We start from the raw sequence: 72,089 nt of genomic DNA on the forward strand, positions 1-72,089 counted from the left end.
GCTCTGGAGACAGTGAGCTTCTGGGGGAAGGAGAGGAAAGGAAGGATACCTCTGAGGAGGTGTAGCTGGTAGTGTGACTTCTTAGAGATGTCAGATATGTGAGGAGAGAAAGAGAGTGTGGAGTCGAAGATGACCCGAGGTTTGTTGCCTTGCAGGTAGGAGCAGGAAGAGGGCCAAGGGAGGCCGGCCAGAGAGCTGCAGGGAAGGAGGGAGTGGGTGTGCCGATAAGTAGAATCTCAATCTTACTGGCATTAAGGCAGAGGTCGTTGGCAGCACACCGCCTGGGAAGGGGAAGAGGAGGCCGAGGGTAGCTTGAAAATGAGCTGGGTATCATCCGCATAGCACTGAAAGTTGGGACAGAGAGCGGCGATGCGGTGAGCAAGAAGTGCCAGATACTGGTTGAACAGCCAGGGGGAGAGGTTAGATCCCTGGGGGACACCACAGGTAGAGAAAAAGATGTCAGAGAGGAAGGAACCCAGTTGGACCTGGGGCGGTCGATTGGAGAGGAAGGAGGTCAGCCACGCCAGAGCTTGACCAGTAATACCGAGGTTATCACAGAGACGGTTGAGCAGGATGATGTGGTTGACAGTGTCAAAGGCAGAAGAGAGGTTGAGCAAAATGAGAACACAAGGGGTGTTAGAGTCAAGGTTTGAGAGAAGGTCCTCACAGATGTTCAGGAGAGCAGTTTCCGTGCTTCTGGCAGCTTTGAAGCCAGACTGATGGACATGAAGACTACCAACAGATTCAGCATGGAGATTAAGCTGGGAGATGGCCAGTTTCTCCAGGAGCTTGCCCAGGAAGGGAGTGATAGAGATTGGGCAATAGTTAGCTGGGCAGGAGGGGTCGGAAGAGGGTTTCTTAAGAAGGGGGTGCACAAGGGAGTGCTTGAGGGGGGATGGGAAGACTCCAGAGGCGAAGGAGTGATTGCAGAAGTCAGCCAGGGCATTCAGGGTTGATGATATCGAACCCGTTATCGAACGTTGATGCAAGCAGATCAAGCTCAGTTTGGGAACGTTGGAACATGTGGGCCTAAACAGCAAGTCGGCATTGAGTAGGGGTGAATGAAGTCACTCTGTGCATTTGAAGGGGTTCTTTCAACAATGCAGTTCAGTGGCGTCCTAGATTATTTTCGTAGTATGGCTTTACCCGCTTGGAGGGGTCAAGGCATGACACTCCACAATATGAGTCAGCAGCTGATGGACATAAAAGTGTTTATCTTGGGGGCAGTCGATGTGCAGGTCAGTGAGGCGGCCATTCAAAGGCTAACCGGGTCGAACTGTGGTTGTGACCCGTGGTCAGAGTAGGCATGTGACTCATCTCACTCTCGAATTGAGGTATCCCTCATGGCTCTACCCTATCGCCATGGCTCTTCAATATCTATCTTGCCCCTTTGGCCCACCTGATCTACACCTACTCCACTCACTCACAGTGTTACACAGAAGGCACACAACTCTCTTTCCTGCTGCCTTCCCCTACCTCTTCCTCCACCTCTTCCTGCCTTATACCTGATTGCCTGACTGCTATTCAGGCGTGGTGCTATTCTAATGATCTCTGCCTCAATGCCACCAAGACTGAGATCCTTCTCATTGGGACACCTGATTCCAGCTTCCTCCTCACTCTCTGGCCAGACTCCTGGGGTCTCCTCCCCTCACCCACTTGTGAGGCAAAAAATCAATTGGGATCATCTTTGACTCCTCTCTCTCCTTTTCTCCACATATCACAGACCTTGCCAAGAAGTCCAAATTTCAGCTCCATCTCCTCAGGGGCATTCTACCTTTCTTCACCTACCCCAGAAGCTCAATGTCTCCAGAGCTCTAGTTCTCTCTAAGCTTGACTACTGCAACAACCGCTTCCTCAACCTACCTCTTTCCTCCTTTCGCCCCATTCAACTAATCCAGAATAGGGCTGTGAGACCTCTCCTTGGACTCAGGCCCAGGGACCACCTGTCTCCAGCTCTAAATTCTCTATACTGGCTCCCGGTGATGATAAGGTTCAAATTCAAATCTTTCTGCATCAACCACAAGGCTGTCTGAGGCCTGAGAACTCTCTACTTCCAGCATCCCATCCCAATATACCTCCCAGCCAGAGTGCTTCGGTCCTCTGGCTCCAACTCTCTGCAGGTCAAACGTTTCCCCAAGCAGAGAGTCAGAGGTAGATCCCTCACCTCAGTTGGCGACTGCTACTGGAACAGCCTCCCTCTCCTCATCAGACTTGAGCCAGATCTTCTTAAGTTCGGAAACTTCTCAAGACCTTCCTTTTCTCCCGCTGCCTTCCATCTGCCCCTCCATTGCTTAGCTCTCCACCTGCTGCTGCGACTGGGGCTTGGTCCCTTCTGAGTCATACAGGGACCTGACCACCACCCTACCCAGTCTGCCTGCACACTGCATATTGCCTCCCCTCACCCATCTTTCCCCTGGCACTTGCAATCTTGGCCTTTACAGCACTTGCCCTCCTCCTGGGGGGTCCCCCCTCTGTTGCACTTCTCCCTCTTCCCCCATCCCTTGCACTTATCTCCTGAAACATTTGCACAGTAGTATTGTCACTAGGCCAATGTAACTGTCTTTTGTTTTCCTGTTGCTGATTTTTTATGATATCCCATGCGCACCCCCACATTCTTATCTTGAGTCACTTGGAAATGCTTGTGTGTAGGCACCATATAAATGTCCAATAAATAAATAAATAAATCAGTGATTCAGGGTCAATCCCAGTGTCGAGCAGTTGATCCGGCCCTAACAGGTAACATGATCAGTTAGGCACGATAGATCATTGAGCTAGTTTGAAGTGCAAGCAATAGTTTGGATTTGTGCTAGAGTGCAAAGCCAATGCCTTCCCTCTCTTTCAAGGTGTATTGAACATGGTGTGACCGGTTTGTTGTGGCAGAACTGAGAGCTTTGGTTGTTCGGGCCCTCCGGCTGCTGTGAAGGCCACTCAGGGGACTTAATGACAGAATGATTCTATTCAGGGTCTCCTCTCACAGCTTTAGGAGATTCCGGCATAGAGTGGCAGGTCCTGGTCCACAGCAAAGATAATTCCTAATTTGCCTTAAGAGTCGATAGCAGTCAGCTGCCTTGGATAGTTCCTTCTTCACCTCAGGCTGAGGGCTTTGGAAAGTGCAACTTTCCCAAAGGCTGTCCAATGAGTTCTTCTCAGGTGGTTCAGAGAGAATATTTGTATGTTGAGAAGATCTGACGGAGGGTTGGGGACACCTTATTTTAAAGGCACAGGGCCCCAGGTGATTGGACTAAAGCTAGACTGCATTAGTGGTCCATTCCCTACTCTTGAACAGAGTGGACTTTGCCCTTCTGATGTCCCGTTCAAAGTGCTTTGCTTATGAGGAAGTAGAGGGGACTGGAAAGAGAAAGTGAACCAGAGAGAAACAAGATGATGGAGTCTTCTTCCTTTGACTAGAGCCCTCCTGCCAACGCTAATGCTGCACCTTTCCCTCCTCACTAAGAACAAAGGCCTTTAGAAATGCAGCATCCTGATGTGAGGCTACTCCTTTTGAATGGGTGTGCTCCTTTGATTGCCATGCTCAGGACAGTCTCCACTCGGCTGACCAGAATGCACATCACCATCCACAACAGAGCTGACCCACAGCAGCTGACATTTGTGGGATCATGTGGGATGTAGCAGCCATGCTCTTAAGTAGTACCATGCACCATGCCTAAACTCAGGCATAGCTTTATTTTAGGTTACTTATGGTCATCGTAGTTTTGGTACAGGGGGCATATCTTAAATGCTTCCCCAGCGCTGTAGAGACTTGGCTGTTACTGGGACTGTCGAGTGGGCATCTTGCAACCTTTGAAACTGCTCTATGCCATGAGTAGAGAAGGCACTGTGGATCGGGCTACTGATGCAGCATGGCAACTACACTATGCTTTTGACATGGATTGGACGAAAACAGAAATCTGGTTAGCAGAGTACCCTTTTGGAGATGGAATTACCCTCATCGTTTTATGTATCAATACTAATAACTAAAACCAGGGTTTTCCACCTCTGCCAGATAGCAATTCTTCACAAACCCACATCCATATCATCACATTACACACTTGAAAAGCATCAACACCATTTAACTACCATGGAAGTCATTTGTCCAACACTCACCTCACTCCATGTCCCATGATTAAACCCAAAATCAAAATTTGCAATAATAAGTGGTGCATTATGACCGAAAGAGAATGACATTTTTCCAAAATGTCACTTGAACATAAAACACATGTAAAACATGACCATACATGTGTCACACAGCATGGAAAATGATTCCCCTGTCTAGCCTACAGACACCATCCTCAACGTTTGCCACATAAAACCAATAAACCACAAGAGCAACCATATGCATGCAACCGGCACATCATTAAAGAAATAGATGAACCAGGACCATCAAGACTACAAGGACACATTAACCACTTACTTGGTCACAGGCCCATGTTATTCCCATTCATAAGAGGGGAGCTAGATTGAACCCTTGTAACAACTGACCCATTGCGATTCTGGATGCTGATAGGAAGATTTGTGCTTGAATTTTGCCTCAGCATCTAGAGTCCTGGGCTGGTGGAGCAGGGATAATTTCGAAAATGGCAAATAGGAATAGGAAACACATGGGGACATATCTTAAGGGCCTAATGGTCCAACACCTAGCATGGGCCAAAGGAAGCCACCCTGTATACTTCACCTCTGTGGACTTCACTGCGGCTTTTGATGCCGCTCACCGAGACCTCCTGTATTGTAAACTACATAGGAGGGGCACCCCATTGGGCCTCCTAAGGCTGATAGTTGGTTTGTATGAATATTCGATTATCCAAGTCTTTTTAAACCAACATGCAAGGTTGTCCTGCTCAATTTCTACCTTGAGAGGGATTAGGCAGGAGTGTGTTTTGGCCCCCTGACTGTTTAACTTGTGCATGGCAGATATAGGAGTCCACATACTTCCACTCGCCTTTGTAACTCATAAACTTAGTAGTATAAGACCACTATGGCAAGCCTATGCAGATTCTTTTTACATTTTTTACAGTAGACCCATAGGCTTGCAGCATTTGCTTGCAGGATTTTTTAACTTTGTGGCGGCTCATTCTTTATCCATTAATTCCACTAAGACCAAGGTGATGCAATTATCTACTTCAAAAAAGTGCCTTGTGAGTGGCGGATTCTGGCTGAGCAGGTTCAGACAATTGACTACCTTCTTTATTTGGACTGTTTGATAACTTCAAAGTATAAAAATAAAGTACTACAGTCCTGGTTCCAAGATTGGCAAACAAATTAGCAAACTAACGGTGCAGAGTAGACTCTCGAAATGGCACATTTTCTCTCTGACCATCCATTCATTTCTCCGAAGGGAAAATTGGCCCAAAGATCCTATATGGGATCGAAGTTTACGATTTGTCAACAGTAGACTATCTACCCTTTTTGGAGGACCTAATTTAGAGGAAAGTTCTTTGTCTCACCAGCTTAATTCCAAAAACTGTATTACGCTACCAATTGGGTCTTACCTCTTTGAAAGTTAGGGCCTACTGGAGATATCTCCCCTTATATAGGAACATTCTAGTTAAAACTGAAAAGCCATTGTTTGAGGATCTCAGAGATGGAAGATCCTCTATTGAACATGCCGCTACATCCTCTGCCGTATGTGAGTTCCCATTCCAGTTTATTGTTTCCTCGCTTGGTTAAAAGGTGGCTATGCCGCCTGATCACGGCACTGCAACCAATTGTGTTCTGCTACCCGCTATATTCGCACTCTGTGCTTTCTCTGTTCCGCTAGCCCGCTGTTTGCTTTGTCCCTCCTGCCTTTCTGTTTTCTGCTAGCAGCTGTTTTTCCACCACCGGCGTCCAGCGCGCTCCTGCTCACTGAGCTTTCCACCGCACTCCCATGCTCTGACTTTTCACCCTCAGTTCAGCTCGTCCGCTTTCAGCACTGCTCTCTTTTCTCCCTCCTGCTCCTGCTGCACTGCTGGGCTTTCCCCTCTTCACCGCGGCTCCTCCGCATGCACCATTCTGCAGCCTCTCTCTCTCTATCCTGCTACAGAATGTGTGCTGGATATCCCACTCTCCATCTTGGCTCCTCCACATGTACTACACTGCAGCTTGACTCTCTGGCTTCTACTGCACATTTGGGTTGGACTTCCGGATCTATTCCACAGCCCATTCTCGAGTTGATACTCCCAGATTCAGCTGTCTGTTCATCCATGTAAGCGACTTCAATTCAACACTACAGCTAAGTCAATGCCTAGTCTGGCATTGTCCCATCCCTGAGTCCCATCCCTACTGGCCTGCTCCTTCCACCCTCCTGGTGTGATCTAACAAGTTCTGATGCTCTTTTTGGAGGTCACCCAGCCCCTGGAGGGCCAAGTGATTTTCTTCAGTTTTTCTTTTTAAATGGCAGACTTCCTGGCCTAAGGTGTCCCTTTCCTGACTAAGAGTCTGCTTCTGTGCCGCCAGGTCGTCCCTTTGCCTTTGAAAGGCACCAGCTTTCTGGCGCTCCTGATCAAACTCTGCCTGGGTATCCAGGTCTTTCAGGATCAGTTTATTGCTCTCTGCCTTTTCCCTATCTAGGTGGCTTTGCAGGGTAACTACCTGCTCAGCACATGCCCTATTGAAATCTAATTGTTGCTCCAGCTGTTTCTGGCTCTGCAATAGGGAGTCCAAACCTTCTTGGTACTCCTTCTGCAAGGCCAGAAATCTGGTATCCTGGTCAGACTTTTCCTGTTGCAGGATACACATGTTCTCTTTGATTTTAATGAGATACTGGCTGCTCTCATTTTCTGACTCCTGGCTTCTGTGCATCCTCTGCTCAGAAGAGACCAGGTCAGACTGGGCCTTCTCTAGCGCAATCTGTTGCCTATTTTCCAGATCTTGGCCTTCAGCACATTTGTCCTGCATGGCTCCCATATATAGATAAAAATATGCCGCTATCCTAACCATCTTGTCGTGTTCATCTTTAGCTTTAGGAGCCATGTATAGTTCACTCAGGGCCACATGTAAGGGACCCTGATCTCTCCAGTTATCTAACCCAGTTGCAGTGACCTGTTGTGTGATTGCCTGCAACCACGCATCCTGGCCCTGCTCAGTCCATTCACCTCTCACAAGTAGCTATGTAAGAAGTGCTCTCTGGCTATTTTGATATCTACCAGTGTCGTCATTCTGGAATTTGAGTTCCTTCCTGACTTACAGAAGTTTGTATTTTATTTTGCAAAACAGACCGTTTCCTTAGAGCGTTCCTTTGAGGGGTGCTTTCACAGTGTAAAACAGCATGGTGATCTAACCGGATATGTGTATCCGGTCTGTTGGCACACTGTATTAAGCTGCACAAGTGATAGGTCTAATCCAGAATCCCCGGCTACGAGCCCCCACTTTGTAAGCGACTTCAATTCAACACTACAGCTAAGTCAATGCCTAGTCTGGGATGCTGATGGAAACCCTTATTGATGTATTTTTATGTCCAGTTCGTTTACTCTGGATGACAACCCTTATATAACACCCATCTCTCAGAATCCCCCTGACCCCACTGAGCCAAGAAGTAGGTTTGTTTTGCCAATTAAAAGGTTTATTTGAAAATTAAACAATATATATCTATCACACCTTTATAGTAAATTAATATTTGATAGCACACTTGTGAGGATGATAGTGATCAACAATGGATAATGTTACAGTGGTACACTCTTTTTGTTGGCTTAGAAGTGATATAGAGAGGATAAAGTAGCTGAGAATGCTTTTATGGCTTCAAGGACAATGCAATGAAGAATGAAAATGCAGTACAGAAAATAAACTTGATATGACTTCAACAGAAGACAATGTAATCACCTTTCTTTGACAATTCACCCCCCCCCCCCACCCTTTATGCAAGGTAAAGAGATGGAAGGAAAGCACACAGTTCTCAGGAATGCAATCAAATATAATTCAGTTCCCCCCTAGCAAGCTTAGAGGAAAACAGGTGGGAGTTTTAAACACAGGCAATATACTTTGATGTGGTATGCAAAGAAGTGAAAAATATGCTAAAATGATTTTAATTCCCTCTAGAGGTTCAAGGTGGGTGGCAGCTACTTTGTATTAGTTCAGGATCACTTTAGCAATGCTCTATGAATGATTGTCAGGTTGCAAACGAATTTCAGCAAAGGAAAGCAAGGACAAATGTTTTTACACGTTGCTGAAATTAAGCAAAATGTCAAATCGCAGCAAATTTAGTCGCGTGCGTCGAGCGCAATTATGGAGGGAGTATGAGGAGTAGCAAGTCGGTTTAGAGCTTGTTGGAAGGCTTAGAATCTCAGATTCAAAATAAAAGTTCGCTTCTATCACAAATGGTTGCAGAGATACGGCCGATTTAGTAAAGGTAGTTTTTCGGATTTGAAATTTGAAAGCTCAGAATGACAGATGACAGTTTTCAGGTTTAAAGATGACCGAATGACACGATTCTAGGAGGCAGTTCTAAATAGGTTAAAATAGTTTGGATTAGATTATTTTAAACTAAGAGATTGGTTTTTGCACAGTTCTGGCGGTACTCCCACTATATTTTGGACAGGAATGCGACTTCGCCACGGATCGGGTCAGGATTGGACTGCGGTTCCCTCGCCACGGACGGTCTCTGCCTGGTTCGGCTCAATGGATAATTCTACCTTCTGGGTCAGCTCTGCTAGCGGCACTGCACAGCGGTCTGGATCTCTGGTTCTGACAAAAGTTCTTGGCAAAAATTCAAACAGCTCGCCCGGCTGTTGAATAGTTTGCAAATGATTTGGAGGCCTGCTGAAAAAGGATTCAGCTTGTGGATTCAGGCCTCTCTGCTACAAATTTTGGAGTTAATTTCTGGTCTCTGGAGATTGATGGATTTGAAGTCTGGATCTCTGGATGTGAAGTCTGAAGTCAAAATGCTATGCAGAAAGTGAAAAAGAAACCCTATCTGGCTTCCAGTGGCTCTTTTTATGTGTTTAGAAAGTGGGTGGGTAGGCTAATTCTGCATGCTCAACCCTCTCAAATTATCATTGGCCAGTTCCTCCACTCTTCCTTGATTGGGGGAACTGGGTTGTGAGTCAGAGTGATGAGGTAGGTTTATGGTTAGAGGATCCTCCCCTTGTCAAATTGCACACAAATCTATTTCTGATCCAAATACATATTTATCTATGTACCATTTTTCTAATATTATACGTCCAGTTAACATATTTTCTGTAGCACCAAACCATCCGATCCCTGTCTTTGTAAGATGTCGTGTCCACTTATGACATAATTCTGCCCTTTTCATCCAGATCACGACCTCTAAACCTTTCCATATTTTACACAAATGTGCACCGGGGATATGGGTTTCAGATGATAAAGTGTCAGATTTTTAACATGCATACATTTGGTGTAACAACCTTTTTTTCCGCTACTATCCCCAAGAACATACCACAGGGTCCTAACACCTCTTAAAAGGTGCACAGAAGAATCACAAGAATAATGATTTTATTTATATATTTTTTACAAGTCCACACTATGAATTATCCATCTTTTTAAAATGATGCTCTGGCTCCAAAGGGGTGTGGTTTTCCAAAGTACATGGTGGAATTTCTGGTTTATCCACTTCCCCCAAGCTCAGCTTGCTCACAGATGCAGTGCCGCTACCAGTTTCTCCCAAGAGGAAGCCATTTACGACCCCCTAATATAACATTTGCCTGAGCCAGGGACAGTGCTTTGTTTAGTTTCCTGTAGTCCGCAGGTGCCACTCCCCTAATTCAATCAGAGAGGTGTCATCTCCTTTTGGCAGGGGCAGCAGGATGCAGCCAGGCCTGGGAACACAGCTGCTGAATTCCCTCTCCTGTCGGGGGTAGTTGTCAGGCAGAATCCAGTTTCATTAAGCCAGGCTTCGGCTAAATGTCACTTTTGTTCCCAGTTTTTCTTCATTCAAATCGCACTTACAATTTTCACACATGCAGCTAGAATACTGATTCTAAGTTCAAAACTATGACATTTAACAGTTGCAAACTATGTGACACTCAAAATCCAATTTCAGTTAAGCTGCTGACATCCACAGCTCAGCCAGTTTTGTTATAAACATTGTTTTGGGCTCTTCATCTTTCCAGATTTTGTATGCACACAACACTTCATTCTGCCAGATGTCTGCTGGTGTTCAGTAAGATTTTTGAATATCCTGCAATGTTTGAAATAGGCATTTTGAGCTTGCATTCAGGGAAACAAAGGTGATTTTTAAGCGCTTTTTTAGCCAACTGGCACTGCTGTTTTTCCTTTGGCACACATTTCACTCATGGCACTCCTGGCCCATCATTCTTGCACTGGAGGGTGGCAGGTTAGGCAACCATTTTGGTGTGTGCACAAACTGCACAGTTTTCCCGGATTCTGGTGCAACTGTGGGCTTTTCCGCCCTCTTGGATTTCCTAAACCCACAGCACCAAATGTTGCAGCATAATAGTCCAAACGTGGGTCAGGACACCCAACATCCAGACTCCTCTCTCTCTCTCTTCCCTTTCTGGGTGTCTTCGGTTTCCTTACCTAGTTTTCATACTTTCAGACCAGGGAATCGAGATGGATCAATGCAAGGTTATAACGGTCTGCCAAAGGCCCACTCCGTCCAGTGTCAAGAACAATTAAAATATAAAGTGGACCAGTGGATAAGGGATGACACCACTGAATAACTATCCTAATTTAATACATAATACATATTTTATTTAGTCAATCATGTACAAAATCATTATACATTGTATGTTATAATACTAAAAAAGACCATTAACACTCATCATGTTCATGATTAGTGTTAATGGTATTTTTTAGTTGTATAACATACAATGTATAATTAATATGTTTTCGTTGTTTACTTTATCTGAAGGACCAGGGATCACAGTATAGGTAACCCCCTTTTTTTGTATACAGTGTCAAAGACATACAAAGATTTTTGGGACTAGCAAATTTTTATCGTAAATGTATTCGCAACTTCTCACAGATTGTGTTGCCCATCACGACTTTACTGAAGAAGAAGTGTAGGTGCCTTTCCCCGGCTTACTACGTGTAAGAAAAAATAAAATAACCAACACAACCCGTCGGGGAAGGAGGCACTGAGAACCGGCTGCAAGAGTTCAAAGGATGGTTTATTTCTCCAGCTAGGAAATAACCCAAAAAAAGCCCACTCTCATTTACATCATCACTCATATATATATCAATTAAAGTAACTCTAACAAAAAATACTAAATGGACCCGATTGGCCAGGCGGTCTGGTGCTGTAGGTGGGGTGGCATCTCTTCCTTCTGATTGGCTGAGTGGCTGACGAGATGATGGACGTCAAATATCTTGTGCTCCACGCAGGTCAGGGTCCGGTCACTGTGGTCACTACCTAAACTGATATGTTGCATTCGTAAAACACTAAATAACAAATTATCTAAACATTTTATACTTCTTTTCATATTTCTACATAAATCACACATAGTATTTATTGTCAGTACATTTGGGGCATTCGTAGCTTTAATTGGAGGCCTTGACCTTTATTGTGCATGTAAAAAGAGTCAAGCTGTGTTTCACACATCTCCTAAGTTTTAGACCTATTAGTATAAGTAAAAACATATATTGTGGCAAAGTGCTTAAAGTTAGTAGTGGGTGTGTTGGGTGGGTTTCGCAGCGCAGGCGAGCATCTGGGACTTGAAAGAAATACCTTACAGGGAGCGCCGGGTCAGGATGGCAATAAATTACTCTAAATGGGGGTGGGTGGCTTGCACGTTTATGGGGACGAACAAGCAAAAAGTGCTTAGCTCATCCTGGTTCACATGCTGGTTCTCATGCTAGCGGTGATCTCAGAGGAAGAAAACTGTATCATATTGGTTGTTGCAACTTTCTCCAGCTTCAGCGTGAGAATGGGAGCGCAGAGCTTTCCTTCGCAGGGGGAGTGCAAGGGTGGGGGCAAGCCAGCTGCCTGCGCTCCTTGTGTGTGTCTCTGTCCTTGGCTGTTGCGGTGGAAGGGGGAGCTGAGCCTTGCTGTGCTATCACAGTGAGGCCTGTTTACCCAAGATGGAGTCGAAAGGGGGCACAAAAGATGGATGCCATATGTCCTGCTCAGTAGTCCCATCTATGTAGCGGTCAACCGTGGTTAACTTTACATAAGGGTAAGGGGCAACCCCGCTACTGGAGGCACGTGGTCCAATCCTGTACTGAGGAGTTTACGGCACGAGGGTGCCTGGGGGCCCCTCGCTCCCATACAGAAGCTACCTTTTTTTTGGAGGCAAGAAGTCAATTCCACCTTCCAGTTCCTCAAGGACACTTTTTGCTCTGCTCCAGTACTCAAGCAATCAGATCAAGCCATTCCCTTCATAGTACAGACTGATACTTCTGCTGGTGACATTGGAGCTGTACTCAAATAATGCTTCAGAGACATTTAACATCCTATTGCTTACTTGTCAAAAACTTCAAACCTTCTGACTTTAACTTTTCGCTTTTAGTAAAAGAACTCCTAGCCATGAAACACGCCTGTACTGAGTGGAGGCATCTTCTACAAGGCTCGGTGCATCCTTTCGAATCAGGACAGATCACCACAACCTCAAGGTACTCCAACAAATGGACTGCTCCAACACGGGCCAAGCCAGATGGGCCTTCTCTTTCCTCCATATGATTTTACCATTACCTACATCCCGGAATCTGTCAGTTCTCTGGCTGATGGGTTCTCTTGTAGATGGGCCTTTCCTGACATCAAAGGCCAGAGTGGGGAACCCCTCTTCAGAAGTAACTGTTTTCTTGGGGAAGTTTCACAGTTTCTCCAGGAAGTTCATGAGGCCATAGTCAATTTCTCATATGATAAGTCAGATGCCGCTTATTGGAAGAGCAACAACCTCCTCTTCCATCAAGACCTATTAGTGGTACCTACACCCACCTTGCAACACAAGATTCTCACCTGGTGCCATGAAGGAAGAACTGCAAGTCACATGGGGAACGATTCTACAATGGAACTTAAAAAATGATCCTTCTGGTAGCCAACTTTGTACACTGATGTCAAGGCCTTTGCCTGTTCTTGCCCTAAATGTGCCCAATGTAAGTCCAACAGAGGAAAACCCAGTGGGTTACTAGAACAAGGTTTCACTCCTGTGAGACCTTGGTGCCATATATCCACCGATTTTGTAGTGGACCTACCCCTCTCTAGGGGCTGTACTCTCATTTTGGTGGTGGTGTATTCGTACAGTAAATTGGCTAATTTTGTTCCCCTCTCTGGACTCCCATCAGCCTCTAAGACTGCCATGATTTTTCTTAAAGAAATCTTCAGGTTGCATGGTTTGCCGGAGTCTATTGTCTCGGACCGTGGTACACAATTTACTTCTAGATTTTGGAAGACCTTGTATGACTTGTTGGGGATCAATAGGGTACTGTCATCTGGTTACCATCCGCAGTCAAATGGTCAGACCGAATGCCTCAACTACACCATGGAGCAGTATCTCTGGTGCTTCATAAACACCCATCAAGACAATTGAGTTGATTTGCTTCCCACGGCTGAGTTCTTTTACAACAACACTGTCAACACGGTTATAGGAATGAGTCAATTTTATTGCACATATGGTTTCCATCCTCGGTTCCTACCTGTTTCTGCCTTCCCAGTTTCCAAAATTCCTTCCATAGAATCCCTTCTTAAAGACATCACAAAAGCACACAAGGAAGCATTGGAAACATTAAAGATGGCCAGACAGAAGTACAAGAAGCAAGCTGATCAACACAGAAGAAGGTTGCCAGACTGGGATGTAGGCTCATCAGTTTGGCAATCCAGCAAACACCTGCCCAGATGGGTGTGTCATTCAAAACATTCCCCCCAGTTCATTGGACCCTTCGAGATCCTAGCAAAGATCAACCCAGTGGCTTTCAGACTCAAGCTCCCAACTTACCTTGACAGATTGCATCCTGTCTTTCACTCCTCTTTTTTGTGGACTGGCATTCAAGATCCTTTTTGTCAGAAGCAGAAACTTATCCAGACACCAACACCCCAGGAACGTGAAGAATACGAGGTCTCGAGGATTTGGGATTCAAAGTACTGCAAAGGAAAGCTCCAGTATATAGTACAATGGAAATGATGACCTTTCTGAGAATACCGGGAGCCTATTTCCTTCAGTAAATCTCCCTACCTCCTCAAGCAATTGCATGGGACCAATCCGGGAAAAACAGGGACCCCCAGGTACAGAAGGGGGCATACTGTCACTGGCCTATGCCCTTGGAGCATATGGGAAAGACCGAAGATCCTCCATTGAACTCGCCTCCACGTCCTCTCCCATATGTGAGTTCCCTTTTCAGCTTATTGTTTCCTCGCTTGGTTAAAAGGTGGCTGTGCCCCCTGATCGGGGTGTTGCAACTGATTGTGTTCTGCTACCTGCTAGCTCCACATGCTGTGCTTTCTCTGTCCTGCTAGCCCGCTGTTTGCTTTGTCCCTCCTGGATTTCTGTTTTCTGCCCAGAGTGTTTTTTTCCCCTGCAGGCGTCCAGCGTGCTCCTCCTTGCTGGGCTTTCCACGGCACTCCTGTGTTCTCACTTCCCATCCTCATTTTGGTTCCTTCACATTCATCACTGCTGTCTTTTCTCCCTCCGGCTCCCGCTGCACTGCCGTGCTGGGCTTTCACCTCTTCACTGCGTGCACCATTCTGTAGCCTCTCTCTCTCTTTCTCTCTATCCCACTACAGAATTTGTGCTGGGTATCGCTCTCTCCATCACGGCTAATCCGCGTGTACTACACTACAGCCTGACTCTTTGGATCCCACTGCACTTTTGGGTTGGACTTTCCCATCTTCTCCACAGCCCTTTCTCAAGTTAATACTCCCTGATTCAGCTGTCTGTTCGTTCAGACTCCTCTCTCTCTCTCCTCTCTTTCTGGGTTCTTCTACATGGCGCTCCTTCTGCTTACCCTCAAGTATTTGCTTCAGTATTGGATTCTCCTGGACCCAGAACTCTACACCACTTATATTCGAACTACTGCCTACTGGAATCAAGGAAGCATACTCCTCCTGCTTCACCAAAGAAGGGTTTTTTGTGCCTCAGACTTTTTCCCTTTACCTTTGGTGACTCCTGGGAGGTCAGCCTCCTGCCTACGCTGTGCCTCCAGCAGGCATAGTGGTTACCTCCCAAGGTCAGCCATATTTCTACAAGGAGAGAAAAACATCTGAGAAGAAGGGTTCCACGATCCCATCCAATCAAGAGGAGGTGCTCTTCACGGAAGAATAATCAGGTGAGCAAGATGTGTTATCTGAGAACAGTGACAGCTTAGCCTTAATGGCTGAAATTGGCTGTGAGATTGCAGAACTGATTGGTAATCCATGTAGGGTCAAACGAAAACTATATGATCTCGACTGGACACACACTGTGGATGAATTCCACCAATATCCCTCAATGAGCCCTCTTAGGGGATCATAAAAAGCGGGCGTATTGGTGCCTTTTTTGTCGATTTATCTCGACGAGCACACTCGCTAATTTTTCCTGCGATTTCGGTGGAACTTAATCCACAGAAAAGTGATTTTGGTTTGTTATGGCTTGGTTGAGGAGGAGCAGATTTTTTGTAGATTTTGCCAAGAAAGGGATCAACGAGAGACATTAAATCATCTACTCTATTGTAGTGTTCTTCAAGGAGTGAGAAGGACGGTCTTTAGAAAGTATGCTTACATGTGTAATGGTAGTGGGACTAAGCCTATGTGGAATTTTTGCTTTTCAGAATTCACTGCCCCTGCGGTCGTATCGGTTGTACATTTTTTATAGTTTTAAATATGAACACTGACTTTTAAGTTTAATTATTTTTTATTTGTTTTTCACTTTAAAATGATTTAATTTTTACTATTGTGTGTATACATTTCCTTTTCTTCTCTTTTTGCTTTTCCTCTTTTTTTTCTGAAGGTCAATCTTCTCTTTTCTCTGGCGATTGTTAGTTTGTAATGTATTGTTAAATTGTAATTAGGATGTTAAAGTTTCAATTGTTTTTTAAACAATAAAATAAATGTAAAATAAAATGAACAAAGGGACAACTACATGTGATGCCGGCACTTCCGGTCAAGTAAATCAATGACTCCCTTGTGAGTCCATTCAATCCACAACAAGGAAAATCAAATTGTGTAAATCCATGATTCATGGTACAGACCATATCGTGTCACCTGCATCCAGATGAGGTTGTGCAGGCATAGATGGGTTGCAGGCAAGCTGCCCACTGTGTCACAAAAATGGGAGGGGAAGTAGTAGATGCTATAGTGTCAGAATGCAATTCTATTCGAAATGAAGAATAATTAAAAACAGTGAAATAACAGCACTATTCCTACACTACCTTGTATGACCCTGTTCTGAATCAGTGAACTCAGAAACAGGCATCTCCAAAAATACACGTATACATGTAAAAGGATCACAGTGCAGGCACGTTGAAACAACAATCAGATTGAACATCAAACATAGGACCAATGAAGCTTGCAAATCCAATTAGCATAGCACAAAGCCGAAGAGATAACATTAACAAGTATCACTGAGTACAGCCATTAACCATCAACCATCAATGCTATGCCTAGGTGACAATAGCCTAGGTAGATATCATGGATGGAAGGGACACTTCTTAAATGAAGTGCTGCATTTCTCATAATTCTTACATGCATATATTCCAATTCATCAATACATGTATATAAGGTCACACCGTGAGAGATATCACTGTCACCCTACATTTTATATAAACATCCGGATTCGACCTCACTCATATCTATAAGTGAACTCATTTGGCACATTGCCACACAGATAGCCATTGGCAGCGGGCATTCCAGAGGATCATCAGACAGACTCTCTACCAACAGGCCTACGCACATTACAGAATGTAAGATGCTTACGTGAATGGGGATCTACTTAATTGGAACTTCCGTAGGCTAAGAGGGCCGAATCCCTAAATTGAACAATCATTTGGACCACATGCATCTTCTTTGTAACAGTACAGACACCATAAAGGTCGCTTTGCCTCACGACAGAACCCCTTAACATACAGTGGCCACTCCTACTGTACTGTCATTTAGCCACTTTCCCTCATAGGGTGAGTCTTAAAGGTTCTATCCTGACAATTGAAATCCCAGTTTAGTTGACCATCCTGCTTGACAGTGAAGCCTGGAGAATGCATCTGGCCTTGTCTCTTGTGTACGGAGTGACCAAGTCCAATGTTGTTCGCTGGTTGACAAGCAAAGCAGGGTTGGGATTTACCACACACTTCTTGCAGCCCTTGCACTACAGGTGTGGAGGGCAGCCTCAGCCATGTTCACCATGGGGCAGTTCTGCAGAGTGAGCTGTGCTGAACACCATAGGTGGAAATCCCCATCGGTGCCTGCAAGGGTCTCCATATGCCAGTCAGGGGTATGGGAGTGAGCAGATTAACTGAACATCAGCAGGGCTCATTAAGGCACACACTCTTCACATGACTCAATAAAACTGTGCTGCAAAGGGTTGTGTGTCTACTGAAGGCATGTGGCCTGTTGCATCATTGTTGTAATGTGGCATACTTACCGCATTGGAAGATGGTTGAGGGAGATCTTCTTGCCTGTCCCCAACACTATTCTCTTAGCCCTGAATGTTGTGCCAATCTCACACTGTGTTTGTGTATGCAGTCCAGCACTCTTGTGTATTATTGTTGGTGCCATAACTCTGAAGCCACCTATATCGTGCTGTACCTTGTAGCTCGGTTGTTTCATGTCCTGTGTAATGAAGCAGGATGCTCTTCTGTGACCCATTGCAAATTCTTCATGGCCATTTGGCGTTGGGTGTGTGGATTCTCAGGCCACCATAGAAGCACCTGAGGTGCAAGGCACTAGGACAGAAGCCAGTACAACTTGTTGACTAAGAATGAGGCACAAGCCACCTGGTATGCTGTCTCCTATATTGGTCACCCCGATAACAATCTTTTGCTATGTGGGGGTCAAGGTCTTACGAACAACAGCATTTATTGCTTCATGAATGTTTGAGAAGTGGCTGCCATGCTTCTCAGTTAGCAGCCTGGAACCATGGCAGCATGTTCAAACTTAGTTAGGTGCCCCTTTTCCAGTGCATTCCCAGTCCTGTGCTTGGACAACTACAGGCCAGTAATCATTGGCCAGAGGTCATAAAGAGGAGTCCTCATCATCTGGCTATCAGAATAGAGTTGTTGTTGTTTCCCTATCATGACGTGAGGAGTACTGTGCCCTCTTCTTGGAGAGTGGGTCTCATTATACATTTGCCGGTCCGGAAACAAGGGTGCCGGTAAGCTCACAGGCACCCTTGTTTCTGGACCGGCAAACTACTTGTCTGCCTGCCATGGCCTCTGTGTCCAACAGGTCTGACCTTGCCAGGCACAGCGGTCATGGTAGGCAGACTACTCACAGAAGCGCTGGCACCGTTAACAACGGTGCCAGCACTTCCGAGTCCCCACTCCCATAGAGTCCTATCGGACTAAATGGGAATGGGGACTTACATTTTACTGGCGCAAGACTTCCCGGGCCGCCGGAGCGCTAATCTCCCTGTGGCACCATGTAGTCAGGCGGCGGTAAAATATAACGCCAGACTCGTAATGAGGCCAAATGTCTTCTTTTGGGATTCTTTGGGATTTCTGGACTCTTGTGATGTCCTGGGAATGCCAATTCCCTGCTCATTAGCTTGGAACAAATGTGCGTCTGTGGTGCTCTCTACCTTCCACTGTCCACGCTTCGAGCCCTTGGCTGCCATGAGGTGGTACTGCTCAGTGGACTGCATACATATTTTTTCAGGGCACCACAGTTTGTTGCCTCTCTCCCGATTTGGAAGGTGATGGATTTCCTCCACACACCCGTGCTCCCTTTGGGTGGCTTGCTTTTGACTCTTAATAGGATGGCCACTGCCCCAGCTATGCAGGAGGTAGGTCATTAATTTCCATTTCAAATATCTGGTTTACAGAAGATTGCCTGATTCCTATAGTCCATCAATTAAGTACGGTGAGTGACGAGGAAGCCAGATGTGAAGGCAATACCAATGATAAACTCAGTAAATGTGCATCACCCTTAATCAAATTCCTCTGAGTCAGAGAAAACACACTCCGCTTACTCCCCAGGGTCCCCTGGATTAATTAGCATACACCAGAGGATTATGGGAATGTTAAGGTGATTCATACCACCACACATATGGGTGAGTGGCAAAAATAAGATACAAATATACTTGAGAAAATAATTGTAAGGGTCCTAGTACGAAGGTGGAGTGCCCTTTACAGAATAAGTAGTGGTAAACATTCACAGAATTAGTCACAGAATTAGTCAACACTCACCATCAGCACTTACAAGTAATTATTGATGTGTAGGTTTGCAATGTAATCGTTGCACATATATTTAGGCTTTCCTGTTATCAGTGAAATATGATAAACTGTGGAAAAACACCCCCAGAAGAAAAAGTTCCTCCTAGGTTTAAACTGAAAAACACTGTTTCCCCTATTCCAGTAGTGTTTTAGTGTGAGCAGGGTTGGGAGGTAGTTTGGGGGATGAAGGGGTGGCTGTAGAGGGGGCATGGCAGACGATAGGAAAAGGCTGTTTTTTTTCTCCAGATGCGTCCCCTTCTGTCCTCTGACCTTATTCAAAAACACTGCATATTCAACGTTACATCGTTTTCTTTGTAAAAATAAAACACAACAATATTTGTATTCCGCAGTGGGCAGAGCTATTTTGAGGAATTGTAGACAAATGTGAGGCATTTTTGTGATTGCTAAATCACTTGTCCTGTATTGGATTTTGTTTTCTAGGGAATACTTCACTACAGATTGCTAGGTTTAAAAGGTGAGCACCTTTCATACTCTGCAACCAAATGCATTTGAACGTTTCCTCTCTCAGGTTAGTCCAATGCTCTTTTGTCTTGCACACTTTCTTCTATGGGGAAGGTCAATTGAACTACATTTGTATATATCACTTTAAGATAAGTTCACTTACTGTGTGTATATTCATGGGTGCCAGCTTTTGATTTTCCCACAGTCCTCCAAAATAATAGGCCACCCCCTTTCCAGATAAATTCCAATCCACTGACTCACTCACACACCCACACATCAATGGCGTGAGTATCAAGCAATGTGAGGCCAATTCATGGCAATAGATTGTTTTGCTGCACAATACGAGGCAATCCTGCATAGTGATGCAAGTGTATGACCATATGTGCCCAGTACCCCGTCCTTTAAGTGTGATTGGGAATCTAGGGTGTCCTCCAAGGGGGTGTGTGGCTTAAGTAAGGCTGCAGGGTGTCTGTCCTGAAATTTCTCTACTCCCACTCACAACGTTCTCCTCTCGAAACAACCTGGAAAGAGTATGCACACCTATCATTCAGGTTAGTGACCCACCTTTCAATTTTTGCTAATTGACAATCACAGATCCCCGCAGCCAGCCCTTAAAAACATTCTTCTGCAGATTAAAAGGGCTGCCCGAGCGTCTTGTTGCATCTAGGACTTCCTTGAGCAGCCTATAACAGCACCGGCTCTGAATCCCTTGATGGAGACTGGGAGGACTCTGGGGCAGGGGACAACTGGCACCCTAAAGGCCCTGCTACAATGTGCACGTAGCAGAATCCATGATAGAAATACCCATCCAAAGCCCACAGTGTGGGAGATGTTTATGTGGAAAAATATTAAATGAAAGTAAAGCAGTAAAGAATGCACGTAACACTGGTGTGTACTATGCTATATTGTGTTCCGCGCACATGATATCTTTCCTCCCTTGTGCTGTACCTGCAAGACAGAGCAGCACATTGACAAAGCATGACCTTAAAACCTACAAGAACACATTACAAGCCTCAACCTTTGAGAATGGCATCATGGGGATCTAAGGAAGTGGCAATACTGTCAAACAGCAGAATAGCCCATTCCATGTAGAAAATATCCATGGACATGACTATTACATTCCACAATAAATGCCACTATCATATGGTCCAATGGGCAATTACACAGTGAAGGTACATGTAAGATGCCAACAATTACTCACCTATGGGGAAGGCCACAAATGCGATTTGGGTGTTGGAGGACAACAGGACGTATTGACAATGAATGTGTATAACAAATAAAGTACATACTTGTACGTGTTTGCCCATTGATTTCTGCAGGCTATTCCATTTCTTATCTCACGGGTCACTGCGCCACTACCAGACACAGGTGCAGTACCTATTCACTCTCAGCACTCGGTGGAGCATGTTCATGTGAAAAGCCTCCAGAGAAAGTAATTCATGCAGCCCAGTTGGAGAGGTGGGCACAATATCCTGCTCAGCACCATCACACCTCTGATGTGCCATGCCTGTCCACTGTGCCACCATATGTCCCACTGTCCATGGACCGCAACCCAGTCAGAAGCATGTGGGATGACAGCGGCATCATCTGTCTCCTATCCAGCGGAGGATACTGGAACAGGGACACCACTCATCTACCTCCACTATCGCCTCTGTACGTTTATGTGCACATTGTGAGTCAAGACCGCAGCTGCTGCAATTGTTCCATTCACTTCTGCTGCTCAAGAGGGAGTTCTTCAGGTAACTTTAAGAGGTTGTGGGATCAGACTGTATATAAGTAGTGATATCATCTCCACAGGAGAATGGTCCCTACCTGCATGTGCTCTCTGAAAAGATTCTTTGCCTGCACAGAGTCCCTTAAGTCTTCATCCACAAAAGTAATGACACTGGTTCTACAGTGGCAACAGTGGGTTGCCAGAATAGGCTTTCATGGCAGTGAGTGCAGTGTTGCCAGGTGCAATGACTCCCTCATACGGTGAGGGCAGCGTAGGTAACGTCCTAAGCAACTACACCAACCTTGTTTGATGCTATTCCTTTTGCCAGTATACGTATGAGTGCATGTTGGTCACATGGCTGATTGTTTTTCAACTTTTACGTACACCTCATCAGAAGGCCTTACTCGGCTTTATTGTATCCTGGTGCCCATTGACACTGCCATCATGACCACCTCCCTCTCTGGCACCGGAGTGCTGGCTTTGTTCCTTCATGCCTCGGCTGTGATTGGCCCGACGTCTACCCTAAGGGCCAATCCGGGGAGCCGATAGGCGAAAGCAGGCCCCCTTGCCACCTCTTAGGGCCCTATCTGGCCCTGTCTAGTTCTGGAAGGCGCTCCCATGCTGCCTCCTCTTATTTCCACACATCTCAGAACTATCCATTCTTCATGCCGGACACAGGACATAGGCAATGGGACCCAACATGCCCTGATAAGCACACCACCTCACCTGCCGTGAGCTATATCTCTCCTCCAGACTTCCTACTGGCTCCCACCTCCTTGGGTCAACTGCATCACTCCTAAAGGTGCTCCCCACCTACTTGAAAGGGTTACTCCTGTAGTTCTGCACTTAGATATGCTTTCCCAACTGTGCATTCCAAAATGTGTACTGATTTTAGTGATGATGTCTTCTTACCTGTTGTATCTCCCAATAACATGAGGTGAGGCTCTACCAGTCTGTATACTTGCACTTATCTTGTCCCTAAGATGTCTGCATGCCTGATGTAGCCCGTTGTAACATGAAGTGAGGCATATCAGTGTCTGCTTTCACCTACCGCCACTACGCTGTAATCAAGTATCTCTGTGTACCTACGAATTGTAACAAGCACTTACTGTAACTAATGCCTAGATGCCTCAGGGATTTGTACTCTGAAATAAATGCAATAAATAAATAAACAAATAAAGTAGGACTGATTGTCCTTTTTGCTGTTAATGCAGTACATGTGCGTGTCTGACTTTGCCTGAAATGAACTCTGTACAGGCTTCATGGTAAACAGAGTACACCGTCCTGGGTCCTGTGCATTACAGATGACTTGCAAATTAATGGGATGCCAGTTCTTCCGGTTGTTGCATAGATGTTCTGTCAGTCTCGGTGGCTGCAGGTCTACATGTGTGCATTCAATAGCTTCTAGAAACCTTGGGAAGTATGCCAGGGCATATAAAGCTTGTGCTACCTCTTCCTATGGGGTATTGCTGTGTGTGTGTGCATAGGCAACCCCATGATGCATTGCAACTTCTGATGTAAGCATCAGGATTGTGTGCCTCCCCATCTGTGCTGCACTGGAAACTACCTGTGGCAAAGAAATGGTATGGCATGTGAGTGCATGGTGTTCAGTGTTAAATGTCACTCAGACTCCCTAACCATGTCCAATATGATGTGTGGTGGAAACTGATATCTGTGGTACACCTCATCAGACATCCTGAAGATGGTTGTCCTGATGTGAAAGTCCCTGACTCCCCTCCTCCTCCTCTGTCTTCTGGCATGGGGAGCTAGTAAAAGTGCTAAAAACATTGGATCCACCATGTTGGGAGATAGGGTGTATTTGCATGCTGCATTTGACTTTGCCCCTGCTCTGGATTGGTGCAAGGTTTGGGGTGCTTTTCATTTTGCGCAATGGCTTTATTGGGTTAGTGAATAAGGGTATGTCAGAATGTTGGTGGGTGTGACTTTTCCTTTGCGATTTGCTTCCCAGGAAATTCCCTTCGAATTCGTTTATCACCATATAATGAACTTTCATGCATCTTCAGCCACATTCACCTCACTTGGGTTTGCCCTTTCTTTGCACTCTTGTGGCACTGACACAGTTGGGCGCAGTGTGGTAGCGCAGAGCGCTAACGATGCGTTGTTTCCACTAAGTTGCCTTTATGAGTTATTGACACGTGCAACTCGTGCAATTTTGGTGCAAACTATTTACTTTGCGTGGCACAATGTATTTTGTGAATCAGGCCCTCTGCGCTGTCTGCCTTATATGTGCGCCTTGCTACTGAATGGGACATGAAATTGGATTTTTTTTTTGCAAAGCTACATTTGAATTCAATGTTGGTTGTATGCTGTGGTACTTCATCTCATTAACTGGACTTTGAGAGTCACTTAGTTCCACTATGTATAATTTCTTTTAATTGGTACTTCATTTTTTTTTAGATCCATCTCCACTCTAAAGACTTTAAACACACATAATTCATTAAATAAGCAAGTACATCAAATAAGCAAGTACATCAATGCTGCACCACAATTCAAGCTTAGTTCTTCGTGGGCTAATTAGAAACCAAAAAGAGACATCAACAAATCTCAATGTGTTATATTCTTAATGTATTCTCCAATACGATTCAGCACAAAAAATACAGCTCCTTCTATAAACCTCTACACACAGAACCGTGTGACTGTAGTTGGTTAGGGTCTCCTTTCCAACATGTTCCTGTTTCCACACAGAAATATGAGAGCAGACTTTCCCAAAAGTGTTTTATAAAGGCGCAATCCCATAGGAAAACCTTCTGTGAATCAGGGCCGAAGTAATTTCACAACTCTCTTATAAATAACTAACTCTATGTAGTGAATATAAATGAAATGTATGTGCAATTTCGTAATACCCGACCTCATAAATAATTTACTTGAGCTGACACCTCTGTTCTAATATTTTCAGATTTCTTATTAAGACAGCAGCATTCATTTAAATAAAAAAGACGAATTCAAATGTTCATTAAGACTTCGAGGACGGCGACTTGAGAGAACGTTGAAATACATCCGATATGACTCATATCGCTTTTAATGAGTGCCATGGTAACCCCTTCTTACACGTGTTTCATTCATATTTTATAACTTGTGATTGTAATTATGAACCATGTGTCCCATTGCTTTGAAATGTCATGGAACCAATTGCCATTCATTACATTTCAATTGTGTACAGTAATGCGAGTTCTTACAGTCCGTGTTGTTTCGCCCACCTAGAAAAGCCCCATGGGTATTGTATCAAATCCACTAGAAAAGTTCAAGCGCATGTGTTAAAAGGTGTGACTGAAATGTCTTCACCTCGCGAGGGCAACCATGCAGCATTGTATTAGGTTGTTACTAAAGCTGCAATTAAGCAATACATATATTGTTGGTTTTTTATGTAACAATCGTTTCAGCTCGCAACTCAAGGTCTCGCGCATTTTTGTTGTGATGATGTGTGAATGTTGGTTGTTTTTTACATTATGTGTGAAGCTCACAATCATAACTCAATATTGGCCAATATTTGCTGATTGTGTTTTGGTTCTCTTATTTTTTTGTTTTGATTTATCAGTGTGTTGTAATATGCATGGGCTCGTGCATAGGCACACTGGTGGAATGTTGATGCATGTTCAGCAGTCAACATTCCACAGTGGCCGTTGAGCTGAGGAAGCCGTAGCAGCAGGCTGCGGGGTCTCGCAATAAAGATACCTTATTCTACATATCTGTGTTGGAGAGATTGTGTCATTGGCGACAAGGATGGGATTTTGTTCATTTTTTCCATTGTTCAATTTGGTGTTAACATTTTTATCCAAGGGAAGAGGATATGTTGTAATATGCATGGGCTCGTGCATAGGCACACTGGTGGAATGTTGATGCATGTTCAGCAGTCAACATTCACCAGTGGCCGTTGAGCTGAGGAAGCCGTCGCAGCAGGCTGCGGGGTCTCGCAATAAAGACACCTTATTCTACATACCTGTGTTGGAGAGATTGTGTCACAGTGTCTCCTATGTTTGCTCTTTAGACTTCATCCCGCCATTGGATGCAAACGTAATGACATGTCGTTTGCTTTTTGTTTGGTTCTTGTGGTATCACGATCCAGTGATGAAAACACAGTCAACTAAATAAGTACATGGTTTATTGAAGTATAGTTACGACAGCCTGCAATGTCCAGCCTCTGCTGTTCTTATTCTAACTGTTACCTCATAGTCATTCGCAGTTCTCCATTCGCATTCTACTTGTAGAATATGAATGGTGAATCATGTCAAGAAACAATGCACATCCCCTTTACTGGAATGAAGAATACATCTTGAGTATTCCCTGAAGAACTTCATGAAAATGTTTGCCTTAAACATAGATTTCAGCCGACAACAGCTAACAAAACAATGAAGGTACAGAAAAACTGAACTCTCTAACAACTAAAACATGTTTGTATTCTTTAGAAAACATACTGGACTAAACACCCTGACATAAAAGTGTGAAGCACAATGATTATCGCTAATGCACCTCATAATCATTTGCCCCCTCTGGCTTCCTCACTCTCTTGCCTCTGTTCTACCTCGAATTTACATCTGGCACTCACCTTCCCCTATCCGAGACCCCCTTCTATCATCCATAGCTGCACATCTGCTGTGCTCCTTACTTACCACTTCCTACCACAGGGCAGGAGTGGCCATCCTCATACTCTTCCATGCAACCATCTTTCCACACCTCCATTTGCACAAACTGTTAATATTGCATATGGAGCAGGCACTAACTCCCACTGCATTCTCAAACACAGTCTGCACGTCTAGTGGCTCAGACAACTTTGACATCCCTTTGCGCATTCCACTCCCGATCTATTCTTCCACTCTTGTCATTGTCATTGCAAGCCCCTTGCTTCTCATACTTCCTTTGTCATGTGCTGTCTTACTTGTTCAGACGATACTCTTTCACGAACACTCCATGTGTTCTCCCATGCCTTGTGCTCGGCTCTCTCCTCACTAACTTGAACGGCGATGGACCTGTCCACCTATTTACATACATCGTCATGCACCAAATTATCTCTGCTACTCCTGACGTTCCATCCATTCCCTTTCTATTCGCCTGCTCTGTAGACTCCACTATACCTTTGTTGTGTCTCTCTCCTCAACCGTAGGTTCCAGGTAATAATTAGCAGAAAACATCCATTTCATTCTGGCCTCCCTAAGATCACTCCCGGAAACTCTTGCCTTCTGCTTACCCGGTCAATGACATTAATCACCTCTACGGAGCTCATATCCTTCACAAACTTCAACTCTATCCGTTTAGAATAATAATCCACCATTACTAACACAAAAGGTATTTCTGGCCATAATACATAATCAATCAATCAATAAAGCTTTATTCGGCAGATTTGCCGTTAGCACATACACATTCAAATACAACATTAAAAGTACATTAGCTACATACAAAAGGATACACAATGCAGAGTAAGTACGAAATATATATTGCAGCAATAAAAGCCTAGCAAATAAAAACCAGAACAAATTAACCAAGCAGCTAAAAAGTGACATCCTTCGTAGCCAGGCTTGATAAATAAATGTGGTCGCAAAATACACATTGTTCACTTCAGCAGTGGATTTACATAAGTTAATAGCTTCAATAGTAGTAATTGCACATACTTTTCTAAACGGTGGTATCACATATATTGTTCTCAAGTCGCTGCAGCACAGACAGAAAAACAAAAAATTGGTAACAGACACACGATACAGGCCACACATTGGGCACGTATCAGAGTTGCCACCCTTCCAACCACTTGTCGAGGTCGCGACATGCAATGTGCCAATCCTAAACTCCAGGAATAAGGTACCACGGGTAGGGGTTATTAGGTACTTGTATGTCTCTCCAACTAATATTGGTTTCACAGATAAATAATCCAATCCCACTTTCAGTTTTAAGCATGAGATTAAAAGACGTTCTTGGATGTCACGCTTATCAATCAGCTTAATATATCTTTTTAGGCTATGCTGCAGGTTATGAGAATTTCGCCATAATACATCAAAATCTGCCATTTTAAGTTGACTCCTAACATGAGCCAACAATTGAAGAGCGTGTCCACCATGTGGTTCATCAGGTCTAGAAGTGCTTCTTGGTACTTTTCTAGTTCAGGCCATCCCCAAAGCCTGATCCTTACGAAGATTGGTTTCCAAGCCAACTGGTAAGTAATGGGATCAAGCCAACATTCCATTAAAAGTGGGGCACTAGGAAAGCTACACGGTTGTCTAAGTATTCTCTGCTACTAACAAGTATAGGCAATTGGTGTGGCACCACATCTTGGTTCCATACAGTAGTGGTGGTATGGTTTGGATAGAATAAATATCAATAGCGGGGCACACAGCTTGCTCTCCATGAGAGATGAGGAATTACCTGAGACCTCCACAATTTCTTTCCAGAATAGTCTGTGACCTACTGGATTGGGATACCCATGAATCATAATTCCAAATAACTCTTATCCACATTTTGGCATGACCAACATTCCCCTATTTGTCTTTCCACATTTACATCGACTCCAGGCAACCAATACCTCTTTCTGACCCTTTGCTTGGTCGCTATTATGCAGGGTGACCTTCATCACCAACATTAACATTATTATTTTAGCTATCATAGTGCCCGAGGGTATGAGTTTTTGCCCCCTCATTAAAATACCACTTTCTAGAGCCAATTCTTCCTTTATTTCCTAATATGGTGTTGCTCCTTGGTCCAAAACCTGTTTTCTCTGCCACCGCTTTGTGATTTATTCTTTAACCTCCAATAGTATCTTGTCCTTTTAACTCCTTATCCCATCTGCCTTTGGATACTGCTTCCAACAACACTGCGCAACTATTTGGTCCTTCACATCTCCATCTTTATATTTGCACAATATGGGTAACCTTGATAAGAAATCAGGCACTTCGGTACTCATCCCTGGTACATACCTTACTTTGAAATTATGATCTTTTAATTTCAAGGGCAATGTGGCCAGCTCCGGTGTGGCCTTATCCTTGCCCTTCACAGTCAAATACATTACTAACGGTTTATTATCGGTGTAGATCATAAAGTGATTACCCCATATATGCAGAAATGATTCACTCCCCACACATATGACAATAACTCTTTCTCAATAACAGAGTAATTTGCACTCCATTTCTGACAAAACTCTTGCTGCATAACATATCACTCTATTGGTTCCTTCTATTCTCTGCAACTTCACCACCCTTAATCCTTGACCAGTGGCATCTAATGTCATTCAGCCCAACTCAACCCCTCTAGATTAGGTGCACTGCATTGCCAAACTTTAATAGCATTCATTACTCTTTCACAGTCTTCGTTCCATTCATACTTCCTTACCTTTAAATCAATAGCCTTATATGTTGTGTGATATTAGGAACATTTCTTTTAAACCTGTTATAATACTCCACTAAATCCAGGAATGATCTACTTCATCCTTGGAGGCTGTTGTGGAAGCATTCCTTATAGCAGCAATAGCATCATCCTCTGGTTTGTAACCCTGTCCACTCACCACATGCCCAAAATACCCTACTTACCTTTCTCTAAACCTACACATGCTCACGTGAATCCTCAATCGACTATCTTTCATCTTATTCAAAACAGCCTGTAGTCAATTATTGTGTTCTTATTTCCCCCCTCATAAACCAAAATGTCATCCTGATACACCATAAACCCTGGTAAACCTTTCAAAATGCATGCCATCATTATCTGGAATACTGCTACCACCAAAGCGAGAGCAAAAGGCATCCAGCAGTAATGAACTAGCCCCACCACTGTAATAAATGCAGTAAGATCTTGAAAGTCCTCTGTCAACACTATCTGGTGGTATGCTCCCAATAAATCTAGTGTTTTGAACATGTCTGCTCCTTGTAAGCAAATCAGCATGTGAAATCATTGGCAAGGGGTACTTGTCTATTGAAATGGTTTTGTTTAAATATCTTAGGTCTAAACATATTCTCAGTTTCCCATTCTTCTTCACTGCTACCACTATAGCACTAATGCATTCTGCTGATTCAATCCCTTCTCGTTGTAGTCTGTGTAACTCTTTCTCCACTTGTCTCACTACAAAAGGTATGGGTCTATGTTTATGGGCAGCTGGCTTTGCCCCTGTCTTCAAGCTGATACTGTGGGCAAAACCCTTTAATCTACCATTTTCCTGCTTGGAATACTTCCGGGAACCACTCTTGCTCCGATTGTCCTTTTTGATCATTCTCAATACTGGTTCATCCTGACAAGGGTCTATTTTTTTTCCAAAATGTTTGCTTATTTTATCGCAATGTATATATTTATCCCTGCTACCCTATTCCTGTATTCGACAATCAAATTGATCCATCCTAGTGTCTTGATGGCTGAACCCTCAAACACCTCTGGGTTTCTGATGCCTGGCTTGTTTAATTCTGGTGTCAGTGTTACATTCTGTAATTATTCCCATTTCTCATTTGTGAGAATCATTGAAAGAGTATAACTGTCCACCATCACCTTTAACTTCCAGTTTTCTACTATAATTTCACAAATTGGACATTTCATATTTGAGTTGTCTGCACGTTTTCCTGTGCATTTTTCGATTAACATTGCTCACTCTGAATATGAGTTTTTGTTTTCCTGAACTATGGGTACTCTATTTTTCTTCCTAGAAACAACTGTGCAATGCCTTTGCCTGTTGCAAAGTGTGCATGTTTGGTTTATTCCCAGAAAGTATCTCGGCTTGCGTAGTGTCCAAATCTGCCACATCTATAGAATTTGTTTCTGTCACTATCATTCTCTATTGGTTCCATGTGATATTTTTGCCGCAAAAATATGGCTATGCAAACATATCGCCATATTTTTGCGGCGAAAATAACACATGGACTCTGCAGGGACACCCCTGCATCATTTTTTTATGTGCGGGGGACACCCCCGCAGCCCCTGCACCTAAAATTTTCGCCACCAAAAATATCGCCTATGGACGCTCCCGACGACCATATGTTCAACGATATTTTTGCTGGTGAAAATATTACCTGATACCTCTCTATTGTTCTTCTGTTGTAGGTTCGTTTGCTGTAGGCTTGCCTTCAATGATGCTTGTCATATTCTTGTTATGTACCCTTTTTTACTTCCATATCTCTTCTTGTCAATCCTCTTTCTACTTCCTTCTTATGACATGTATTTTCATTGTTTTTCTCATTCCCTTTATTCATGTTGCTTCTTTCTTGTATTACTTACTTTGTCCTTATTTGTATCGCCTTCAAGCATAGTTGAGTGTGTTCAATCCTTTTCACAATTGCTATAGTTTCTTGTAGTGATGGACCATGACACAAACAGAGTCTTTCTTGTGTTACTGAGTTATTTGTGTGAATTATTATTTGATCTCTTATCAATTCCTCTGTGGTGATCCCAGTACCAAATCTACATGCCAATGCCAATGTTCTGAGGGTTGATACATATTCCTCAATATTTTCTTCTTCATGTTGTATTCTACAAAATACATTGGGCCTCATTACGACTGTTGCGGGAAGGCAACAACAGCGCCGGTAGTGCTACCGGCGCTGTTGTTGCCATGCCGCAACATTACGAGTTTGCTTGTGGGTGCTGCTCTGGACATCTGGTCAGACCAGGCATGCAGAGCGGCACCCGCGAGCAGACCAGGATGGTAGCAACGGTACCATTATGAACAGTACCGCTGGGACCCTCCTCCCCATTCCCATTGAGCCCTACGGGGGCTCAAATGGGAATGGGGACATACCGGCTCTGGGTCCCGCGAAAGGGAAATTACTGAGCCCTCCAAGGTCGGACTGGCCCGGTAATTCCCCTTTTGTGGGACCCGGACCCGACTTTGTGGGTAGCCATGCCCTTTTTAAGGGCATGGCTACCTCCAACCTTGTAATGAGGCCCATTGACTCTGTTAATTGCTATGTTAATTGCTGGAGCGTAATGTATGTCTAACTGTCTGATAGTTTATTCTTGGTCATCCAAGTCTCCAGCTTCAGCTTCTGTAAGTGTTTGTAATCCTCTGTAATTGAGCAGTCCTTCTGCTCTATTGTCTCTTGGTCATTTTGCCAATATTCCTTGCATTCTCTGCATGGGATGGAAGGTTGTCCAGAGTTGGGTAGGACATTCTCTGGAGGTTGGACTGTGATGGACATATTTTCCCTTTTCCACTGGTCCCGTTTCCCTTTTTTTAATTGTTTTGTTTATAATTATGTGTATTCTTCTTTATCATTTTAATAATACTCCCTTTTTTCTCTTTTTTGCAATCAATTTGTTCATTGTGTTCCCATTGTGTCCTTTCCTTATTTTTCTCACTTGAACTTTTGTTGTGTTTGGAGTGGGCTTGTTTGTTGTCTGGGTAACCCAATGCTTCTTTGCTCGTGACCAACTTGTTTTGGTTGATTAGCAGGTCCTCTCCTCTAATGTGCTTGTGCCTTTTGGGGCTACTGGCGCTTGAGCTCCTCTGGCTTTTTGGGTGTGAAGTGCACCCAGCTCTGATTTTTTGGCCCAAAGTGCACTATGTGCTATGCTCACTGTGCACTGTACACCTTAAGCCATAGTCTCTCCAGTCTTGTGGTGGCCCTTTGCTACGCCTTTGCAGGCTGAGCTCATTGCCAAAATGTGTTGTCACAGTCCAATGATGTTAATGGAGTAATCTGAGTGGAGTTTATGGTTTATTGCAGTGTAGTTACGAGAGCCTGCGACCAACACGTCAACCCTCAGCAGCTCCTATTCTAACTGTCCCACAGAATGTTTACCTTCATAGTCATTCCAAGTTCTCCATTCGTATATAATATACAAGTGATTCTTCAAGGTCATTGACAGAGATTCTATGAATCCTAAATTACAGGTTGATAATACAAATCACACAAGCAATATTTTACTAATAGTGTTCTTAAGATAGAGTATTATGACAAAAGTTCCCTCGTTGTGTTGAATGTCCATCGTATCTACCAGCATTATCTCCACTTTTTCAGTGAATTGTATTAAATTGAATCACAAACAACATTGGTATATATTGAGAACCTTTCAAATTAATCTATGATGTTGTTCCTTATGGGAAAAACATAGTTATTGTACAATGCCCAACATGCACGACTCATTGTTGTCAGCCACAACAGTGTGACACACAAGCACTTATTTATTTTATGTATTCCTCCATAGATTATTGTGTAAAAGAGAGGCTGATAAACTTGCTTCCAGCGTGGAAGAAGTACTTAATCGGCAGCATGGTGAGTTCTTCTCTGAAGGTTTAAAGTATGAATTATGTTTGTTTCTTGTGCTGAATAGAATGGGATAGTAAGTTTGAATAGTACTTTGATTTGTTCATGTTTTTGTGTTTTGTTTAAACAACACCCAAGCAAGAGCTCAACTTGAATTGCGCAGCAACAATGTGGTTGTAGTCATGAATACATCTGTATTAAAAGGCTTTAATTTTCTGCATTTGAAAAAATTAAGTAATTATGAACAATATCTTGGAACTACATATCAATCATGTTCCAATTGATTTTTGCAAGGGACGTGGTAGCCAAATGCCATTGCATTTACACACACAGGTTCATCCTAATTTGAGGGGTAGTATCATTCAGCTCCACCAAGACACACTATTGTCTCACACGTTTAAATTCATGTATTTTCAAAAATCTCAGTCATAGCAGATTCATTTTCAGTGCTGGAGTAGTAGAACAGTGCTGTGTTTAAAATACTGACAGTGCAAGCTGTAGCTTTACATTCCAAGTCTACGTATGGCATCTGAAAATGTCATGTTGAATGCGTAGTAATGATTGCTTATACCTTAGTTTCTGCCGTACCAATAGCACACAAATGACATTTATTTTTCTGCCCGACCTGACTGTGGGACAATGCAATATGTATGTGGTATTCCTAGGAATGCTACGTGTGATAAAAGTCACCTGATTTGGTAGTCAAATATCTGATGAAATATATTCCAACTTTACTTGCACCCAAAAGTTGGAAGTGAAATTGTCCCCTCTCGCCAAACCTCACCAGGATCAAACATTGATTTCCTTTAGTGAAAGATTGCAAGAAAAGTTCCTTGAATGTAAGAATGCTTAGATCACTCCTGCTTCAACATATGGAAAACATTTGCATTGAGGCCCTCAAAAAGGGTGAACAAGTTGTCACCTCAGATGTCCACCTTATGACACCCTTTGCCTCAGGCAAACATGCTGCAATAAATGCAATGTTGTGCTGCAGAACATGCTTTTTTTAATGCCGCAAAATATTTCATGCTGCCATATCCTGGAGGGTCTTATGACACGCATCTTCATAATTTTGCATTGTTCAGCAGTCGGTATGATCAGTTTCTGTATAGCAAAACAAAACTTTGACTCTGTGCATGGCATCTCATTCTCCTTATATTACGAAGGGAGAGAGAAGAAAATGCAGACATACCCTGAAGGGCAATGCAGAAGGAGGACGATGAGGCAGTGATCTGCACTAATATATAAACTAAGCCTGCTTCTCCTGGACATATTTGCTGATCTGATGATGAACACTCTTCACAGCTACTGCAATGAACATACTTGAATAAGTAAAGACAGCATTTGAATCATGTATCATTATAGCATTGCATGCCATCATGGGTTATATTGTGACAGTTATTCTCTAGTGTCAGTGGTTCCTTTCTAGAAACTCCTGGCTCTCCTTTTAGATAGCTTGCCCAGACCCTGCGGTAAATGATTCCAAAGGCAAAACGCACAGTGCGAAATTGGTGAGTGATAAACAGTTCAGACAAGCACAGTTACAAAAGCAGAGTCCAAATCAATCTACTGGCTATATAAAAAAACTCTGCAAGCAACAATAGGAGACACAAGAACAATAAACCCCAGCAAGGGAAACACAAGCATAGCACCACTGCAGAGCAGGGATAGTCTCCTATTTAATGTTTGATGTCAAGAGCCCTTTATTTGATGGCAGATGGACAATATTCTCAAAAGAAAGTGTGAGTGGCATTCCTTTGCTGATCAAAGCTATTTGCTGCATCGCCTCAGGCAGGTACTTAATCAGCATGCAGTGCAGTCTCGCTTCAAACAGATGCATTCCTGTGCAGCAAAGTTCACTCAAGCAGCTCTGATGTGGGTGTGTTGATCGATCTGAGATAAGGGTATCCAATGTGTCCTTGGCTGTGCTCCACAAGGCGGCCTCTGACACTGTGGGCCTCATTACAACCCTGGCTCTCCCGGATTGAAGGGGGCCGGTACTGCACCGGCCCCCTTCATTCCGGGAGTGCCGATTACAAGCTTCCCATCGCGGGACCCGGATTGCACGCCTGGTAAAACTACCTTTCCGGGTCCCGCGAGGGGAAGAGGGAGGCAATAACGGGCCAGATGTAATATGCCCGTTATTACCTCCCTCCCCATTCCCATTGAGCCCTATGCGGGCTCAATGGGAATGGGGAAGGGTTCCTGCATGGAGGACTTACCGGGTCCTCCTATCTCGGAGTAACCTGGTAAGTCCTCATTGCAGGAACATGGTAATGGAGCCCGGAACGGTGGCAGCCATGGAGCTAATAGCTCCATGGCTACTGCCGTTCTCGTAATGAGGCCCTGTATGGTTTATAAATGTACACGTTTCACAGATTTCACAGACTGATGTGGATTGGCATTTCTATCCAACGTGTATGAATGCACTGATCTTACTTGCCGAATAGAATAATGATTGGGGTAGGCTACCAGCTCTCCAGCGTCAGGCTGAAGGTGTTCCTTGCCACATCAACAGGTGTGAACTTAAGAATCCTTTCCATTTCCAAATGAGTGCCTCAAGAAACTAGATAAGGACTTTGAGTAGTACTGCAAAAAGCCTACCACTGCCTATCCATCAGTAAATGAGTCAAGAGACCTTGAATTGGTATTGCTTCAAAAAACCTACTGAGTGGCAAGCAAACACTTTACAAAAAAGTCACATATCATATAAATTCACCCAGGTTGGAAAAATCCTTGAAAATAAAACATGCCATCACTTAATATTAAGGCGCACTAACAATGCATTACTTGATCTATACAAATTATGCACACAGTTCTTGGAAGTATTTACTTATGAGTAACTAATTAAACATAGGCACAGTGAGAAGTTATATGTCCAATACTACTCGTGAAAAATACACATTCGTACTGGCTGTGGGGATATTCTACAAAGAATGATGGATTTGCCAGTGTTAAAGAGGGAATCTCACTTTGTTCTGCAAACTGGTGAGACCCCCCAAATGACTACCTTTCACTAATTTGAATAAGGCAGATTATGCCTATCTGCAGTCCACATTTTTGTTTTTCATTGTTTAAAGTGCAGACCTAGCTCGAGCGCCGTGGAGTACTGTGCAGAGCGTGGGTTGCCAGCATTTGGGCTGCCATCTTTTAACAGTAGCAGAGTACTTTGAGGTCTGTGTGTTTGTATGTGCATCCATTGGAATACGTTCTTGGTGTAAGTGATTTCAATCGGGCACTTCACCTAAGTCAATGCCTAGCGTGGGATGCACAACTGAAACCCTTAATTATTTATTTGTGTCTATAAGTTCTTTTATTCTGAACGATGTACCACTTATATCACGCCCCTCTCTTTTAACCCACCACCCCCTTTCCAGTCACACGGAACCAGGAATACGGCTGGTTTGCAAAGTTAAAATATTTATTTATATTACAATATGATCACACTATTTTTAATGGGTATACAATAATCACCAATGGGGTGATGTTGCACTAAACAATCTCTTTAATCATAAGGAGTAATAATGGAAAGAAAAACAATGCAGCACAGCAATAATACTTTTTTGTGTGTTCAATCAAATGGCAATGTGATTACTATTTCCCCCTGCACACCCCTCTTCAACCCCCCAATATGCACTATAAAGAGATAGAAGGAGAGAGAACAGGTTTCAGGAATACAGAATCCAAGCAAATATATAAGTGCGATTGCAGAAAAACTATAAGGAGATGCAGTTTTGGGTTCTTTAGGAAGCTTAGGATGTTAGCTTCAAGTAGATACTAAATTTTGTTTCTAGCATAAAGTATGAAGAAGTTATGGCCGTTTTCATGGAGGCATGTTTTTTTTCAGAAAGAGCCAAAATTGTAAAACAAGGATGCGCTTTTAAAAGTACAAACAAGGTTTGTTTACACTAGGGATGGACTATGAAGAACCAAACTACACGACAGCACAGCCACCAGACGAGGACATCTCCGGTCAAGTTTTTTGCCTGCCGGGACGCTTGCCTTCCTCAGATGAAATACATCAGCGCAAAGATGATTTTAACAATATTATTACAGGAGGACTATAGGATAAGAGAGAGAGTTCATGCAAGACAAAAAGAATTTCTAGCAATACAGTTCTGGATATAGTTAGATTTGATCTGGATAGGGACGACTATGGACAGTACACAGGCTAGTGACAATCCTATAATATGGATACTCACTACTACTGTTTTGAATGGAACCTTCAAGGATTCTGGTTCTGGTCAGGGATATTTTCTGGGACAGTCTGCTGGGCTCACCGCACTAGTCTGGTTCAGCGATTAGCAAGGCGCTCTGGACACCGCATGGAAGGTCTGGACAGCAAGGCGCTCTGGTCTACACTGCACAGCATGACTGTATTGGATCTGCAATGGCTCTCTGGTCTGCACAACACAGCACGACATGGCACCAGATTGGGGTTTAATCTGCCCTTCTGGTTATGAAGATAATTTTTTGGCAGGCAAGCAGTTACAGCACAGCCTGGCTGCTTCTTTGGTTTCCCCTTTAAGTTGAGGGATGGGTTCTGGAAGTTAGGCCAAGCTGAACGCGGTTCAGCTATGCTCTGAGCCTTTCTGCTTGCAAAGTTTTTGTAGTCTGGAACAAGGAATATGGATGGATCTCCTTCAAAGTGCTTTGCCAAATTCAAGATGTTGGGTCGATCTGTGTGTCTTTCTAGGTCCTCAGCTGTCTCTATTTATGTGTTTAATAAAAGGGTGGGTATGTTGAATTATCCTAGGCGCACCCGCTAGATAGTCTATTGGCTAGAGTCTGCTCTCTCCCTTGATTGGAGGAGAAAACAGAGTGTCATCATGATGATGTGGTTTATGAGGTAAAACATCCTCCCCTTTGCTTTTTGCACATAAAATCTATTTTTGATATAATACATCTTTACATGTGTACAATCTTTATACCAATAACATACATAGATCACATATTTTGTGGATCAAACGCTCTTCCAAGCCTCGTTGCTGTGAGATCTTGGGTCTGGATTTGACAAATGTACGCACGTTTTGTGAAGGGACACAACATCTGAATTGTCCAGAATTTTGTACATATGTGCGCATGATATCTGGGCATAATCGTATGAATTTTCATGCTTCTAACATAAATACAATTGCTACAAAACCAGAATTTTCACTGTGTATTCTCAGAACATTGCACAGAGGTCTGGGTCCTTTTAAAATGTGCACAAATAATCACATTAACACTGTTACTAATTCTATAATTTTTTACAAATTTGCACAGTCCTTTATCAGTCTTTTTCAAAAATATGCTTTCTGTGCTTTTGGAATCAACAAAAATGTCTGTCTCCGCCACCATCTCCATCTTGCAGCTCAAGAGCAATCCCCGTCTTCCTCCTCTGGCAGAGGCCACTGTTGACAATTTACAATCTGCATATCCTTTCAGCCAAGGAAGGTTCATTGTCTCTCCCAGGAGCAGCCCCAGTGCCCCTCCCCTCTTAATCAACACCTGAATGTGAGTTCCTGGTCCATAGAGCAGAATGGAGGTGCTTTGCCCAGTGGGGGAATTTCCTTTGTAGTTTTGGCTTACATCAGGCTTACTTTAAAGGTCACTTTGTTAAAATTCTCTGTTGAAAATAAACTTGCAATTTTAAAACAGGCAACTAGAACTCTAATTCCAGTCTCTAAACCATGGAGATGAAATAGTTGCAACCTATATTACTTTTGATAACAGGTCACTTATAGACATTTCATTTCAATTGCACATGTTTAAGCTTCTGATGCAACTAATGACAGCTGTCATACAGGCGGCTGTTGGTACTGCCCCCATATTTTGACAGATTTTCCCAGGCAAGCACACTTTTTACTGTGGATATTTTGATCATAGATTCTGCTTTTCCTGACATTGTGTGTTCATAATGATTCCTTAAATAAAGTGGCGGGTAACACCCAGCAAAGATATTGGATGTTTTGTGGTGTTTTGGTCCGGTATTTTGTATTTTCAGCAACCAAGAAAAAGGGATTTAAACGCAATTTCTGGGCTTCTTGCAATAAAGCACTGCCTTTCTGCAGTGTTAATTTTTACTTGGTGGGCAGCTCAGTAACATGTTTCAGCAGTGAGGTCTGCATTTCACCACTGACAACAGGCAAAGTAGACCTGGCTGCCATCTTTACGTGTTTCAAAGCACAATTTTCATAGGTTTTGGCGCGCATAGGGCTTTTGCGGCCATTTTTGATGATTCTTTCACCATCAGCACACAGGGATGTCGCAGGGCAGAGCCTAGTGGGTTAAAACATCCCACATTGGGCAGGTGTTGGTAAAAGAGCCATGGTTTGAGAGATCAGCAAAATTTGAGAATTTTGGGGGCATTCCGAGCAGACACTGGGATTGAGTTCCAGAGGGTGGGGGCATGACAAGAGAAAGGTTGTTTGCAGGTACTCTCTTTGCAGATGAGTTGTGATTAAAGCTGGTTGGTTGCTTTGCTGTGCAAGGAATGTGTGTCACCATATATGTGGAGTTTAGCCGTTAGGTACACAGGTGTGCTACTCATGACTGCTTTGCAGATGATACATGCAGTCTTGAACAGTATCCTGGCTTGGAATGGAAGCCAATCTAGTTTGCGTAGGATGGGGGTAATTTGGTCAAATTTCTGTGCTCATGTAATAAGTCGTGCTGTGGCTGGTGGACTGCTTTTAGGAGAGTCAAGTGAGCAGTTGGGAGCTCTGTCAGGAGAGCATTTCCCCAATCGATAAGTGAGACCACAGAGCCTACACAAAGGTCTGAAAGTCCTGTGGTTGGATGAAAGGTTTTATTTTTCAAAGGGTAGTGATTCTGAGCCATGCTATTTGGGCCTTCCTGACTATGTTTTTTCAGGAAGGACAGGCTGCTGTCAATGGTGAATCCTAAGAGTCTGAGAGTTGTGGATAAAATCCTTCTAAGCGTATATCTTTAAGCCATTGTTGAACAAGTTATTTTTACTGGGCGGACCAATGAGAATGAATTCAGTCTTGGATGGGTTTATTTTGAGGTAGGCAGTCAACATCCAGGACTGGATGATGGCTAGGTAATCACAGGGATTAATGATGTCCTGCACGCTATGTACTCTCATGTACAACTGAGTATTGTCCGCGTGTTAGTGGATGGCTATATTGCGATCTTTGAGGAGAGTGCCCAAAGGCTCCATGTAAAGGTTGAAAAGGATTGGTGAGAGGCTGGAGCTTGGAGGACTATGCAAGAGACCTGGAGTCAGTTAGAATGCAACAAGTTAATGCTGGAGAGGTAGGAGGTACACCAATTCAGGACAGTGCCAGAGAATCCCATCCTTTCACCAAGGAGGTAGAGAAGGACGGGGGGGTCGATGGTGTTGAATTCTGCCGAGAGGTAAAGGAGGGGGAGGGGCCCTGAGTCACCCTTAGCTATGATTTGGAGGGCATCTTCGACCACCTGGAAGGTGGCTGTCTCAATGCAACCCTTGGGATGGAACACTGACTGGGAGGTGGAGTTGTTCGATTCTGGTGAGCAGTTTTTGTAGCAACTACTTTTTCCAAGATTTTGCCAATAAATAGGCAGTTCGTAATGGACTGGTAGTTGGCTAGGTCATCTGGCTGTTGGATTGTTTTTTTCAATAGAGGTCACATGAGACTCTCAATATAGATCTCAGACCTCTGTTTTGCCAGTTATAGATTCATGCGTGGGACATAACCAAATGAACATCAGGCTGCAGAAAAATAATTCCACAGTGAGAAAAACAGTCAATAAACACCAACTTCAAAATGAGACATGGTCTACATCTAATCAGCCTTCAAGTATGGGTCATAAGACTGGAAAGATCATTTGTACAAAAGAGCTTGAAAAGTGAGGTTTGAACCCCTATTTCCGCACATGAGTCGCACTTTTAATTAGTTCGGGGACCCCAACTCTGTTCGTAGGACACCAATGCACATGCACATAACATACCCAAGCAATAGGTGTCCTACGGACAAAGTTGGGGATTGTTTTTTCTTCTTTTCCTCCTTACTGCCATACATCAACCTCTGCAAAGCATCACTTAGATTGTGAAAGAAATAGTATTTCCAAGAATGGACAACGAAGCGCTGTCTGCAGTAAAATAGTGCACACTACGGGAGTCAATATTGTCATTGGAGAAAACAGACATATCAGCACGTCGCAACACTATACCCATGCCTCTATGAACAAGGCACCCTCCAACATTTTGCTGGAGATCAAAGACATTGGGGTTGTTGAATGGTGTTCTGGGTGGTATTTAAGAAAAAAAACAGCTTTGCAGTAAGAAAAGGAAGATTAGTTCTACCACCAACAACTTCATCATAGGAACCGAACTTGGAGCACTGATGTAGACCAAATGCTCTCCTCCATAGTGCACCACCGAAACATCAGGACTACCAAAAGTAGCCATGTTTCAACAAAGAGCACGCAGTGTCTGCAAATGTGGCCAGGCACACTGTACCATAAAGCCTGCAAGTATGGACAACCAAGATCAGCAGAAACACCTTGTGCCTTTGCATACCTCTCCAGATCACATACAAATGAATCTCCCACTATCCATACAGTAACTCCAGATATCTTCATTGCGCAACCAACACAGCAATAAAAACAAGTATCATCCTGCCTTCCTTTAAAGCACACCCTGAACACCTGGATGGCTAATCCCCACAGTCCCATTTCCATACCAGGCATCCTGAGAAGCCCTATATGTGGCACGCCCTATCTGCAAACTAATGCAGTGTCTGCGGACCATGTAACACAGGGGCAGCCCTTCTTCCCTTTCCATTTCATTCTTTGCAGCACACTCTCATTGGCTACTGGTAAGCAGTCCCACAACCATCCACCAATCACATCCAAGATCTCCACATCTTACTCTATCAACTCAGTACAACATTGCAGATATACTATTCAACACTCAGAGCACAAGTCTCCTATAATTCCCAAGCACCTGCATCCAAAAGCACTGTAACACTCCCCAAGATTTCTACTTCCAGATTCATCCACATCTACATCCATCACACAAATTACAGGTATGCATATGTTTTCTAATGCACATAGAAAATGAAAACTGCATGTATGTTACCGAAGCAAAGCAAGTACATAGATTGCATGCATGTGAACAGGGTGTCTGCCACTTGCCCTGCATAACCTACTCAATAATCATACTCTCATGTGCCCCATCTCCTCACATCAACTGACAGTTATCTATAATGCTGTTTGCTTTCAAGGTTTTCTTTTACTGCCCACTTGCATAACACCTTCAAACCACATATTTAAATTTCAGCACCTCTATCTGTGATTTGTTTATAAAAAAACACATTGGGAACATTTGCAAAGCAGATTCAAGTGCCAGATCCTATGTGAAATGCTCATAATGCACACAAGAAGGGAAACTGCATGTATGTTAGGAAAGCATGGCCAGTACATACATTGCACAATTGACAAAATGCACCATTGGGAGGAAAGCAAAGAATTGCATGTATACATTGGAAAAAATGCTATCTGTAAATTTGGATAAATAAGTGAAACAACAGGAAAGGATTTATGCACTCATGTGGCAAGAATCAATGTGTGACAAAGTTAACAAAATTACACACACAGTAACATTCTCCTTTCCAATCTGTACATCTGACTGCCCTTTTCCCCATCCTACTATGACTTGCACTAATCCATTTCCAAAGCAAGTAGTGCAACAACATCTCACATGCTTCGAAAGTTCAGCCCCATATGGGACAGTTATCACTGTAGAACTGGCCCCCATACCACCAATGCTGATACTCCCAGGTCCCCACTCATATGTAGTGCTGTACAATTGGACACACTCTAAGTCTTTCTGCCAACAAATCCTCCTACAATATAAAATAATATGTCCTCCTCATGCTATTATTGTACCATTAACACACATACCAACTAACTTCCTTCTTTTGGAATTGCAGTGAAAAACTGCTCCTAAAAGCCAGTGATGTCTCTGCTGGAAGATAAAACCCAGAAGAAACCTACTCTTCACATCCAACAAAGTAAGTCCAGTACTGTGGTAGTGTTCTGCCTGTTACTCAGACGGTGCAGTGTTGTTGTATTGTAGTCTAGACAATTCTGTCCAACCCCACAGCTTCACCCTTACTCCTTGCACCTTGGCAGGTAGACTCTTTGTATTCTCATCAGACCACCAGTATGGTAATACTCACTAGTTTTATAAAAACATTGTAATTTCCTTACTTCTTCAAGCATGCTACACTGTCATACACACTGAAGCAAACCCTTCCCACAGGAACACACACACACATACCAGTACAACCTTCCCAACCCAAAGTAACAGCCCTTTGCACAATCACACTCCTCTGTGTATGCCTACACTCATTTTCAGACACTCATGCACAGTACACACAAATACACTGCACAACTTCCAAACCAACACTTTACTTTTTTCTCCAACAGACACAAGCGAATGCCTACCAAAAAGCAACTCCATAGAAAACAATGCAGAAATAGAGCAGATAAAACTCAAACCATGCAAAATAGCCACCCACCTCTAGCAGACTTTGAACAAAAAGTTCAAACAAAACAGCTAATACAGTTACTGATCAAAACGGCACCAGGTAGCAGGAATAAAAGTCTGACTTCTCTTCTAAATGTAAAACTAAAAGTAAATATATTAAGAAGAATACAACTACCAGTAGTGCTAACACTACATCTATCAATTTTAACATAGCCACAAGTAAGCATTCCAAAAGATTTATTTTGCAAAAGTGTTGCACCATGGAATCCTTTAGAACCTTATAAAAACAGGGGAGAAATCATGCACAACCCTTATAACCCAGGGCAGAAAACTGATCCTGGAAGCTCTGATAGACAGTGTAATGCTCCTCAAAGGGAAATTGTGTATATACATGTTAAACTGAATGAAACCACTAACAAAATGAATGAGTAAACTACAAAAAGTGCTTTGCAACATACGCAATATCATCATAGATACCGTTGCAAACTATTGTGCAGCTAAGTGGATTCACACAAACAGCACAGAGACATATTTCAATGAAGAGCCATACAAACAAGAGCAAACAAACCCAGTTGCCATACTTAGCAGTGGCCAAGGGTATGAAAAGGTACACAGTACCATTATGGCAGAAGAAACGCTGATTGCACGATTATCCCCAACAAACTTACAAACAACTCTCCATTCCACCGAACCAATCCGTCCCGTCTACAAATGGCTGTGCACCTCAATGTGTAACGTGCTAAAACAATGCTTCAAATCTTTGCAGCAGTTCCTCAATCAGTATGTGAAAGCCAAAGACAAATTACAAATTTGAATATTACAAACAATGGACTCCTGTCCAGTGGTCATATGCACTGGACTACAAGGACATTCCTTGGCATACATTTCCAGGCCTGCTTGCAAAAGCACCTTCCACCACATCAAAATGTTAGCAACACACCATTCTACTATACAAAATCTCGTTCAGAGACAGTACTATGCAAAAAGTCCTGCTTTAGCACTGGAGCATTTAAATCACATTCTCCTACACGGCACAGCCAAAGAACTCCTGGAAGAAATAGACCACATCCAAAGCAAATATTTTGGAAGTGAAGAGCACTTACAAAATCCAGTAAGTCTAGAAGAGAGTAGCAGCAACCTTGCAGATGCCAACCTTCTATTACACACATACAAAAAAGAAATAGCAACATTTAAAAGCACATCTGCTGAAATACCAAATCAAGTATGTGTGTGTTGTCGCAGAACTTTTTATAAAAAGAGCACCAAAACTGTTTTTATAACATGCAAAATAGAAGACAATTAGGAATCCCAATGGTTCCAATTAGCTCTCTATCTTATAGCAGAAAACAAATACGAAATTACTAACCCCTCAATACTGCGCACGTACTGCAATGGAAAACTTGATGATAACCAAATGCCTTTATGGGCTATTACTAAAAACATGGAAATATTCACACTTCCAAAACCACTCCAACATCTTAATTTGTATCAGAACATTGTAATCCAAACAGTGCACCCATTTCAAGCGATAATACGCCTTCAACCGAAAACAGCCAAGTTGCCTCCTTCTGAATTAATGAAAGACATTCTTGGCAAAGTAGTTTATTTGCCATTAGATATTTAAAAAAATGTAGACATTCTGGGAGTGCAACAGCAAATAGATCAATCTTTGATTATAGTGAATGGTGTCTCTACAAAAGACAAAAGAATTTGGCAGCAACTAGTAGACTTAAACAAAGTTATAGAAGCCCTGCTATATCTTAAAGAGAACAATGAAATAAACATTGAAGAAAACCTGCGAGAAACCATTGAAATAATTCAGGATTCCTCATAAACTGGCCAATTTGAACTTCTAGATCCCACTACAGCCTCCAATATTTTAGACCAGTATACAATTCACCCACTGCACTCCAAAGAAACCATAGACGATGCACTAGAAACATAGAAAATGAGGCAAGTCAAAGGATCTCCTATCAGCATGTGGGAACGAAGAGTAGAAGCACAAGCCTTTCCTCTAATCTTTCCTATTGGAAAAAGTGGAAGGTATGATGAAAGATGCACACAAATAACAGCATCAGAATACTGCTCATTACGAATGTATTCTGAAGACCCCAGATTCAGACAAAACATTGAATACATAGTCCACCTCCTCTTTGAAAGTGAACTAGCAACTCTTTGCTATGGAGTTGCACACACATTGAAAACAGGTTCCAGTTTTTTAAACATGTCTGCTATGAAGCTACTTTAAAAGGTGCAAGAGAAAGATGAAGTTTTACAGTCAAGTATCACAAATATCTTGGCAAACATACGCAGTACGAAAGAATACTGGTTTGGCCATCACGCAGATGTACGGTGTATGCTACACAAACCTGGCCCACCCACATGGTTTGTCACTTTAAGTTGTGTAGAGTATGCATGGGAAGACTTGCACAATTTCCTATGCATAGCAAATGAAAACAGAGCATGGATAGACATGAACACACGAGGAGAACTCTGCTCTCTTGACCCTGTAAATGTGTCAAGGTACTTCCATCACCATTGTATTGCCATGCTGCACTTCATCTGCAATAAAACAATTCCTCCCCTCAGAGAAGTGCACCACTTCTTGTGGAGAAAAGAATATCAGTCCAGAGGAGCACCACACATCCACATGCTTTTGTTGATTAAAGATGCTCCTAAATTTGGTCAGGACCGTGATGGCACTGTTTTGCAGTTCAAGTATTGTTGGTTCAGATAGAAAAACAAAGGCAAATACTACACCAAATGCCCCTTCATTTTCCCTAGACCAGTTTCAGCAAAAGGACATGTAAACAGCTTCATGTCTGCTGTTAGACACAGTGTGGAAGGCAAATCGCCTAAGAACACATACTGCATTAAAAGAACCAAAGCATCAAAGTACTTCAATGATTGCAATGCAATCATTGCCCTCCTATGGAATGCAAACATAGCTTTGTAGTTATGGTTCAGTTGCTAAACCCATAGGAAGAGTACTTTTTGGCTGGCTCATAATTTCGCTCCCCCTGGACAAATCCTCACCAAACTTTGCAAAAAAAAAAAGTATATGGTCCGCTCTGAATTATTTTGGCAAGTTTGTTGAGGTTTCGTCAAGGGGGGGGGCAAAGTTATATGGGGCTCCCAAACATGTTTTTCTCTCCATAGACTGAATGGAAAAACATTTTTCTCACACCTACAGCCGAAACTGCTGGACGGATTGTCACCAGATTTGCGGCAGAAGTTTGTTCCCAAAAATGTGCTTTTGTAAATTTGGTGATAATCTGTCGAGTAGTTTTTTTTTTTTAAATAGGCCAAATGTAGGTAAAAAAAAATTGTAATATGTGGCTCCACGCCGCAGACCCATTTGCCGTTTCACTCTGTGGACAGGACTCTGATTGGTCAAGAGGACTGCATCATGTCTGCATACATCCAACGTGCCCACTGATTGGCTGGAAGCGTGATATGCGTCAACATTTTCCTGAAATAACCGCCATTTTGTATCCGAGGATATCCGCGGATATCCACGTATAGTGCAGCGGTGAACAGGGCTGGAAAATATGTTTTGGGGCATTTGGTGTTAGGAAGAGGGGTGGAAAGGGTGGGAAAGTGAAAGATTGTTCATATGATGTATTTGTTTAGGTGGAAGAAAACTGTGTTGTGTCCATGGTGACCGCGGGCACCACAGAGGTTCGCGGGAAGGTCCTCAGGTGAGCAGTTTGTGTGGTGACTGCAGGCAGGCTTCATTAGTGTAGGGGAGTTGATTATAGATGATATGAGGATGTTTGTACAGGCTGTATTATGCTATGGTGGTTGTGACCAGCTACCACTCTCACCTGAGATTCGGCCCACTGGTTGAAGTACTGTAATAGTAAGTGCAGAGAAGTGCACAGGCCTTCAGGCGGCTTGCTTATTGCACCCAATAGTCTGCCGACTGGTTGCAAGTACTGCAATAGTATGTGTACAGAAGTGGACAGGGTCTCAGGCGGCTGGTTTAAGAGTGTTGGTTGTGGCCAGTGTGCAGATTGTTGGGTGCATGGCTTTATTATTGGCTAGCTACTAGACTCTTGGAGCATGACCGGAGGCTATCGCCACCCTCGTAATGAGGCCCATTGTCTTTATTGCATGTGGAAATGCAGGAGAAATCTTTGTTTCATTGTCTGTGATAAAAGCAAGATATCATGTTAGGGAATGTACTTCATACTGTTGTTTTGCATTCAATTTCAGACATGTATGTACTTTGTGAACCCTCATAATTAGTACATTACAAGTACTATGCTTTAAACAAGTGTACTGTGCAACGTGCTCAGTGCCTGTGTTTGTTTGTATAATCATTGAGTCTGTGGGGGAAAAAAATCCATGCAGGATTAAAATAAACCCTTCTGCATTCATTTGATGCTATATGGCACACTCGTTTCATTGACCTGTGCGGTACTTACAGGAATATTTAATGTGCACATCTATGTGGTCCTGCTTATAAGCAATGTTGTAGTAGGAGGAGTTGATATGGTGTATGCTATTCTTTTTGGAAGTGGTGATACTATGGTTGCAGTTAGATACCAGTTGGCATATTCTAACTGTGTATCTGTTTCCTCTTTTTAGCAGTATCAGTTTATGCTGTTTGATTGATGTTGGTATTTTCTAAGTACTGTAGCATTGCAAACTAATATTGCAGTATTTTGGAGGCAGTTAGATAGCTGTTGGTGTAGTCTAGCTGTTGGTAGTTTTGAAGTTGTTGAGGGTGTGTTTGTAGCTCTTTGATTGCTGAAGGTTGATTTTGGCAGTTTGACTGCTGATAGTAATATTGTAGTACTGCGGGCGTAATAAGATACCAGTTGGTGTATTCTGGTTGTTAATACTTAGTAAGTGTTGAAGGGTTTCCTGAGAAGAACTTTCATTTTTGCTGGTGGATTTTAAATTGTGTATTAATGGGACTAAATATTGCAGTATTATGGTTGTAGTTAGTTACCAGTTGGCGTATTCTATCTGTTCACACTATCATAATTTTCCACGGTATTTCTTCAAGCACCTTAATTCCTGTTGGTGGATTTCCATTTTCCACTATTGTGAAGTACCTTTGCAGTATTATGAGTGTAGTTAAATGCTGCTGCGCATTTATTGCGGTGGTAGGGGCATTGTTAGACAGCTGCTGCCTTATTCTAGCAGTTGGTCATTTCTCAGGTCATTGAGGACAGTTTGTAGACCCTCACACTCAGTACTTTTCTTTTTAAGTACTATGGGTGAAACAATATTAGTGTGTCCTTTCCACAGTTGTTTTTCCTGCAACTATAATCACTGGGTCATTGGAGGAAAAACTGTATAGCAGCGCAACTGATGTCCTTATGGGCCAGTTGGTATATTCTAAGTTGTTCCAGTTTGACAGGCAGAAGGTTATTTTTCGTTTGTGGTTACATTTCTGTTGGTGGGTATTGGGCAGTAGGCCATGCTACTTTTGTAGATCAGTGAGTACATTGTGGTTTCAAAAATATTAAGTAGTCATTTGCAAGGTTTGCTGGTAATCTCTGTTTCACAGTAATGGAAGTATGATTTCATTCAAACCACAAACATTTCTTTTTAATGTATGCAGAATAGTAACCTACAGTGGTTATGGCACCCGTGTGGTAGATTATGCCTACTGTTGTGAAGGTTTTCTTGCCAAGTGATACTTGCCCGTGTGTGAAGCTAGTAGGCTTGCAGTTGCTTTAGGTACCATCTGCTTTGTATCATAAAAGCATTACTATTACATATTGGCTATATGATTGTATCTGTAAGGTGGAACGATTGTCTGCATTGCAAGTAGTATATAATATGCCATGATTTGCATTTTTTACCAGCTACCGAAATTAAATGGATTCACAGTTAAGCATTGATACATACAAAAAGCACTTGTTAGTGACTTGTTCCTGTGCCTCATGGCTGCAGGGAGTGCATGTATGTTTCCACATGTATGAAATCTGGAATATTTCATTTATAGGTATATTTTTGCTTTCCAGTACTTGCAGTAAGTACATTAGAAATTCTTGTGGAGTTTCTTGTGTGTTCATAGTGAATCTCACCCTTCCCGCACAGTAGTCCAATTCTCGTGTTATTCCCGAAACACTGTAAGTGTTGTCAGAATTGTTTGTTGCATTTCTATGAAGGAGTAGCATATGCAAACACAACTGGTCTGTGCCGTTTAAGTAAATGTTTTCAACAATTACTGGCAATTTTAGCAGAATATTGATTGCTACATTTGCATAGCAATTTACACCAGTTATGTTGGAAAATTTGAATGGACCAGACAGTTCTGTGCCTGAGCCATTTGATGGTAGTCCAAGTGTTTTTTTGCAGAGATACTTCTCTTTGTTTGTGCTGTTGGGTATGCATTTGCCTTTTCGTTACATCCTTCTATAGTAGTGGTAAATGATGGAGTAGCAACTGCTTTCAATTTCTTTGGTGGTACTGTTGGGAGAGCATGTATAAGTTGCATATGCACTGGTTTTCTTTTAAAAAGATTGCTTTTTTTGAGGAAGAGGGTACATTTGAGATGAGGTGTGTAGAGTGCACAAAGTCTTTTGTACTGTACAATGCAAGGAATGTCAGCCTCGACTTTGCTTGCATCAGAATTTACTAGAAATAGTCCTTCAAGTATACGTAGGTGTGACAATGCTACATAACTCATGCCTTCTTTAAAGACTGTGCTGCCAATGTCAATCAATGCTTGATCTAGGGTTAGAACTTGTGATTTACGAATAGTAACTGCGTATGTAAGAGACAGAGAAAATTGTTCTCTGCGTGCATACATGGCTTTGAAAAGAAGGAATTGGGCTGTTAACCATCCTATCCTTTTAAATTCTGAAAGTTTGTCAAAGTGGATGTTGACAAACTGAATGCTGTTGTCATGTGGGTATGTTTGGAACCAAACAATTGTACCTAGTGCTCTATTAACTAAACCTTGTTCTACATCATGGTTATGCTTTATCATTACTCTACAGTTTAACTCTTTCTCCAAACCAGCTGTTTTCTAAGGTATTTAGTCGTGCTGTGGCTTTTTCACGCATATGTAGTGTCATATTTTCTACGTCCAGTTTGTCTGTGGGGTAAATTTGCAATATTGGTTGCATGACTTTTTTCAACATTGTTTCATTGAATTGTGTGCAGCTTGCTAGGGTTGGCATGAAGGACATACATTTGACATTTTTGTGTCCTAATTGTTCCATGACATCAGTAGCCGATGTGTTATACCAGTATAGCTCATGGATGTGTCTGCTATTTAAGAGAGACTGTGCTTCCTTAGAAAGCACACCAATCTGAATGCTTTTCAAAATGTTAGCATAGGTGAGGTCTGCAGACTGACGCATGTTTTCAATTAGTTCTCTGTATTGGAAATGTTGCCACAGATTTACATTTCCTATGCTGGCAAGTATGTTATGGCACAGTTTGTGGCCTAAGGTTTTAAAAGTAGGTTCACCTTTCACTGGTGTTAATTGAAGAAGATCTCCAAAAACAATCATGTGTTTTCCTCCAAAGAGTTCTTCCTAGTCCGTTTTAAGGACTTCTTGCGATCTGAGGTGAATCAAAGCAAACATTAGGTTGGAGACCACGCTCACTTCATCTATTTGGAACATTTTCATGTGTTTCAAAATCTGCGTAGCTCCATAGCAGCTTCTGCTGAAAGTTTGTAGTAGTCTAATTTTTTTGGTGTTCTGCTGGAAGGAGTAGCAATCGGTGTAAAGTAACACCACCTATGTTGTAGGCAGCTAAACCTGTGGGGGCAGTTACAACAACTGAAGCTTGTTGTTTGTCAATTGTTGCAGGAACTTGCTGATGATTTTTATTAAGAATGTTTTGCCTGAACCAGCATGACCACTTTCGTTCAGGGGTACAGGTTTATAGTTTTGACAGGTACAAGATTTAGTTTCGTGCTGCATACCATGTTCGATTTCTTTAGTTACTTTGGGGAAAATGAAACGCTTTTCATCTCTCAGTTGTGATTTCAGTAGAGCAAAGTTTTCTTCAGAACCTCTTACTGACACGTGGTGTTTCCTACTTCAGTCTTAGCTAATGCTGCCTCATTTACCATGAGTGGCTCTCCAAGTGGTTGTTGGCTTCATGTAAGAGAAGGTTAACTGCGGTCAAGAGTGTCTACATTTAGTTCTGCTTAAAGTTCTTCTTCTTTTTGGCGTTCATGAGTTTATATATGTTATAGTGCTTTCAGTTGCATTGAAAGCATCTTCATAGGAGGCATGGATGTCCACTAAATCTTCTTTTCTCCATGGTTTAAAACGTTACAGTAGGGACATGTAGTAATGTTCTGTATGTTGAGTAGTTTTTAATGATAGCTTCATATGATTAATCAGGCTGCCTTTGGTAAGTTTAACCAGGCTGCCCTCACAACTTTTGAGTATGTTTTTACCTTTTTTCTCATCTGGTTTAATACTATGTTTGTTTGAGAAAGTTTGGGCTATGTGATATAGGCACATGGTTTCCAAAGCAGTACTTCTTTTTGGCTATTTTTTCTATGTCTTGATACAATTTGAGAACTCTTTTTCTGGATGCAGCAAGACAGAGGCTTAGCCGCACTATGTTTTCAGGCTGTGCCGGTTAAAGGGTCTGCGGCTTCATAGCAGCCGCATTTTCTATGGGAGATCATTTTTATGTCAACGCTGTATAATTTCACTGACAGTGTTTTGTCAGATGATATGTCATCCCAGAGGTCTTTTAGTTCCGTTTTTTCAGGTTTGAATAAGTAGGCTGTGACATATGATGCAACTACAGTGGGATTGTCTGCAATGTACTGCACATCTATGTTTGAATTCCACAGGAGGTCAATGATTGCATTGTAATCATTGATGTACTTTGATGCTTCGGTTCTTTTTATGCAGTATGTGTTCTTAGGCGATTTGCCTTTCATACTGGGTCTAACAGAAGATATGAAGCTGTTTACTTGTCCTTTTGCTGAAACTGGTCTAGGGAAACCAAAGCTGCATTTGGTGTAGTATTTTCCTTTGTTTTTATATGTGTGCCGACAATACTTTCCACATTTGTGTCTTTGAAACCGCGAAATGTGTGCATGTAGGTCAATATGAGGGGAGGAATTGTTTTATTACAGATGAAGTGCAGCATGGAAATAAAGCGGTGATGGAAGTACCTTGACACATTTACAGGGTCAAGAGAGCAGAGTTCTCCTGGTGTTTTCATGTCTATCCTACTTTGTTTTTGTTTGCGATGCGTAGTAAATTCTGCAAGTCTTCCCATGCATACTCTGCACAACTTAAAGTGACAACCCATGTGAGTGGGCCGGGGTTGCGTAGCATACTCTGTACATCTGTGTGACATCGGAACCAGAATTTCCTTTATCTTTCTCTTGCACCAGTTGAAGTAGCTGCCTAGCAGACATTTAAAATAAATTGGAACCTGTTTTCAATGTGTGTGCTTCATTCACATGGCTATTGCCCCCCACCCCGCTTCAAATAATTTGCTGTAAAAATCAATCCAGACTTCTTTAGAGACTTCATTTGCCAGAAAATCAGACTGAAAAAGTGTGCCTCGTTGGGCATTTGCCACATAGTCCTCACATCTTTTTTGACTAGGCTCACAAATCTTTCATAATGGAAAAAGTGGAACTACAAGTCTCAGAACGCAAACAAAAATTAAAATTAACGCCTACAAAAACACCTACAGATTAGAATGCATCATGTTGGCAAGTATGCATATACTACTAACATATTAGACTTCCACAAACCAAGTGCCATTTAAACGTGTACTACAAATATTTTTCATCAACCTTTTTTCTCTTTTACAAAATGCTACACACAAAGCTTCTATATATGCACATAGGCATTTCTTAACTTTCATGATAAACAAACATTTTTAAACGTCCAGCAATTTCATTAACTGTTTTTCCTAATAACTCCTCCTACCTTCATAAATAGCAACCTTGCTTAGTACTTAGTAAAAGTACTTCATCGTTACTACATATCCCCACTAATTTTCATTTACAATTACAGGAAAGAAGCACATTGCGGAAGACAAGAACTGAAAAAAGAATATGCTTCCTACAAAGTAAGTACATTAATGTAATTTATTTATTTATGTATGTATTACATTTATAATACGCCCAAACCCGGAGGTATCACGGCATAGGTTACATGATTAAGGAAAGCTTGATGTTTACAAAGAAGTAATTATGTAAAAAGCAGATTGGCAGAGTTACATCATGTACAGTGGCAATGGTGGCAAGCAAAAATAACAGTGACAGTGTAGGACATGGATTGACAATGGTACAACATATGCAAAGGTATTGGTAAACATTAGGAGTATAACAAAAAAGTTGAGGTGTGTCGTCAAACTTATGGTTGTAGATACATCTGGAAAATTAGTAAGTATTTGTTAAACAGCAGGTTTTTAGATGGGTTTTTGAAAGGGGATTGGGAGGTCTCATTGCTTAGGGTTGCTGGGAGAGAATTCCATAATCTAGGGGCTGCTACAGGAAAACTGGATTTTCCTGTTCTGGTGTTCTTGAAACTGGGGATGAGCAGCTGTGCATTAGTGTTAGACCTGAGGGTTCGGGTTGATGTTTTCAGTGAAAAACATTTTTTCAGGGAAGTGGGGCGTTTTGGGCGATGCATTTATGTGCGGTAGTGAGAGTTTTGTACAATATTCTGGCTTGTATGGGGAGCCAGTGTGCCTCGCTCCCGTACTGAGATATGCAGTCCCTTTTTTTGATACCTAGAGCTGCTCTGAGAGCTTCATTTTTCAAAAGTTGCAATTTGGCCAGATTTGTCTTTGTAGTGCCTAGTAGGAGTATGTTACAACAGTCTAACTTAGATATGATGAGCGCTCTTGCCAAAGTGATACAATTCTGTGTGGTAAGAAATTGTCTGCTGATGGAAATGTGTTTTGCTGTATATGCTGTGGAGAAGGCAAGTGAGTTAATGTGTTTATTCATGGTTAGGCTCGAGTCTACATATATCCCTATGGTTTTAACTTGGTTGGAGATGGGGATAGGAGTACCATCTATAACAATAGAGGTGTAGTCATGAGTCAATTTTTTCAGTTGGGTTGGGGATCCTACCACAATGATCTTAGTCTTTTCGCCATTCAGGCAGAGACCGTGTGTTGCCATCCAATTCTGGATGAGAGAATACATTTTGTTTACAAGTATGGTGTCATGTTCTAGGTTACCAGAGATTGGAATAATTACCTGAGTATCATCCGCAAAATTGGTATGGATAACTCTCATTGCATCTAGGGATGCAAAGAGCAGTTTTGTGTATGCGTTATAGAGAGTGGGTGGGAGACATGATCCTTGTGATATGCCTATGGTGACTGATATAGGATCTGCTGCCTCCTCACCTATGTCTACTCTAGAAGTGTGTTCTGATTTAAAAGATGTAATTCACATATTTGCATTTTGTGAGAATTGAAGTTCTTAGATAATCCTAGCCAAAGTTTGTAGTGGTCCACTAAATCAAAAGCGTCCGATAGGTTGAGTATTAGTTATATGCAGAGTTTGCTTGGATCTCTGATAGTGTCCATCTGGTTTTTCCAATCATTCAGTCCTGTCTCGGTGCTGTGTTTGGGTCGGAACCCTGATTGTCTGTCGCCTAGTAAGTGATTAGTTTCTAAGTGTGTTTGTACTTGGGTGTTTGCAGCTTTGTCGATTATTTTAAGGAGGAAGGGGACTGTGGTAATAGGTCTGTAGTTTGTGGGAATAGTAGGGTCTAGTGTGGGTTTTTTCAATAGTGGCATGACCCAAGCTTCTTTGATGTTAGATGGAACTAAATTGCTACTGAAAGAGGAGTTGATAAAGTTGGTGATGATGGGAGTTTACATGAGGGTACAGGACTAGTTTAGCTGGAAAGCTGTCCCCTTTTCAATGTGAGGGTTTGAATGAGGCGATGGTCTTAACTACTTGGTCTTGGGTGACTGGGGTGAAGTTAAACTGAATTCCTGTACTTACATTTTCAGTCTGGACATCGTGGGTGGTGTTGACATTGTGGGGCATTAGTTTTCTTTTTAGAATTATTTTGTCTTGGTGGGATGTGATTTTAGCGGCTAGAGCATTTTGTGTATTGTTGAACCATGCGTTGCTTGCAATGGGACTGGGTGGAGAGATAGGCGATTCCAATTCTCAGAGAATTGTAAACAGCTCTTTACTGTTGTATGCTTCGTTGGTGATACATGAGTTCAGGGTCCCGGTTTTATGACTTTAGTTTAGTTTAGTTTATTTCCTTATATAGCGCACCTCACCCAACGGTATATGGGTGCTTATACTTAGAAAAAGAAGCATGGTTACACAAATAAAGTACATAGCCCGCCAGGCGGGGAAGAGGTGTGTTACAGTTCACCTTCCTAGCAGATAAGGGTACTGGAGGTGTGTTACAGATCACCTTGAAAGCAGAGTCAATAAGCAGGCAAGCAGAGCGTAGGCAAAGGCAATGGATTTACAAGAGCAGAATGCATAGCTAGGCGAGCAGATGGCTAGGCATTGGTTACATTTATAGAGAAAATTATTATTAGTTGCATTTATACATATATTTACAGAGAAGAGGCACATTAGTAATTTTAGATACCCGGGAGTGTGCGGTTTCCAGGATGGAGATTAGGCGTGCTCAGGAGTCGTTTGAGTTGAGGAGCCAGGCTTTGGTTTTGACTCTAAAGGTCCAGAAAGCAGGCTCTGCTCTAATGTCTGGAGGGAGGGAGTACCAGCGTTTCGCCGCTAGCACTGGGAAACTTGAAACTCCTGCTGTTTTTAGGTTGAATTTGGGGATTGTAAGCTGGTTGAGGTAGTTGGATCTGGTCGGTATGTTGGACTGGTGTCTTGTCATACGTGACACTGATAACTGCACATTTGTATTTTTGTGATACTAATTGGAGTTCTTTTTTACACTCAATGTAAGATGTTCTAGTGCTCTTTTGGTTCGATGAGCTCGTTGTTGAACCAAGTTTTACTACATTTAGGTTTGTGTAATTTTGATCTGAGTGGGGCTGGTTCATTGATAGTTTTTTTTAAGCAGACATGATGGAAATCGTTTTGGTTTGAGCCTCCAGTAACCTGTTAATGATAGGGGTGAACATTTCTGGAGTGAGTTTACGAGAGTTTCTCACCATTATTGGCTGGAGAGGTGGTGAATGTGTTTCTTGGGGGTTCCATGGTGGATATGTTAAACTGGATTAAGGAGTGGTTGTTATCTCATTTAAAGATACTTCACTACTAAAGGTAAGAATCCAATCTAGGGTTCTGCCTTTGGCATGGGTGGGAGCATCAACGATTTTGTAGAACTGCATTTCTTGTAACGCAGTGTGGAAGGATCTGGCTTTGTGATCATGCCTGTCATGGAAACCCATATTTATATCACCTAATATTACAAATTTAATTTTGGGTTTGAGCATAGGAGTAACGAGTAGCGGGATGTCTATGTCTGGATGTTTGGAGTTGCTATGTGCTCGGTATAATAACAGGAAATTGATGGTGGTTTTACGGTTTGTGGTTAGTTTGAGGGCTAGGAGCTCCAACTAAGCTGTCTATGTTACATGCTCTGAGCTGCAAATAGGATTTAGCAATGATAGCTAGACCTCCTTCTATAGTGTCTTGGCCGTCAGATCTGATAATGGTGAAATCAGGTGGGATGGCTAGGGTCAGTACGGGGCCATAGGCTAGATGGAGCCAGGTTTCGGTTAGTGCAAGGAAGTATAGTTGGTGATCTAGTACGAGGTAGTGTACATCGATGGCAGGCATGTGTTCACATTTAGTAATCCTCCTTTTAGGTGCGTACTGGACATGGTAATGTTTGGGCAGAGTGAAGGGGGTGGGACTGTGCATGTTATATTGAATGAATAGCCTTTTCGAATGGGAGGGCTGTGGTTTGGGTTGTCCTGTAAGGGGCTAAGTGGTAGGTTTCTGGGTTGGGGTTGTAGTGCACTTAATAGGGTTGTAGTTGGATGACCTAGTGAGATTGGGAGAGGGGATATTCTGTTTGCCGGTATCTATGGGGGAAGTGGGAGCGTGAGGAGAGTCTGAATCTCCTGGATGCACCTAGTATTGGTCTCAAGAGGGGCAGGGTGCCATAAGATGGGCTGAGTTGTTGGTGTTGGCAGACCATGTTGGGATAGATAGGCATGAGTGGATGACACAGACTGTGCGTAAGGTATCTGTGTGGGAGGCTTGTGGTGCAATGATGGTTATGTTAACTGTGCTGGAAATGGTGTTGAGCCCAGGGGGCAAAGCTAGCGTTTTGTGCAGGAATGGTATGGGGCAGGGTAGAGGGTGGTGTCTTGGGCAGAAAATGCGGGCTAGGCCTATGTCTTTGTAAATGTATGTTCCTTTAGTCCATAGTGGTGTGTGGGTCAAGTTGCTATCTCCTGTAGGGGTCATGGTTGACTGGAATGGTGGTGTGGGGTATAAGTGATAGCTGGTGTAAGAGGCTACATGGACGATTAGAGCGAACAACATACGGTAGTATAACATTGCAGTATTGGCTAGGTGGGATATGTTGGTAGATTAGTGGGCATGAAATATACCATAAGATCAGTGGTAACAAGTGAGAGCAATGGTACGGTTCATGAGAAGAGTGAGTGGTACCAGCGGGAGCGTAGGGTATCATCTCAAGGTACAAGGTATGCTATGACACTGGGTGTGACTAGTTCAGGTGGTACCAGAGGACAAAGGGGCACCTTAAATCTAGTATTGTATATAATGGGGCACCTTAAGTCTAATATAGTATATAACGCAGTTTGGGAGTATCTAGATGCGAAATACAATGTGGTGTCTCCAAACACTATACAGTAGTATGTCTAAACAGCCTGAAAGGCAGCATGGGACCAGCTCGATACAAAATACATCATGGTGTCTCAAAACATTATACAGTAGCATGTATAAACAGCCTGAAAGGCAACATGGGAACAGCTAGATGCAATATTTAAAGTGGTGCCAAAGCAAATTGGGTAACGATAGGAACAGATGGTAAAGACAGTGATGCTAAGAGATGTAGTGGTCACAGGCTGATGAATCTGCACGTGTGTAGTTGAGACTAGGGTATGAGTATAACTATCATAAAGCACTCAGAGCAAAAAAGGATATTGCCCCAGAGGTCAAAATCGCTTATGGACAGGCTTGTGTGGCATGCATGGATGTGTGCCACAATGTGTCACACTCCTACAATTACTGATCTATCCACAATATCTGTAGGCGTCTGGACAAAAATAGATGGTAGTAGATTTGGGAGGCACTATGCTACTAATGTCAGTGGTGTATAAGAAAATACATTAGTTAGTGAAGATTTTGCTTGGAAGAGGTGGCAGACGATCAAATATCCTCTAAAATATTATCGCACTTACTGCCTGATGCAGTCCGTGTTCGGTCCTCGTCAGCAAAGTGAGATGTGGGTAGACAACATGAGGAGGGGTGATCCTTGGTGAATGGCGGTGTTTGGACAGATGTGTCACAGATAGTGTCCTGCGGCCGTTCTGGCCCAGACGGTAACAGACAGGCGAGGGCCTTTTGTATCAGGCCTTCTGATACTAGGGCCAGCTGCCGCCTACCATTCTCTTGAAAAAGAATGCAGCAACTAATCGGGCGCGCTGCTCGCTAGGAGTTGTTGCTAGGCAATGGTAATCAACAGGAGCGGTGACCATCTTAATGCTGCTGCACGTGTATTCACATGGTAAAATGCCAAGAAAGTACAGTTGAGAAGAGATTTTCAGCAGGAATCAGGGGTTTAAAACCTTTTGCAGGTATTATGCATATGTATGGAATTACAACATCACAGTTTTATATCACTGCAGACTACTCTTTTCGACCCAACATGTCTTTCACTCTAACTCATTATATTGCACCATTCACACTCTTCCTAATCCAATCCAAACACCACCATTGCAACATCCACTGTTTTTCTGAAAACAGCACAATGTCCTTAGTGATTCAATTACACCACCACTCCCTTACTCACTAACCCAACGCCATCAGACCTCTACAGACTCATAATGTCCCCAACCACACCTGATATGCCACCTCACAATCAAACAGCACTGTATTAAACTATCCAATCACAGCCACACACCCATTCACAATACATGCATATACATTGCACAACTTTCAAATCCAAACTCTCTCTTTTCCCAACAGACACAACAAAATGCCTACAAAAGAAAGGAGAAATAGAGAAGAGTAGAATAAAACCAAACCATATTGCCATCCACCTCTAAAACTATTTATATAAAACACTAAAACAAAAGAGCTAGTAAGTAACCTCACTCAACAAAATGAAACCACTTGTAAAAAAATATGTACAAAGAAAATCAGACCTGCTAACAAACCTAACACTGTGTCTACCAGTGTTAACATAGTCATAGTAAAACAATCCAAAATATTTTGCACCAAAAATGTCTTTACAATCTTATAAAAACAGCTGAAAATTCATGATCTACACTTAAAAACAACCACAGGAGACTAATCCTCTAAGCTCGAATTGACAGCACTTTTCTAGTAACGAGAAAAATGTTTATATTGATTTTAAACAGAATGAAACCACTAAGTAAATTAATCAATACATTACAAAAATACATCTAAACATGCGCAGTGTCAATATAGATATAGAATGGATTCACACAAGCAGCATAGAAGCATATTTCAATTAAGAAGCTTACAAACAGAACAACAAAAAACTATTGCCATAGACAATAATGGTCGAGAGTATGAAATGGTAGAAAACACTATTATGGCAAAAGGAACCCTCACAGAAAAAGGTCCCCAACAAACTTTCAATGAAATTCTCCTTTCAGCCAAACAAACTGTTCAGTGTACAAATGGACTTGCAGCTCAATGTGTAACGTACACCAACAATCCTTTAAATCTCTATGACAATTCCTTAATCACTATGTGAAACTAACATACAAAAGTAAAATGAAAACTTTACAAACCATGGACTCTTGTCCAATCAACAGCCACACTGGACTTCGAGATCATTCATTATCCTGCATTTTAGGAACTGGTTGCAAAACACCTTCCACCTCATCAAAATGTTAACAACACACCATTCTGCTGTACAGAATCTTGTGCAGAGACTATATTATGAAGAAGGTCCTGCTCTAGAATTGCAAAATTTAAATAACATTCTCCTACATGGAACAGCCAAAAAACTTCTTCAAGAAATATAATGCACCCAAAGTACATACTTTTGAACTGAAGTTGACTTAAAAAATTCTGTAACTTTAGAAAACATTAACGAAAACCTCATGAACAATGTCTGAACAAAGACATTCAAAAAAGAAATAGCTAAGTTTCAAAACGCATCTGCCAAAACACCAGACCAAGTTTGTGTCTGTTGTGACAGAACTTTTTATAAAAAGAGCTCAAAAATAGTATATATGGGCCATGGCCTACAAAACAGAAGACAATGAGGAATCCCAATGGTTCCAATTAGCTGTATATCTAACAGCAAAGATCAAATACAAAATAACTGACCTCTCAATAGTTTGCACATACTGCAACACAAAGCTTCACAATAACCAAACGCCATCACGGGCCATCACTAATAATTTTGAAATATTCCCACTTCAAAAGCTCTCCAACATCTTAACTATAATCCAAACAGTATACCCATTTCAAGCTATAATATGCCATAAACCGAAAACAGCCAAATTACCTCCAATAGAGTTAATAAAGGGCATCCATGGCAAAGTAGTATATTTGCCATTAGATCTCAAAGAAAATGTAGAAACTCTAGTAGTAAAACGACCAATAGATCAATCTTTAAGTGTACTAGTTAATGGTGTATCAACAAAAGACAAATATTTTTCGCAACATCTAGTCGACTTAAACAAAGTTAGACAAGCCCTACAATATATAAAAGAAAACAATGAATACTACACAGATATAAACATAGAGGAAAACGTAAGAAAACCCGCCCAAATATTCAAATCTCACCAGCAACTGGCCAATTCTAACATATAGATCCTATTAATGGAACCAACATTTTAGACCAGTATACAATTCACCCACTACACTCCAAAGACACCATAGTGAATGCATTAGAAACATGTCTAATGCATCAAGCCAATTGATCCCCAATGATCATTTGCAAATTGAATGGAGAAGCACATTCTTTTCCTCTACTCTTTCCTATAGGAAAAGAAGGAAGATATGATGAAAGGTCCACACAAATTACTGCATCATAATATCACTCTTTAAGAATATATTATGAAGACGCCAGATTCCGAAAAAATGTTTTAATACATTTTCCACATCTGCTTCGAAAATGAACTAGCAACTCAATGTTATGGAGTTGCACACACATTAAAAACAGGCTCTAACTTTGAAACATGTGCACTACCCAACTGCTTTTAAAGATAAAAGACAAAGATGATGTTTTGCAGTCAAGTATCACAAATCTCTTGGCAAACATGCGTGGTACAAAAGAATACTGGTTCTGCTGTCACGCTGATGTACGCTGTATGCTAAGGAACCTATGGCCACGCACATGGTTTTTTACTTTAAGTTGTGCAGAATACGCATAGGATGACTTGCATGACTTATTATGCACTGCATGACAAAATAAAGGTGGAATATATATAAAAACTCTAGGAGAACTCTTTTCTCTTGACCCTGTCATTGTATCAAAGTACTTTCACCACCGCTTCATTGCCATGCTGCACTTTATCTGCAATTCAGCTACCCCTCTGCTTGGAGAAGTGCAACACTTCTATTGCAGAAAAGAAAATCAATTCAGAGAAGCACCACACATCCACATGGTTTTGTGGATAAAAGATGCTCCAAAATGTGGCCATGATAGTGACGCCACTGTTTTACACTTTATTGAAAAATATATTACCTGTAAAATCTCTTCAGAAACAACAGATAGTGAAATACATACACAAATCGTATGCTTCCAAAAACACGAGTGTGGCAAATACTGCTGACGTAGATATAAAAACAAAGGCAAATACTATACCAAATGTCACTTTGGCTTCCCTAGACCAGTTGCAAAATAGGATAAGTAAAGTATCCTGAAAAAGAGCGCTAAAATCCTACAATAGCCACAAATGATCCCGATAGCCAGGGCATTTTAAAAAACAATGCAATTGACACATACTAACAAAACAGAAATACTGCTTTGGAAAACATGGGTCTGCGCGACATTGCCCAAAACTACACCTACAAAAACAATGTCACACCAAATGACACAACTGACAAATATTCATTCTCAACCTGTGAAGGAAGCCTAGTGAAACTCAACAAGCCCAGTCTAATTAATCATATAAAAAGTTACCATGTAAACCTCCACAACATAGAGAACGATATTACATACTCCAACTTTTTAAACCTTGGAGAAAAGAAGAAGAATTATTAGGTGACTCTGGTCCTCATTACAAGTTTGCCGGTCCGGTAACTACAGTACCAGTAAGCTTGCTGGTACTGTAGTTACCGGACCGGCAAACTACGAGTTCTGCTTGCCGGTGCGTTTTTTGCTCACCAGGTCGCACCTGGCGAGCAGACCGACACCCGCGAGCAGAGCATGTCGGATGCAGCAGCTCAATCATTGAGCCCTATGGGGCTGAAATGGGAATGGGGAGCATTTTTTACCGTGCCCAGAAATGGGCAAATACCGGATCCAGCAGGGCCGTAATGACTCAGTAATTGCCGATTCCCGAATGCCGGTAAAATTTGCAAGTTCGGAGGCAGCCTGCAAGCTTTACCGGCAAGGCTACCGCTAAACTTGCAATGAGGCCCTATGAATCATTTGAAGCTGCATACAAAGCAAATGAAAGCAGTAAAACAAATGACAATTTCAAACACATGTTGGACAATGTACGCCAACAAGAGGAATACATTGAAGCTCAGCTAATAAAGACACTGCTAAAGGCAGGCACTCTTCCCTTTAAAGGAAGCCAAGAACCACTTGTAGAACCACTCATTCTAAATGAAGCTGAAGTTGCCCTGACTGAGGAATTAAACCATGTATCAACATAAACAATCTGAGGAAGACTTTGCACTGCTCGAGTCACAGCGAATTATGAACAACTCACCATTTATCAAGCAGTCACACAAGAAATTGAATATGCTTTTAAAAATTAAACGAAAACCTGTAGCTGTAAAATTTATAAACCTCTGCTCCTATGTGTAAGTGGTGAATCTGGTTCTGGAAAACATTCTTAATTAAAATAATCAGCACATTTCTACAAAACTTTAGAAACAACAACCTTTCGGCAGTTGTAACAGTCTGCACAGGTTTATCAGTCTACAAATTAGGAGGTGTACCTTTACAAAGACTACTACTCCTCTCCATAGAACATCAAAACAAATTAGAATACTACAAACTATCAGCAGAAGCTGCTACTGAAGTACGCAGAATTCTGAAACAATTAAAAGTGATCCTAATAGATGAAGTAGGCATGGTTTCCAACCTCATGTTGGCTTTAATTCATCTCAGAATGCAAGAAGTCGTAAAAACCAACTACGAAAAACTGTTTGGAGGAAAACATTTAATTGTTTTCGGAGACCTTCTACAGTTAACACCAGTAAAAGGTCAATCTATTTTCAAAACATTAGAACACAAACAATGCTGCAATAGGGCAGCCTTGGAAATGTAAATCTCCGGCAACATTTTCACTACAGAGAACTAACTCAAAATGTGTCAGTCTGCAGACCTCGACTATGCCAACATTTGAAAAAGCATTAGAACTTGTATGCTTACTAAAGACACAAAATCCAGCTTAAATGGTAGACTCATCCATGTAGTATATATACAAAACACATCTGCTCCCGATGTTATGGAACAATTCACTCAACAAAATATAAAATGCATGTCCTTAATGCCAACGCTTGCAAGCTGTAGTTCAATTCAATGAGACAATGTTGATAAAAGAAATGCACAGACAAACTAGAAGTGCACATCATGACATTTCCTATGTGTCAACAAGCAACAGCACAACTAAATAGTTTAGAAAAATGTATCTCCAACAAAGCTGGATTAGAGAAAATATTCTCTTTGTGTCTGGAGAGGAATTCTAAAACGTAACATTGACATAGGACAGGATTTAGTCAATGGAGCAATTTGTACAGTTGTTGGCTTCCAAACATATCCACATGACAACAACATTCAGTTTGTCAACATCCACTTTGACAAACTTGTAGGAGTAAAAGAATAGAATGCGCAATAGCACAATTCCTTCTTTTCAAAGACATGTACATACATAGAGAACAATTCTCTCTGTCTCTTGCATATGCTGTCACTATTCACAAATCACATGGTCTAACCCTAGATCATGCACTGATTGACATTGGCCGCACAGTATTTAAGGAAGGTATGAGTTACGTAGCTCTTTCACATCTGCTTACACACACAGCCAAGTATCTCTTGGCAGGAAAAGCTTCACAGCAGTAGGCATAATCTACCACAATGGTGGCATAACCACTGGAGGCCACTGTACTGCATATGTAAAAGAAAACAAGTGGTTGGTTTGAATGCAATGATGCTTCTGTTACTCTAAAATATAGGTTATCAGCAAATCTAACAAATGCCTACTTAGTCACTGAACTGTAGCACTACACCAACTGGTATCTACCAACATCCATAATACTACAGCACAACTTTTAAAAGTAAATTAGTTACAATCAGCCAACATGTATCTAACTACTTTACAAATACCCTTCATTGTGCTACATTTCAAATACACTATCACAATTCTTTTTAAAACAACACTTTGTCTAACATCAAATATACTTAGGATATGCCGACAGGTATCTAAGCACTATAATCATTCCCTTAAGTATAACACACTTCAAACATGTTGTCAAATGTACACCTACACTCACATAAATGTAATCATTTTTTAAAATCCTGTATGGATTTTCTTTCCCAATGACTCAATAATTGTTTAATGTCAATACAACAATAGTGTAGCACACACTAATGGTGTACCAAACATAGTACATAGAATGTACTGTTTATGAGTCTAAAAAGTACATGAATATGTGAAATTGTATGCAATTAAACATTTCAAACTATCCTATTTAACATATTATATTGTGCTTTTTTCACAGAAAAAGAACCACAGATGTTTCCTTCATCACCATCTGAAAATAAGTAAACCTACCAAATGTGATTCTATTTGTTTTGTTTACAGACAAACACATACAATTCTGATAACCACTACCCTAAATTGTACTGCACTTCAATTGTATTATGCCACCCTAATATAAATACTGTATACCCCCAACAGTACCTATCATTACTATACACATTTTACTATACTGTGGTCAAATTCTTGGAGATATGGCCACAAACCTCAATTGTGCCGCACTTCAATTGTATTATGCCACCATATTACAAGTACTGTATACTACCCTTACAGTACCTATAATTACTGTACACATATTACTGTAGTGTGTGTGTGGCCAGTGGCCACAACCACCACAATATAAAGAAATAATATAACAAGTACAAACAATACATATTGAAACAACCAAACCCATCCAGAAACCCCTTCCAGTGCATACTATGTCCACGGACACCGAAATTCACCAAAGACTCAGCAGCATCTGCAAAACCTTGTTTCCACCTATAGAAACAGCTCCATATTAACTTCATTCCACTCACCTACCCTTTCCAAACCCTCTTTCAACCATCAAATAACCCCAAATGCTTTCCCAAGCCGTCCATTCATGGCGCTGTCCGCGGACTACCACAGTGTCCACGGACTGTACAACACCTGCATGCCCATTTTCAACCTATAAAAATAGCCCCTCTTTCCATCACCAAATAACACAAAATGTGTTTCCAGGATTTTTCCCCGCTGCACTGTCCGTCTCTGGATCCAACATGGAAGCTATTTCCAAAAATATGACGCACCTCGCGCTCTTCATCATCCATCAGTGGGTGTGTCTGATGTCTGTGGACATCACATCGACCCCCTGGGCCAATCAGAAGTGAGTCTGTGGACCAAACCCAGATATCACAAATGTTCATAGACCTAGTTTTTGACAGTTTTTAAAAAACCTATTGGACAAATTTGCACCAAATTTACAAAAGCATGCTTTTGGGACTAAGCCACTGCCCCTGACATACGTTTGGTTAAAATCCATTCAGCGGTTTGGGCTATATGCATGAACAGAATTTATTTTCCATTGCGTCTATGGGGAAATTCACACATTTTGGAACTGCCCTAAAACATTGCCCCTCCTGAACAAAACCTCACAAAACTTTGCAGAATCAATCTGATGGGGCAATATACCAAGGGCAATATGCAAGCTTCAAACACACAATTCACTTGTATAAATGAAGATGAACTTTAATGTTATTGACATGTTCTGGTTGTTTCTCTCTTCCTTACTTTAGTTTCCCTGTATGTGCATCTGATTTGTATGCATTGTGGGTCTTCATATGTATTATTTGTACTAACTCAAGTGTGTAGAAAGTCTTGAATTGTTAGCTATTTATTCCATGTTTAACATTACTCAAAACTCTGATAATGAAGCATTCATTATTTTACTATCCAGATTTACCAGATTAAATGATGCAGCCATTGCCTATGTGTATGTATGAATAGATTTCTGTATTAACAACAACAGCGAGTATAATGTTTTGTTCAGGTGAGTACATTATTTAATACATTAAATAGTTCATGATATGTCTCCCGTTCACCCCTGACATCTTCTTACCAACATTATAAACACAATCCCTTGTAGGGATTTTTCAACAAAATTCATTTCATATGTGATGGCATCAGTGATGTCATCAATGACATGTGTGATGTCATCTTTGATGTCCTGGGTGTTAGCCTTAGCAGGACATTAGGGTTGTTTACCTTACCTTAACTGGCTAATTTCTCTGGGTTTTCAGTTCTATTTGTAACCAAAACGTCCCTTTAACAAAGTTTTTTTCACTAAATAACATAGGTCTTTACTAGTGCAACTTAACCATAAGGTCCCTTTAACAAGTTTTTTTCTGTGAATTTCATAGGTTTTAACATATATTTTTTTTTTATTGATATTTTTCCATCCTTCTGGAGAATATTGTATATATGAAATAACTGTAAACCTCCTTTAACAAACATATTTTTTGCAATGCATACTGATGTGTGTCGTTATCAGCAGCACATGCTGGGGATGCTAGTCATGGGAGAATTGCCTAGGAATATGACCTCAGCCCCACCAATCTGTTATCCAATGCACCTTCCCTGCGGAGTAGTTCAGTGTCCATTATACCCTCCTAATGTGACCAATGCCCAGTGCTCATGGCTTGCAGCCACGGTCAGTCTCCACAATCCATCGAGCATGGGCTTTGGCCATGCCGCATTCCCCAATAGGCAAATCAGAGTAAACATGTGTCCTTGCCGAGGGCCAGGCCCATTGCCCAGGCAGCAAGGTTATATAACTATTTTGTGTACTTACATTTTAACAACAAAACAGTAAAACAGAGGGCAGATTTGCAAAGGCATGCTTTCAAGTCCTTGCTGATGCTCCTCGGGCAAGTTTGCTGCAATCCTGTCCAGCACTTTGGACTGCAGCCGCTAGCAGAATTAGTTTTCCCATTTAAACCTTGGGCATCGGGCATGCGGCATGCCCCAATAAGTAAATCATAATAGGCATTTGTCATTGCCAAAGTACAGGCCCACTGTCCAAGCACCAAAGTTATATCACTCTTTTCTGTACTTACATTTTGACACTATGGAAAAATAAAACACAAGACAGATTTGCAAAAGCTTGCTTTCAGGTCCTTGCTGGTCATCATGCAGGTTTGTTGTAATTCAGTCCATCACTTCAGGCTGTAGCCGCAAGCAGAATATGTTTGCCCATTCAAACCTAGGGCTTCAGCCATGCTCCACTGCGCAATAAGCAAATCAGAGTACATATTTGTCCTTGCTCAGGGCCAGGCTCACTGCCCAGGCACCAAAGTTATAACAATTGTTTGCAGTTACATTTTGAGACTTAAGGAAAAATAGAACCTATGACAGATTTGAAAAACCATGCTTTGAGGTCCTTGATGATGCTCCTTGCAAAAGTGTGCTGCAATCCTATCCAGCATTTCGGGCTGTAGCCACGATCAGAATTATTTTTTTCCCATTCAAACCTATTCTGATTTTTGAAATTTTACCACATAGCCAGTCCCTGGTGGCCATCCCCACTTTAACACCACTCCCTGTCCCTCGTGGTCATGGCCATTAGCCAGAACAATTCAAACAAAAATCTGATAAGAGAAGAATGCCATCCGCCCCCCAATATATCCTGACTAATTCATAGGAATCTGGAGGAGACATGCAATGCTGTTGTGGAAGGATAGGTCTATGGACATTTACACACAAAAAAAATACACATCTTGCAGCTGGGGGATACTGTCTTGGCTATGGACATTACTGGAAGTGAAGAATTGACCTTGCAATGTATCTCTGTGTCTCTCAGAGGCCCAGCACAATTCATCATGAAAGATGTAGTTTCTGGATTTCTGATAGCCATCAGGAAGAAGGATGAAAGTCACAGATACTAATTTGAGACTTCATCCCAAAATCAGAAACTTTGAAACATGTATATCCCAGTTTTCTGTTTTGCAGATGGACATATGAGTGGCTCTTGGACGATATTGTTTCTGTCTCAATGCAATCTGTCACAACAGCTTCAGAAAAGATATAAAGTGCAGATTCTGGGCTTCAGAAACTTAGCACAATTCCTTGTGGGGATGTACTATTTTTTTTCAAGATAAATACACCTTCATAACCACGTGCCTTTTAAAGCAATTAAAGTTGCTGTGATGTACTGCAAATCACTGTCATCGCAGTAGGCTTGCAGCCCTCCTTTATACATTTCATTTTTTATGTTGTTGTTTTAAAGGGTGGCACTAGTTTGAGAGCAATTGAGTGCTGCAAAAGGTTTGGGTAGCCAGTGTTTCGGCTGGCAAATTTCAAGAGTAGCACAGTACTGTGATTTGCATTCTGAGCGTCCGTTGGGATTAGTACTCGGTCATGTGCTGTTGAAAAAGGCCTTTTTTGAGACATTTGTGAAATTGGAGAATTTTGGGTGCATTCTGAGCCGATTCTGGGATCAGGTTCCTGACGGTGGGTGTGTGGGCAGCTTCATTGTAATTTGAGCTGGTTGAACGATTTGCTGCACAAGGCACGTGTTCCACCAGATATGTGGGATTTAGCTGCCAGGTATGCTGGTGTGCTACTAGTGATTGCTTTGTAGATGATACATGTAGTGTTGAATAGTATCCTAGCCTGGAGAGGGAGTCAATGTAGTTTGCGTAGGGTGGAAGTGATTCCCTCAAATTTCCTTGCACCCGTAATAAGACATGATAAAACTACAAACACAGAAAGCCACAGGTCTGGGAGGATTGTGAAGGGGATGAGTTACATAGGGTACAGTGAAGAAGGCTGTCAGACAATGGGGTACATTCAAGTAGACACAGTGAACCAACAATGTCAATACTTATTTGTTTTGCCGACGCAATGTGACTGCTTCTGGGTGTGATTTGTTTTTCCAAATTTTTTCGAAATGCAGCAAGGATGCCTGAGAGATAATGCTTTTATCCACCAGAAATCATCTTTAACAAATCATTATTATTATTATTATTATTATATATATTATTATATATGTGTGTTTTAGGGATGCTAAGCCAAAGAGCCAGTCGGAATGCAATTGTACAGACCTTCTGAAAAAAGCCTAAGCGAGCAAAGATGAATGTGAGGTTGCCATACAGGCATTTTCTTCCAGCACAGCCCTGTGAACATTTGCAGATAAGCCAATTTTTTGACTTTGATCCTAATTACTCACTTGAAAAAGTGAAGCAGTGCACATTGAGACATGAGTCGGATTTGCCAACACAGTATCAAACACAGTGGAAATATTTCTCTTTCATAAACATCAAAGTAATGAAGATGACAACACTCCAGGGGAGTGAGACGCGTAGCTTTGGTTCGTGTGCTGAGTTTTCTCACCATCAAAATGTGTTGCTTTTCAGAATTAACTCTGCATAATAAAAGAAACATACAGTCTTTATTTATTGATGGCGTTTTTCCAATGTCTTTATAGAATCCCACATAGTTATGACTTGGAGGCATGCTTTCACCATGTAACAGAGTTCAATATTCAGATGTCTTATTGGTTGTTGCACTATATAAGTCAATAGTGTTATGATTTTCCTAAAGCGGCAGAGCTTGGTCTTTAATGTGTTTTATTGTGGAGTGGAGCGATAAAGATACACAGCAGTCACCCATTATTATTATCTAGCCTGCATATATTATTTGTTTTCTTCAGCTTGCACAAGCGGTATACGGGGGTCAGGAATGTAATATGTTTTTTGTTCACTTGTTTCACTATGTGCCCAAATACCCCATTTAAGCTACGAATGAACAAGTTAAGCAGTAGCAAAGAAAAAACTTTAGCTATGTGTTAAAACAATGTGTTAAAAAGTGCAAGATGTTATATGTTATGTCTAACTTTCTATTCTAATTTAAGCAACATGGCCGCCTCGTGAACCCGCTTTTTTTTGCAGAATCGTGAACCATCAGACCACCAAAAATGCAGAAGTGAGCTAGACAAAACCACTTAACATGACCTTGCATTCCATTAGGAAATATGTGCGAAAGCAGGTTGCTTCCTCCAGCTTCTCTGTAATCAGAAAATCTACATAAATTACATGGCCGCATCTGTGCTGAGAGCGGAGAAACTCCAATACCACTCGAGTGTGTTCTGCCATGCCTCTCATATAGTCGCGTAGACGCCAGGTACACGAGAAGGTGATTGGCACCAACCTACAACAAACTAATTGTACAGAGTATAAACCTCTGGAAGAGGAACTAACACCAGCCTAAATTATAACACCTAACTAAAAAACTACACACAATCAGTTTGCAAAATTCAAGTCTTGTGTTTTAAAGGGGTGCCAGCGTCCTCCTCAGTACATTTTTATCTTAATGAAAGGATTTTTTCTGGCTATTGGATGATTGGATTTCCTTATTTCATGTTTCTTGCCCAATTTCAGTCTAGTTTGCTATGATTTTTGTTTATTATGAATTGATTGTATACTGAGTTGTGCAACCGTTCCTTCAGTATGCAGTATGTACAGAACTTTAAAAATAAATTACATGGGAAACTTAATGTATGTATTTATTCATTTATAGCTGCTCTAAAGCCCCGAGGTATCTAAGCGCTATTTAGGTGCTAGTTACATACAGATGAAAAGACAGTAGATAGATGGTTAATTCAAGCGGTGAGTTTTTAGCTTCTTTCTGAATGACAGGTAAAATGACTCGGCCCTCGGAGTGGTTGGGAGTTTGTTCCAGAGACTAGAGGCGCACACTGGGAAGCTGCATCCTCCTGCACTTTTGCAGTTGTATCTGGGTGTGGACAAGCAATGTTTGTAAGTCGTATGTTATGGCCTCGTAGACACTTGTCTTTTGATGGTGAAGTGAGCCTAGGCAAAATAAAACATCATACAAAAATCTGAAAAGGGGAGGGTCGTACCTTGTATTCTGCACCGTTCTGTATCTTAAGTAAGACACAGGTATACCATTCGTCAATGTGTATGAACATCTTTAAACGTGCAACCCTGAAAAGAATGTAAGTCAGTGCCCACAGAAATGAAATGGCAAGTGGGCAGACAGACCTGAGAATAATAAAACAGTATCACCCAGTTCTTCATTTGGGGAGGGCAGTTGACATGGGCAGGATTTCCAAGAGTTGTATTAATAGGTCACTTTCTAAAGAAATCCAAGAATCTTCCATTCAAGGCCATTGGGTAGATGAATATTTTGGATGGTAAAGCACACAAGTTGCCATTTTGTTTACTAAAAAGTAATATAAGTGCTGGTTGGACGCCCCCAGTTAAAGGTCCTTTGGGGTCTATGCAGAGGACCTTCATTACTTCTTTGACTGTCAAATGTTTGTTAACACGGGCGGGGCCTAGGCACCTGGCTTTTGTTAGTGTGTATAGTACAGTAGTTTACTAAGTGTGGCAAATCACTCAAGAAAAGTGTGTTTGTCTTGTCAATTGTCTGAAGAATATTTCTCAGTGTCACAGGGAGCCAGGAAATATAACCTTGTGACATATTGGAGGAC

Source organism: Ambystoma mexicanum, chromosome 1q, assembly GCF_040938575.1.
Source record: "Ambystoma mexicanum isolate Mex_15411 chromosome 1q, UKY_AmexF1_1, whole genome shotgun sequence".
Lineage (NCBI taxonomy): Eukaryota > Metazoa > Chordata > Amphibia > Caudata > Ambystomatidae > Ambystoma > Ambystoma mexicanum.